The sequence below is a fragment of the Balaenoptera borealis genome, assembly GCF_965194805.1.
Source record: "Balaenoptera borealis genome assembly, chromosome: 5".
Taxonomy (NCBI): domain Eukaryota; kingdom Metazoa; phylum Chordata; class Mammalia; order Artiodactyla; family Balaenopteridae; genus Balaenoptera; species Balaenoptera borealis.
This window is the reverse complement of record NC_138862.1, coordinates 94871090-94924492: the sequence shown is the minus strand read 5'-3', so window position 1 is coordinate 94924492 and position 53403 is coordinate 94871090. Positions and strand designations below refer to the sequence as shown.

General features: G+C 40.2%; 1 protein-coding gene across 1 annotated transcript; it reads left to right on the top strand.

The window, feature by feature from the left end:
* The first annotated feature begins 15410 nt into the window (after positions 1–15410).
* TMEM212 (transmembrane protein 212) lies at positions 15411–35718 on the top strand. The gene is made up of 4 exons (XM_082394265.1): positions 15411–17901; positions 25252–25311; positions 26297–26620; positions 35562–35718. Exons 1-4 carry the CDS (start codon positions 17743–17745, stop codon positions 35580–35582), a joined length of 564 nt encoding a protein of 187 aa, XP_082250391.1. The 5' UTR covers positions 15411–17742; the 3' UTR covers positions 35583–35718.
* Positions 35719–53403: the final 17685 nt, after the last annotated feature.

Genomic DNA, 53403 nt, shown 5'->3' with positions numbered 1-53403 from the left:
TTGATTAAGTGGACACTCATGACAAATACTAAGTTGAACTTTAAAAGATTATTTTATAGGGACTTCCCTGGTGGCACAGTGGTTAAGAATCCTCCTGCCAATGCAGGGGACACAGGTTCGATCCCTGGTCCGGGAAGATCCCACATGCCATGGAACAACTAAGCCCGTGCGCCACAACTACTGAGCCTGCACTCTAGAGCCCGTGAGCCACAACCACTGAGCCCATGCGCCACAGCTACTGACCCTGCATGCTGCAACTACTGAAACCCACGTGCCTAGAGCTTATGCTCCACAACAAGAGAAGCCACCGCAATGAGAAGCCCGCGCACACTGCAACGAAGGGTAGTCCCCGCTCGCCGCAACTAGAGAAAGCCTGTGCACAACAACGAAGACCCAATGCAGCCAAAAAAAAAAAAAAAAGACTATTTTATAAAGCAATGGTTGGAACAAGAAATAGGAGGAAGAAGAGATGAAGCCATTAGAGATGCAAAAAGCAAGCAGAAGTATTTAGTTTTCATTTTAGCCTGTCTTTATCAAATGGAGTAACTTTCAAGCTAAAAAATTGAGAAGAACCACAAGGGTTAAGGCTAAGATAAGTGAAGAATCAGATAGGATGAGAACTCTTAGCTCCTCTTAAGTTTTGGTTTCTAAACACAGATGCTTGACATTCCAATTCACTAGAAACACTGTAGATGCAATTGCAGAATCTGTGCTTGATAACATTTGCAGAGTCAGGGAGAAGATGAAAATCACCAGAACACTGGAAAACAAAAACTGATATCCAAGTTTTCAGCAAGAAAGAAAATGTAACTCAGCAAAGAAAGTGTGCCTTGGCATACTGATTGTACTTGATATTATAGATTTGGGTCCCACCTAAGTCCACTACTTCCTCTTAACCATTTTAGAATATCTGCAACTGGCCCATACAAATAATATTTCTACTAGTTTAACAAATATTTATTAAGGGCTGCCTTTTATTTTTAACCTTGTAACTTTTGCATGTAATCCATACACATAAACAGGAGGACCACGAACATTTTTAAACTGCGGATGAAATCATTTCAAAGAGTTGTTGTCAAAAAGAGGGATAAGTTTTTATTATCTGAAGATGTTTCCCCAATCCCACAGTGGCCTCCTTCCAGCAGGCTGCACTGAATAGAGTAGCATTACAGGAGTGCAAGACACATGGTATTGTTCTGTGAGTATTTCAGGATGAGAAGTTTGTTTAGAGGGCAACAGAGCACCGTAAGGAGGCCCCAGAGGTAGGTTTAGTGTTGGAGCTAATGAGGCAAAAAGGATAAAACACAGCACACGAGAGTATGAATGACCAGTACATTTGCACTTGGGGAGCTGGCCAAGGGTACAGGAAAGATGGGCAGGGTTGGAGTTAATTGGCTTGAAGTGTTAATAGCTCTCTTGCGTAAAGTTATTTCCATGCAGGTGCAAACTGTTGCTCCTGGTGGTATCTTAGGCCTGTGGGTGCTAGCAGATGGTAGCGGACTTTGTCAAATGTTTCAAATGTTACAAGAACAAAATTGATCAAGGTGTGAATATGCCTAGTCAACTTCCTTACCTTTGTGAGTTGTAATTAAGAGAATGAGTAGGAAGGAACTAGGCAGGAGAGGTAGATATAAAGGAAGAGAGGACTCAGGCAGAGAGGCTAAGCTATCTACAAAATAAAGATCTAGGAGACAGTGGGGAAGAGAGAGGAAGAAAATTTGTGTGGGAAATGGAGTAGAGGGAAAGTGTCAGAGCATGGAGCCAAGAGGATCTGGTGTGGCTGCGTGAAAGGGCCTGAGCTCTGTGTTGCTGGGGGTATGAATTGGAACCCTTTTTATGGTCTTTGTGATATATAAATATCAGAAATCTTCTAAAATTACTCTTTGTTGTTGTTGGACTGTAATTCGTTAACGATGACTGTGTGAACTGAGTTACATAAAACCCTAAGATTTATTAGGGTTTCATAATTTTGATGAAAAGGTTACTGAAGTGGGAATTCCAGAGGTAGTGAAGGGGAAGACATAGTTAGACCTATATATAATTTTTTACTCCATGCAGGACTTAATAAGACTCTTCAGTGACTTCAGGGCAATGGACCTCTAAAGAGATGATTTCCCAATATTTGAGAAAAGGGTTTGCTTGTAATTGGGGGGCACATAAAAGAAGACAAACAGAAAAATGAGCTACGCAAACTGTCAGTTTGCAAAAGAAACTTAAAGATGGCAAATAAATGAATGAAAAAATATTTAACCTCGCTGGACGTTTTAAAATATAAAAATAAAGCACAGTAAGATATCGGAGCTTGTGTGCACCTGAGGAGGAAAAACTCAGCGCTCTAACTCGATGCTGTTTGAGCAGATGTTGAGCTGCCAAGTGATGGGAGGGCTGAGGGCATCGGGACTCAGAACGGTAGGGAGGTTGGCCTTCAGGGGTGGAGTCTTGGAAGGGTGGGTGAGAAGGGCTTCAGTAGATTTCTAGCTGTGGGGATGGTAGCAGCACCTCAGTTTGGCAGAGACCAGGTAGCTGCAATGGCAGAGCCTTGGGTTGACAAATACCCAGAGCTATATAGGTGTAAGTGTATAGTACAGCTATAGATAAATACACGTGTATGATGATATATGTATACACGTTGAAGGGGGTTTTTCTGGAGGGCAGTTGGCAACGGTTTTACTTGGGCCTCAAATTCATTTTACTTGGACCTCAAATTCAGATAGGGCTTTGAGCTGATGAAAGCTGAGTTACCTGTTCCTCCAATATCATTTGGGCCATTGAAGAGAGGGCTGTGTCACGTATGAAAAAGCCTTGGCCACAGAGGGGTATAACTTGCAAGACAATTGACTGGCCACTACTGACTGGTGGCTTCCACTGGGCATCAGCGAGAACACCTGGGCACTGACTTGGCACCCAGGTGGCTCCCTGGTGTAGATGACCGGCTGGGGCCATGTTCTCTTGAACTCTGGCTGCTCCTGACTATGATAAGTCCAAGTCTACACCTCAGTCTTCCTTGACTTCCTCTGACCTGTTTCAAGAATAATCACTCTACAAGTATGCACGCAGACATTTCTGTTTTAGATTTAGTCTTGCAGCATTTGATCTTAAAGGTCAAAATTCTCTTACCCTTTTTTTTTCCAGGTTTTGTTGTACCCATATACTCTTAAAGTGCCAGGTGACTATTATCCAGTTACTTGATCTGGGGGATGGGAAGGCACAGAGTGAACGTCAGAGGGGATTGAATAAGGTGTGTGCATGGAGAGGAGGGAGAGAGAGGAGTGGAGACGGAAGGAGCAAGCTGACAGGAAGTTACCAAACTGTTTACAGTGGTAGGTGGTGAGATTCCATATGGCTTTGTTTTCTTCTTTATGCATTTATTTTAAAACCCTGTTTACAAAGAGCCTCTTATTACTTTTATAAACAGGAAACTACTCATGAATATTATTTTGCTCAGATGAGGAAGCTCAGATGAGCCAGCAAGGGTTTCCTAGGAATTAGTTCTCATAAACAAGCCTGATGTAATATTTGGCTAGAGCTACTGGTAAATTAGGAGAATACATATACATGGTATTTCTGATTATTTTATTATGTGGAACCAAAACTGACTGAATAATCACTCCCCAAAAGTGTTTCTAATAATGTGTGATTACCAGCCTGGAACAAGGCCTTTAGCAGATTGCCACAGGATTCCAGGTAGCTCCATCTAATAAAGTAGATGGTAGTAACAAATTTGTCTTTATTAAGTTTGCAGCTGGAAACTGAGGGAAAATATCAGAATCAAGATTCACACTGGGCTTCCCTGGTGGCGCAGTGGTTGAGAATCTGCCTGCCAATGCAGGGGACGTGGGTTCGAGCCCTGGTCTGGGAAGATCCCACATGCCGCGGAGCAACTGGGCCCGTGAGCCACAACTACTGAGCCTGTGCGTCTGGAGCCTGTGCTCCGCAACAAGAGAGGCCGCGATAGTGAGAGGCCCGCGCACCGTGATGAAGAGTGGCCCCCGCTCGCCGCAACTAGAGAAAGCCCTCGCACAGAAACGAAGACCCAGCACAGCCATAAATAAATAAATAAATAAATAGATAAATAAATAAATAAATTTTTTTAATAAAATATAAAAAATAAAATTTACATTAAAAAGAAACAGGTGAAATTAATTTTAAAAAAAGGATTCACACTGATTTCAATAGAATAGGAGAGTGGGTGAACATTACCAAGAAATTAAGGAGCGATAAGTGTCCAGTTTGACAAATCAGTGCCATATATATGGCATGGGAGATGCCTGAAGAGTTGGTACAGTAACACACCTGAGAGCTTCAGCTGACTGCAAGCTCAGTAAGAACTAAGAGTGCTGCCTGCCTGGCCCAAAGCTACCATGATGTTAGGCAGTGTTAATAAAAATGTCACATGTGGAACAGGTAGACAATATTCCCTCATTCTCTAATTAGATGACAACCCTTATTACTTGTATATTTGTGCCCTAATTGGCCCAGTTCTGTTGAATGGGGGAGGGTGGGGGAAGAAGAGATGTTCCTCATCCCAGAGAATTTGGGAGACATTCTTCAGTGCCAGGTGAGCAATGCTATGACTGCTGGTGTCTTTGAAGTTCACACACTTCTTCAGACCCAATACTTAGATCAGCTAAAGACTAAATACTTTATGCAATTTCCCTAACTTGCAATTTCCTCCTCTCTGAGAGTATTGGTGAAAAAATATTGCATAAGGACTTTCAAAAATCGTTAGCACTAAGCTTATTTCTGAAGTCCAGGCCACAGTTGAATTTAAAATTGATGGATACGGATTTCCCTGGCGGTCCAGTGGTTAAGACTTCACCTTCCAATGCAGAGGGTGCAGGTTCAATCCCTGGTCAGGGAGCTAAGATCCTACATGCCTCAGGGCTGAAAAAGCAAAACATAAAACAGAAGCAATATTGTAACAAATTCAATAAAGAGTTTTAAAATGGTCCACATTAAAAAAAAATCTTAAAAAAAAAAGATTGATGAATAGAAGAAGTTTTTCTCCTTTCATTTACTAAAACCATAAACTTAGAGTTGGTCCTAGGCAGAGAAGGTGTTTTTTGCAATGACATCTCCTATAAGAGGAGCTTATTGGCTGGCTTGATTGATATCGATTGTCTGTTTGCAAATAGTCTTTAAGCTGGCATCTAGATATGCCCTGATTTATTCATCTTGTTATGAAATTTGCAGTGTATTTAGCTATGAATAATTATAACCAAGTAGATAATAAACTTCTTACAGACAGGAAACATGTACCTTTTAGAATTTTCATTTCCAGTCCTTTTCTTTCATCCTTTTAAAATTTCTTTCTTTCTTCTTTTCCTTCTTTCCTCCTCCCTCCCTCCCCCCACTTCCTTCCTTCCTTCCTCTTCCCACCCTCCCTCCATCCCTTTCCTCCCATCTTTCTGTAGTGTCAAATAGTGCTAAGCACCAAGCAGTTGGTGACTGACAGTGATAGCCCCTATCTTTATATAACTGTGGGCCCCCAGGCCAGCCTAAACTGTTGCAAATTCAGACAAACCTAGGGAGGTTCCAGGGCCAGCTGTATGTGTATGAGGCTGTGGACTCCCCTGGGGAAGAAGACTCACAAGGAAGGAGAGTCAAGGCCAGAGGCCTGGTCCAAAGATAATGGACTAGATCATACTGCAGCTCTCTGCCAAGGACATGCGGCAGCTGGAGCATCACCTCAGCTGCTGGGTGAAGGCACAGGGCACAGGGCCGCCTAGAGGCAGCTGGAGAAAATGAATGTAGGAGCCTCTGCTGCAAGAAGAGCAGACTGCCAGAGGGAGACAGGAAGCCTTCTCCTGCAGAATTGGGGCAGAGTCCTACAACTCTACAGGCAGGAGTGAAGTCACAGGAAAATAGTGTTGCCCAGGGATTCAGTGTTTTGAAGTATTTTGAAAAAAATCTGAAGAGGAAACTGATGCACTTCAAAGAGCATCTTTCTTTATCATTCATTATGAGGAAATGCTGATAAAAGGTAACTCACCTGTGCTATAGAGTGTCCTCTGTTTACAAACACCACATTTACCACATTAGGGAGAAACTACTGATTGCTCATTCCAAAGTTACTCTGATGTGGGTATTCAAAAGGAAGGCTTTTGCTCACTAAAAGTGCACCCCCAACATGTTGCAAACCTCTCCTTTAAGGAAATAGAGCACAAGGTTTGTCTAACTGAAATAATTACATTTTAAAAAGCATAATTAAATCTATGTTGTAAATACTTCGTTTATTTGACGAAAGTGTACGTGCTCTTTGAAATGTCTTTCTTATAATTACTGTCTTCTCTAACCAAGAATTAACAAGAAAAAAGTAAGCAGATTGGGCGGGGGAAATTTTTATTTCTATTATTATTATTAAAACACATAAAATGAATTCTTCACAGTGTGTGTGAGCTTAGCTGGTACTAAGCAAACATCTCTAGACTTTAATAATGCTAGACTTTAATAAGCTTTTTAGTAGCACCTTGTAATAATGTGGTCTGCCCACATTTTCTGATTTGTGAATATCACAGCTGTACGTCAGCTTACACGTCCCCAGGCTGCAGCTCAGGCCAGCTCTGTCCCTACTGTGAGCATTAAAATCCTATGCTTTATCATTGGCCTAAAAATGCATATGGTTGGATTCTATAATGTTTTCTAGATTTTTTTTCTTTTCCCTATATTAAGAAAAGAGGAAAAAATGTAAATTGCATATGGCCTGAAATGGACCTCTTCTGAGAATCACAACTTGCATTAACTGTGCATAGCCTTGCCTCTGGTACACAGGATGTGTGCCCATTTCAATATTTACAAAAGGTATTATTAGGAAACATAGAATAATAAAACATGAAATGAGGCAAAAAGATAGGAATTTAGCTTGTATTTTGCTTTAGATAGAGAGATTTTGTCTCAATCTTCGAATGAACTTGAACATTAGAGGTGGTTAAGCTAGGCTGGAAACAATTTTTAAGCAAGAACAGGACCCATGTTCACCTCTTTGGAATCATGCAGATGGAACCTGCTTGGAGGAGTGAAAGGGATGGAAGAGATTAGTAGGTGACGTTAGAAGAGCTCATACAGCAGAATTTTTTTTTTAGGCTTTGGTTAATTTAGCCTTAAGAAAAATGAAGGGTAAGTACTTTGTAATTTGTGTGTGTGTGTAAATGGTAAGCCTATTTTCATAGCTCTTACTGTTCTTATCCACTACACACACACCCATAGACTTACCTATAAAGGGTCCATATAGACGTGGGTCTGACTAGAGATGGCAAAAACTTCCTCGGCACCTACTGGCCTCTCCGTCCTGCCATTCACTAAACATTGATTTCCACAATGGATTCTTTCAAAAATTCTTCCCCCTCTCCCCTTTGGAGAAAATAGACAATTCTCTTAACACGTAAACATCTTCGTACCCCAGGTTTACAAGAACATGGATCAGGAGTTTGACCTATCACTTTTGAAAAATTGCCCATCTTTAATATGGAGGCTGACAAAAGAAGTGCAAAAATAATAATGGAAACTATTTTACATTATCACTGAGGCTGTAAGGGGTGGGGAAAGGAGAACCTCTGTGAAGAGAGAATTGGGAGAAAAAGTAGAGTTTACTCTGTTTTTAAATATCCTAAGTGAATATGGTATAAAAACCATAAAGTATAGTCTTATCCTCAAAGGATGTAAAGAAAATAGAATCCTCAGAAAAGAAGAGCTGCCTTTGTGCTAGGGAGAGAGCTGAAAAGTATATTTTGTAAGAAAGTCAAATTTCAACCAAGGACTCAGTTTTTTCAGCCTGAAGCCCAAACTATAAAAATTAGAAGAAATCCTCTCTTTAGGACTAGATTGAAGGATTTATATTATGGATCCCAGCAACTAGCTTTGCATGAACTGTTTCTCTCCCTTTGCTCTAAGCTCTGTAACGTGATTACGATTCTCCCACGCTGGGCTTCAGGCTGCCACTTTCCTTTGAGATAAAAACCTAGGGCTGTTATTACCATCGTTGCCTGATTATTGGTCTTACAAATCGTTATTGGTAAATATCAAAACTGAGAAATAACATTTAGCAACAATATACTAGACATTGTTTTGTTACATATATCCCGAAGATTTAAAATTCAGATTAGATAAGTATAACATATGTAACTTGTAGAACTTGGAACATTTACGCTGAGGTTTATACCAAACTGACCCAAGTTGAAAGAACCAAGTAATGATGTTGAAGAGTCACACTTAACAGCTGAATTTTATACCCTTTAAAACTTACAGGTGAATTGAAAATTTGCCCTCCTCCTAAACTATAAACTTCTTGAAGCATGACCTGTCTCTCCTTGTGGTATTATCATTCAACGCTGAACAACTGAACTAATCTATGTAATGATTCATCTGTCACTAGAGGGGGTTAAAGTATTTCTGTCCTCTGTTGTCACGGAGAAAGAAATATTCTAGAAAGTTGTCCTTTCTCCCACTTAGTATGTGTGGGAGTATTAAACCTCAAATAGAACAGTGCTAAACTTTTTTTTTCATATTTTGTTTTTCTATAAACAAACTTTATCTGTGGCCTTGTAGCAGATGGTCAGTTCCAGGAAACACACAGCTAACAATGTCATTCCCCTTGTATTGCACACAATATAAAAACAGAGTTTAAGTAAATATTTGAATTAGGACAATTTGAAAAAGTTAGCTTTGGAATAGCCTTTCCCTGGCATGTATTGATCACTTTTTTCCAGAGTGGCTGTTTCAGTAGATTCAGTATGCTATACCTACGTCATTTAAATGAAGCTTGTTCAACATAACATATAGTAGCAGAGTATAATCTTAGAAACAGCATTTGCAGAATGGAACTCAAATTAGGAGGTTCAATTCCTGCTGCATATCAAAGAAAAGCTGATCTATAAATAGCAGTAGAGCAACACCTAGTGCTAAACGCAGATATAGCAGAAAGATCATCGGTCACAACTGGCTTATTAAATTTAAGGTTAATGTTGCATTTGGATGGCTCTTTTTCTTGCTATTTTAACCATGGAATTATTCTGTGAAATGACAGGCATGGACCAACGGATCTCTAAGGTTCTTTTAGACTCTGTGATCCTCCAGTTGGGTTATTACCATGTACTTTTCATTCTCATTGCCCCACATTCTTCTTAGTGAACTTGTCCATTAGATAAAGGAGGCTTGCTTAAGCCTAGCTTTTATCTTTTATGTCTATTAGCTTTCTGTGGACAGTGAGGAAGAACTAGAAGGGTTTATGTACTGGGACAATGCTATGCGGAAGTTCCAAGAAATTGCCTTTCTCCTCTTTAAAAAATAAATAAATAAAAAACTAGGGCAGGATATCTGCATTGTTGAAAAAGGAAAGTGTGGGCCTTTGTATACAAAAATGATACCATTATCTGCTAATAGTAGGTGATGTTTCTACTATACTACCCAACTCCTTATGTCATAAGGATGCACTTAGTTTATTAGTTATCCTATCTCAGAAAAGGTCACAATATCATCTGTATGAAAATACAATAGAAGCATAAGTTTGCGTAGCCAAATTCTCCCAAGTGAAAGTTTTATATGTCTTTGTTATTTCATTTTTCTACAGATTAGGAGAAAATACTTTTTATCTATGAAAAGTGGTCAGATAAAGAAATAGATAAAGCCTTTGAATATGCAGAGATCCATAAAAACCATTAGGTTAGATAGATCACCATGAACATGAACCAATTTAAAAGTTGGCATCATCAGTGGATTAAAAAAGTACACACGAGAGCTTTCTCTCAGAGGCGGAAGTTCTTTCTGGACTCAGGCCGTTAGTCTGTGACCTTGTGTCTTCCTCTGTTTAACACAGGGTCATGGGCAGTATGTCATGTGCTGGTTCAGCCAGGCCAAAAGAATCCCAGGGTGGGTGACTTCAGGGTGCCTCTCCCATATACCTACATACAATGCAGAAGTGTCACAGTGCAGTCTCACAGCTGGGTGAGCTAACCCAGAAGATTTTCCTTGTGTTTCTGTGTGGATTTTCATGGAGAGCAGATGGAGAGATTTAAGGTACCAAGAAATTAAATCTTTTTAAGTGAAGGCCTCAGGAGCTAGCTTTCACAGCAAAATGGTCTGGCTAAACTAGCGATTGTGATAAGCAGTGACTTCATAAATTCATTCATTCATTCATTCATCAATACTTTCTAAACATCTACTGTGGGCCAGGCATTGCTCTTGGCTCTGGGATGTAGCAGTGAACAAAACAAAGTACTGGCTTCATGGAGCTTTCATTCTAGTTGGGAAGATACACAGTAAACAAGTAAGCCAGGAAGCTAGGGAGAATAAATCAGGTAGTCATAAGTAAGCTCAGAAAAGAGATGGAGAAACAGATTGGTGAGGGATGGTCTATGATGAGGGGCCCTTTGAGCAGAGACCTTGATGAAGTGAAGGAGTGAATCAGTTGTTTGTACCATGCTTAGCTCATGTTGCTTTCCTATATTTTAAAATATATAGAAAATTGAGGCTCCTGATATTTTAACTGTTGCTTGGAAAACAGAGTAGGGACTTTGTTTCCTGACCAATCAGAAACTAGTTGAGAGAGGCTCACCGTATCTAGTCACTCTTGGCCAGTGAATGGGGATTTGCATTTGAGTTTTCTGCCACATCCAGATCCTCGTTAAATTCTCATCTCTTCCACCAGGAACTCCATGCCTGAGATGTTTGTTACCAGTTCCCTCCCAGCTTTTCATCCTTTTTCAAGAAGCTGGGAAAGAAGAGTGATTAGGTTTTATGTTCCTTCAATCCTTGCCCTCCTTAGCCTCTGCTGTGTTTGTTGACAAGTTTTCATTATTTTATGACACAGTCACCAGAGCTGGGCTGAGATCACCAGTTTGTTACTTCGAGTCTTTTAATTATCCAGCTGGTGGATGTTGGCCCCCAGTTACTGGTTATTTGTGTGCCACGAGGGTCAAAGTGAGGCCTCCTTGGAGGGATTCTGGGGGAAATCTGTCCAGCAAGAATCCAATTAGCCGGTACACAGCATGCAGTGTTTATTACATGCCCATTGTTTGTACCAGATAGAGGGGGACCTAGTTGGAAGTTCCCAGTCCTCAAGGAGATAACATTCTTAGTGATACAGACTTCTTAAGGACAGGCATTTTGGCCACTTAGGTACTTTTGCTTCTTTGGGATTTATTTTAAGCCATGGAATCTTGGCTATGGAAGGAGTCTTAGAAATTATCTAGTCTAAGCTCCACATGTTACTGAGAAGGACACCAAGATTATGAGGTTTTGATTTACTGAAGGTCACACAGCCCTGGTCTCTGTCTACTACACCAGGCTGCTCCTCATCATATTCATTTGTTTTAGCCCACACCCCCTCAAGCAGATGTTCAGGAACGTTCCATACAGCAACCATCCCAGTCCATCTCCACATCAAGGGCAAGAGCCCTGACATGAAGCACTGCAGAATGGAAAACTAGCCACAGCAATGCTCTAGATAGGAATTCTGGGATTTTTACATCAATACACAGAAATGAAACTTTGGTTTTAGTTCCCTCTTTGTTCTAATTTTTAAAAAAGAAATAGCAAGGAATCTCTTTGTTCAGTTTTTTGTAACTGCGAGTAGAATCAGCAGTTCTAATAATGTCTCCTTTGTGCAGATGCAGCATCATCTCCATTCCTATTATGTCCTTGGCTTGAGTACAGCCCTATATGCTTTGGTACTTCATGGTTCAATTTTCAGTTGTACATATGTGCTTTAAAAGATGTAGTACACCTGTATACTGATCTACTAGAGAAAAACAAAAATTGCAAACGTCAGAGTCAATTATTCCTAAGTTCCAAACCAGGATTTGACACTAATTAGCTGGGTCACTTTTGTTGTTTAACACCCAAGAACCTCAGTTTTGCCATCTGTAAAATGGGAATAATGAAGACAACCATAGAGGGCTTTAGTGAACGCATCCTCACTGTTCCTCCCTCCCTTTTGCCTTTCACGTGGGTATAATTGGATCAAAAAGTGTGTTTCGTTTCTCACTGAACAATTTGGTCCTTTCCTCTTTCAAAAATGCCAAGAGAAGGATCTAAATGAATATACATTTTCCATTTAAGAGGACTTAAAAGTTTGTCCCTAAAAGCAACTTTAAAAACAAGCATAATCTGAGAACACTTCAGGATACTTAGAGCAGCTTCTTTCTCCTTCTGCTTTTTTTGCCCTTTCCCTCTATTTATTTCCCTTTTGTCCTCCCTACAAACAACTTTTGTAAAATGTACACGGACGGCCCATGGCTCCCATCACTCCTCTGTCCCGGAATCCACTCTGTCCAAACCCAGGCTTTGGATCTGAGAGTGACGCAAGAAGCTGGTTTTGGCCTCGGGAATGTTTTCCTCTGTGTTCTGACTTCTCTCTTGTTGTCCTTCTCTCCTCTCCGTCTTTTCCCCACCTCTCTTCCCCAGACACCCCCACTGTTTTCTCTCTTCCTGTTTTCTTAGTTTCTTCCCCTCTCCTTGGTGGCCAAAGCACCAATCAATCAGTGCCGCTGTCACAATCGATTCTATCTGTGGCTCCTCTATCTCCATGATAAAACAAGATAGGAGCGACCTTTCTAAAAGACAGACATCTCCACAGTAGCCCGTGGGAGGCTGCCTGGCCCGTCAGGTCTGCCAATAAGACCACTTCCTTCCAGCTGCAGGGCTTGGGAGAGCCAACCGACAGCAAGCTGCACAAGTTTGCCGGTGACACACTTGAGTTGTTTTTCTTTGTGAAAACAGAAGAAAATTCTGATAAATTCCAGATGATTTCAAAACACATCTGAGGGTCAGATATACAAAAAGGCAGATAAAATCTGAATTAGGTAAGTACACGTTGAGGCACAAATCTCTATTTAGGTCCAAACATCTTGCAGATTGAAAGCCTTTAAATTTGACAATTCCCAGTTAGGGATGATAAAAATTGAACTTTGCTCTCCTTAAACCCCAAGCCATTATGAGAAGGGAGGGTTCACTCAAAGTTGAAGCCGAACAGCTAGTAAAAAGCAGAGGGAAGTGTGCATTATGAATGAGCATTGGAAATGTTTTTAATCCAGTTAAGAACCTGGAATATTTGAAAAGACAAAAATGTATATGAAAGATACCCATTAGTGTGTCTACATGAGTGCTGTGTCTTCACGGTATAATCAAACATATCTGTCCATCGTTCCTATGCTAGGAAGACAGGTTCATCTTGGTGTTGAAGGGGCATTCCTTACACTGTGATCTACATTCGTCAATATTCTCAAGGATTATTGAGCAGCATGGCTGGATGTCTGAGTAAAAGTTAGGCCTTTCATTTTTTGCACATTACTAAAGCCATAGATCTTTTTTTCCCCCCCTTTTGTTCTCCCACCTTTTAATTTGAAATTTTCGAACCTACAGAAAAGCTGGAAGAAAGCATAAAGAACACTAACGTACCTAGTCACCAATTGGACATTCTCTTATGTAACTGTAATGCCAGTCTTACTCCCAAGACACTTAACACTGATGCACTAGTGTTATCTAATAGAAACTCCAGGTTTATATTTCCCCAGTTGTCCCAGTAACCTTTTTATTATCTTTCATGACATGGACAATTTTGAAGAGTCCAGGCTAGTGCCTTGTAAAATGTCCCAGTAATCTGAGTTTGACTGTATCTTTGTGATTAGATTCAAGCTATACATTTTTACCAAAAGTGCTACACAGGTAATGGTATCATATCAGGAGGCAATGCATCATATCAGGAGGCAGTGAGGTCGGTTTGCCCTGGTGTTGGTGATTTAAAGTTTGATCACTTGGTTAAGATGGTGACTTAACCTTTATCCTGGTTAAGATATTTTCCATTGTGAAGGTGTCCATTGTGCTTGAATCAGTTGCCGCACTGAGGTTAGCAGGGTATTAATTTTCTAATTTTTTCATTCCTTTTTGTATATATCAGATGGAATCCTCAGTACGGAACCCAGGTCTTTTTTTTTTTTAATTGAAGTATAGTTGATTTACAGTGTTGTGTTAATTTCTGCTGTACAGCAAAGTGATTCAGATAGACAGATAGATAGATAGAGGGATAGATATTCTTTTCTATTATGGTTTATCACAGGATATTGAATATAGTTCCCTGTGCTATATAATAGGACCTTGTTGTTTATCCATCCTATATATAATAGTTTGCATCTGCTAATCCCAAACTCCCAATCCATCCCTCCCCCACCTCCTCTCCCCCTTGGAAACCACAAGTCTGTTCTCTATGTCTGTGTGTCTGTTTCTGTTTCATCCATATGTTCATTTGTGTTGTATTTTACATTCCACCTATAAGTGATATCATATGGTATTTGTCTTTCTCTTTCTGGCTTACTTCGCTTAGTATGATAATCTCTAGGTCCATCTATGTTGCTGCAAATGACATTATTTTATTCTTTTTTTATAACTGAGTAATATTTCATTGTATATATGTACCACATCTTCTTTGTCCATTCCTCTGTCAATGGACACTTAGGTTGTTTCCAAGTCTTGGCTATTGTAAATAGTGCTGCTATGAACATAGGGGTGCATGTATCTTTTCGAATTATAGTTTTGCCTGGGTATACGTCCAGGAGTGGGATTGCTGGATCATATGGCAACTCTATTTTTAGTTTTTTGAGGAACCTCCACACTGTCTTCCAAAGTGGCTGCACCAGTTTACATTCCCACCAGCAATGTAAGAGGCTGGAAGCCAGGTCTCTCTGATGCCAAAGCCCATGCTCTTTCTGCTAGAGGAGCTACCTCTCTAATGTGTAAACAAATGAAGGTAGTCACCTAAAGCTCCTGGGGAAATAAAGCATTTTCTTTCCATCTCTTGTTTAGAGCTCCATTTTCTTTTATCTTGGCAAAATGGAACCCCTTCTGTGGCTTTGAAACTTACTTTTAAAAAACCCTAAGACTTGAGCACACACAGAGCTGTTATTTCTAGGGCTCACATGTGAAGGAGTGTATCTAGAGAGGCGGAGAATGTCCAAAACAGCTTCTCCCTCCCAGCATCACTGACATTATCCCACCTCTTTGGGGGTCCAGGTTACATTTCCTTGTCTTTCTTTTTTTTGCAGGGGTTGGGTGGGTGAGTGTTGGAATCAAAATGTCAGTCTGTTTGGGACTTTTTTTTTTTCCAGTGGCAAAGCTGGATTGAAGAGTTTGGTAGAACTTCTACCATTCTTCCCTGTGCCAAGATGGTGAGGGGGAGGGAAGGATCTGCAAAGCAGCCTGCAAAGACCTTGACAAACACCACCTCCACCGGGGATTACAGACCGGCCTTCCAGTAAGTTAGTGCCAAATGGGAGGGAGAGGCCCTGGAGGGGCAGGGACCCTGTGAGCCTCCCTGGCTGCCAGACACTGGGAACAGGAGACGTGGCCGAGCTGAGAGGAAGCCCGGGCCAGGAGCAGAATTACATTTTCTCTTCTTTGCCGGTAGCTGCCCTTCCTGAAAGTCTTCTTGCGTTAATGAAATCAGTGTGGAAAGATTTCCTACAGCAGGGAAAACACACAGAGAAATCCCTAGTTCTCCCTCTGTCCCTTCTTTTGTTATAATAAGTGGCGACGACTTTCCTAATCACTAATAAATTCAGGTTTACAGGTCACAGTGACAGAGTCAGGGTTAGTGTTACAGTGTTACAAACACCGAAAAAGCCCCCCCCCCAGATTAAAACAAAGCATATTCCCTTTGTTTGACATCTTTGTACTGTTTAACATGAGTATTTCAACAGTCTTTATTTTCCAAACATGCAAACGGGAGAGAGTGATCTGACCCACAGTATATTGACATACCATGTAGCTATAACCTTGAGATAAAAAGTAAAGGAAAAAGTCAAAACAGCTCAAACCAAATACGAACACAAACACATCTTTCTTCAGTCCAGAAGGCTTGCCTCTGTAACAAGGGGACACACTGACATTAGTACACACTGACCGTGGTGCCCACACACAGATCCAGATGGCTAACCCATGGGGCCCCAAATGCGAAGCTGGGAAGTCGAATGTATTCATTAATTAATTTGACAAGTGTGTCCTAAGTATCTACTTTGGGCTAGACATGTTTCTAGGTGTTGGAGATGTCATACATCAAGGGGATTTATAAGACGTACAAGCCCTCTGCTCTTGAGGAACTTACCTAGTGGCATTGGGGAAAAAAAAATATCAGAGACTACACTCCCACAATGTTAAGAGGAGATGGAAAATAACAACTATAGCAGAAAGCCTGAGCTGGTTTCCTGAATTCTGTATATCCAGGAATGCAACTTCTTCAAAATCTGGGTCACACTGTGGAAAGGTGATTAAAGACAGTAAGACAGAGAGAAAATGGCAGAGAGTCAGAGAGAAGCTTCACTCCTCACTGTACATGGGAGGGTCCTTTGGGAGCTTTTACCAGACTGATCAGGAAGAGTCAAACCTAATGTCTATAAGACAACAGGTAAGAGAAACAGTGAAGACTGTGCCTTTGTCCCATACTGAAAGAACTCCAAAGATGCAATGTCCCAACGAAATAACAGGTAGCTTCCCAAGCATCTTTGCTATTCGGAGCTCAGCGCTAAGGATTTTACGTGTATTGGCTCATTCAATGCTAACAATCACCACCTGGTGACATAAACACTAACTTTATTCCCATTTCCCATATGAAGAAACAGCCCTAGAAAAGCTAAGCAACTTGCCTTTGCCCAAGGACACATACCTGGTAGAGAGTGGAACCAGAACAGGATCCTAGCTGTGTCTGACTCCAAAATCCATGTTCTAAACCACTACCTTTCCATCCATAAAATTATTTTTCTTAATTTTATTTAAGGGGAAAAAAAGGTATTAATATTGCATAGAAAATTTAATCAGATCGCTTCAGAAAGTTGTCTGTGTTTTCCAGATGTTATCTTGGAAGGACAGTCAAACATGTCCTCTGAGTCAAAAGCAAATACACACCACTTTCTCAAATGCGTAAGAAACTAAGAGATGAACTTTTGTGATTGCTTCAATGTACATGAGCCCGCCATCTAAATTCTGAATTACGATTCTAGAATGGAGATCAGTATTTTAGTCGACTAATGAATTATTCCTCAAAGTTTATTTTGCAACTGCACACATTTCCATCTTTGCCCTTTACTCGATAATTGAATTAATAATAAATTAACTGAGCTGAAGCTGGTTTAGTGAAAACAATGCAGAGGTCCATAATGAAGCTTGTGCCTATTTGGGGATAAATCTGTATCAAAAATTAAAAAATAATCGTAGTAGAATTGAACTCTGAAGCGGGGGAGAGGTCTTGTTTTTGCTTTAAATCATTGAAATTAAATGTAATGAAAAGTGATCAGAGTGCTTATTTTTACTTTGTTTTGTGGGAAATTGTGCTGGGAATGTGGGTCTATTGTGCACAAAGGATGTTGGCTTTATGCTGGAACCACCAGGCAGGTTGAGTTGAGAAACAATTAGCTCAGTCAGCAAGCCTTTGAATCTGATTAAGCCAGGAAGTGGTCACTCCCCAAGACAGAGCAGAATGAAGGGAATGAAGGCGGTAGCCCAACAAGAGGAATGATGTCTCTCTCTCTGAGAAAAACTAGTATTAGAATTTATTGTGTCAAATTTATGTCAAGGATTATATCACTACATTTTATTATTATTTCACTGAAAACAAATATGATCTTGTTTCCAAGTAGATCAACAGTCCACATGTGTCATGGCTACTGTCTCTAAGAAACTTCTGTTTATTGAGGCTTGACATACTCTCATGTTTTGGTAACAAAACATCTTTGAGACCTAGGACCCAAGTCACAGAGGAAAATGCAGGGCTTATACAAGACTGCTGGCCGGATTCTCATTACTCTGGGGGCTCTCAGTGTATTCTCTGGGGTTATTGCTTTCTTCCCAGTCTTCTCCTACAAGCTTTGGTTCACAGGATGGAGTGTCTGGATTGCTTGTCCCATCTGGAATGGAGCTTTGGTAAGAAAATATTTTTATTACATATGTTGAGAGAATAAAGGAAAGAGAGAAGGAAAGAGGGACCAGAATAACATGTCCTTTAAAAGTTTTCCAACAATATGAAGACATCAAAATTCTACAGAAAATCAGATTTTACCTTAGAACATTGATTTCTATTAGTTATCTTTTAAATATAAGGTTTTCTTAATATCATTTAATCATATCTACAACATATCAGGTATACTATAGTGAAAATGCTGTTTGAGAAATTCTTCAAAAATTATTTTATTTTAATCTTCTTTACCTGGACATTCTGAGAAATCGGAATCTATCTTTCAAAATTTGAATGTAGAAAAAAATATGAACCATGCAAAATAATTTTTAAATGAAGAACAAAGTAAAATAATTTTCAGACTAATGCTCTTATTAGAAACACCGGGGTGTGTTTATGTGACCGAAAGGTTTACAAGCCCCAAATCTTAGTTCTCCCATCTTTTTCTTTGAACACAACTGCTTAAACTGAAAATAATTGAAGAAGTTGAGTGATGGGCTTTACTAACTTCACATGTTGCCAAATTTGCATGTGTCAAATACACGTGGGTACTAAGTAACTGCTCAATGTCTGTCCGTTGAATGGTCACACAGGTGAATGATGGCACTGGTACCTCAGCTCCCTGGGTCAAAGAAACCAACGCGTGTAGTCTTGGGAGTAGGTGGCTGCCATGGAGGCATGATCGAAGAGGGGTTACAAAGGCCCAAACATCCAACAAGTCCTTCTCTCGTTGTTTCCTGGGATGCCTGACATTCACTATTGGAGACTAGACAATTTGACTTTGAAGCTTTTTGATCGTATGGAGTTTTCTCTTAAAATGTAGCCACTCTCAGGAGGGGCAATATTTTACGTTTTTTAAAAAATCAAACTTAACAGAGATATCATCTAAAAGCAAGACCCTAGGAAATATAATTTTAATTTACTTAATAAATAAATATGTATTGATAGCCTACTACATGCTTGAGTTAAAATGGAGAATAAAACAAGATCTCAATATTAAAGGAATTTGGTCTAGTGGGGTTTAATGATGGTGTGCAGATGGAGGAAAGCGGGATGGTGGGAGCGTGGAACTGAACATGGAAACGATTTGATGGTATTTTTCTTTTTTTTATTTATGTATTCTTTTACACCACCACCCAAGTCTTGAACTTTTCCTCTTTCCCCCAACAACTACCCCAAACCACACATTCAAGGAGATGTTTATTAAACAGCTACTAGAACGCAGTGATGGCATTTATATAAATGACTACCAAACTTTTTTGTTGGTGACCCAGAGTAAGAAAAATATTTTACATCAGGACCTGGAATGTACATAAATACATCTATATATTTCTCTCAAGGTGAAAAGAGAGATACTGAAATATACATATAACTAGATTTATATAACATATGTTTCACAAAACAATATTTAACCTTCTGTGTGAAGTGAATTCTGATATTTTCTATTCTAGTTAACTTTGTAAAAATTCTGACTTTACAACTGGCCCGAAATTTAACAAAACCATGGTTATAGCTCAATCCTGTGTCCCTTTCTTATAATTCTTTGCCTATCCCTGCAGGGTCTATCATAATATAGTCAACAAATATTGGTGATTTGATTAGGTTCACAGATTACTGAATATATGCTTTTTCTACACCAAACATCTGTTTGACCAATCAGACCCAGAGAAATGACATGACAAATCTCTAGCACATAGCTAATTGGTGGCTTTTTGATTTTTTGAGAGTGACAGCATGGGGAAGTAGAGTCAGAGAGTTAGGATTTGGGGAGGTGGGCCTCTGTTCAAATCCTGACTTTAACATTCTTGGTATGTAGTCAAGAGCAGTGCCCTCATTCAACCAGTCCCTCATTGCTTTTACCTGTAGAATGGGGAATTTCACAGGTAAAGAGAGCCCATGTGAAACTGTCTAACCGAAGAGGCTCAAAGAGAATGAACACAATTTGCTCAGAGACTGCATAATAAAGAGCTTTGCCAATTTTAAAGCCCTACACAAATGCTAGTTAATACGATGCCTTTCATTTATGCCCTACTCTCTGTCCAAACCCTTTGTTCCTAATCCCTTGCCACCTGCCTCACTCTCCCATTCTGTTCCCTGACGACCTGCTGAGTTCCCTATCATGTTACCTCCTGACCTCATCTCCAACCACTCTTCCCTTAGCTCTTTTCTTTCCCATCACGCTGGCTCCTTGTTTTCAAACATGGCAAGGTATGTTTCTGTCTCAGGGCCTTTGCACTGCCGGTTCTCTGCCTGAAGCCTTTTCTCACATACATCTTGTTCCCTAACTTTCTTCAATTCTTGGATCAAATGTCACTTTCTCACTGATGCCTTCCCTCATTACCCTGTTTAAAATTGCAGACCTTCCCCACAAATGGCATTCTCAATCTCTCATCCCCTGCTCTACTTTTCCCCTCATAACACCATCTATTATACAACATAATTGACTGACTTATTGTCTGTTTGTTTGTCCTTTCCCCCCAAATGTAGATTGTACAAAGGCAGGATTTTTTTTTTCTATTTTGTTCATTGCTATATCTCCAGCACTTGAAAGGGAGTAAGTGACATGCTAGGTATTCGTGCTAAATATTGCTTGATACCTATTGTCGAATGAGTGGTGAATGTCATGCTCTCCATTCTGACAGTACAGAATTCCTTATACAGTTGAGCTCTAATTAGGTGGCAAAGAATAAAGGTCAAGCTGGTATTTACACTAAAGCAGGAAAAAATCCTCACCAGAAGGAAAGCAATAAGAATGCTCACCCTTTCAATAATGTCTAAATTTGGAACAACGTGATTTTTTTCCTAGTGAGTTTGGTAGTGAACCACAGCTCTGTCTGATCAGGGTCAACTTCAAAGGTCTCTGACTCATCCCACAACCTTCCCTGCCAATCACTTCTCAACTTGCCTGAAAAGTGTATCTTCCTCTGGTAGAAAGATAATTTGTACATTTCAAACATATTTCCTTTTGAAAATGACTCCATATCTCTTTTGAGATTGGAAGAGATAGATTTTAGAAGTGACCCATACTTTGTGTTTGTTCGGTGCCTTTCTTTCAAAGCTTTTTCTAAATTCTTCACGAATATTCCTCCTCAGACTCTCCTAGCTCAATTCTGACAGCCACACGATAAGCAGTTTTCCTAGGATTTCTGAACCGTTATTGAAAGTCATCAGCTGCTAGAAAGTATGTAGCAAGGAGATCATTGAGCCGTAAGGACTGAGCTCTACTTTAATCCTGGAAATCCTGGCCTGTAGATCAAGCTCTGATGAACAGACTGAAGTGCACCGAGTTTAAAAACAGGACCTAAAGTCTGTAGGGTCCAGGGACTTGGCCAACCGTGAGCACCCAGAACCCTGCTTGGAGACAGGAACTTCGGAGAAAGGTAGGGCTGGACTCACCCATGCAAGCTCCAGTTTCCTCGTTCATTAGAGAAGGGACTTGATTGCACCAATGCTCAAGTCTCTTATAGCATCAACAGTCCTGTGATTTCCAATCAGCTGATGGTCCATTTTCCACTTAGATATCCTAAGCTTCTGGAAGCTTAACTGGTCCAAAAATGTAATCATCTTACCACCAAAAGCAATTATGCCTTCTCCTGACTTCCCAGTCTTTGAACCCAATTTCAAACCCCGGAGTGACTTTTGACTCAATCCTTTCCTCTAAACTAGTGTTTCTCAAACTGAAATGTGCATATAAATCACCTAGGGATCTTCAAATGCAGGCTCTGATTCAGTGAGTCTAGGGTGAAGCTGAGATTCTGCATGTCTGACAGCTTCCCAAGGGAGGAGGTGCTACTGGTCCTTAGGACAGTGCTTAGGGCAGCAATGCCCAAAACCAGCCCATTTCAGCCCCACTCCTGCCCCACCACATCCAATCCATTGCCAACTTTTATTTTTCCTACGAGGCAAATCCCTATGCATTTTTTTCTTCTTCGTTCTCACTATGCACCCCCTGCCCACCTCCTTACCACTTCCTGCCCCACTCAGGTTTTATGCCTTGAAACTTTGATAACCAACCTGTGGGAATCTATACATTAATGGGTTATAAAATTAACCTGTTGGGTAGCTAGCATTTAAACATATAGAATATGAATAGAATAGAATAGGATGGGACAGAATGGAATGGAATATAATAGAGAATACTACAGTGTATTACACATAATAAAGTTATTGTTATTTTGATTAGATGTAAAAATATTTGTAACTTGACCATGTTACAAAATATATTTCTTACTATGGGTAAAGGTTAAAAAAAAAAAAGCTTGAAGACCAAGGTCCTACAGAGACCTCTAGGCCAACGCAGCAAGCATACAATGACAGGCCCATCTTTCTAAACCTCTGCTGTGCTGGTCTAGCCCCGTCTTCGAAAATCTTTAGTGTTGCTTCATTGTCCAAACCAAGTTCAGATATATTAGCCTGGATTTTGAGGCCCTCCACGCCCTGACCTCACGTGGCTTTCAAGCCTGATTTCCTACTCCTCTCTGCCAGGAACTGACCCTCCCACCGGCTGCTACCCTGGCTGCCTGAACTGCCCTTCCCTCTGCATCTCCCACTGACGTCACGTCCATCCTTCAAACCTGCTTTGAGTCATGTTTCCCCCACAGTGCCTTCATTCCTTTCACACCTGGACTATAGATTCCGTTGAGAGTTGGAGCCATTATCTGTATAATTATTGCTTGGTGAGCTTGCTTATCTTACTCAGCTTCTCTGTGCCTCATTTTAAAAATAGGAGACTATCTACATCCTAGGGTCATTCATTATGAAAATTAAATGAATTAACACATGTAAAGCATTCGGTAGAGTGCCTGGCATAGAATAAGTGCTCAATAAATGTTAAACGTTATTATCATTATTCCATCGGCATAGTGCCTATCACATCCCTTGTTCCCAGTAGACCCAAAATAGATGTCCGTAAGTGAATAAATTAGCCCATGTTATAATAATTCTTCTAAAAGTTTCTATTTCTGTTGTGAAGCTCTCTGCTTCCTTCAATTCATCTGCTTCTGGGAACTGCATCCTTACTGGGGCCATTTAAAGATTTAGTGGGAGGGGTCATAATTAGCATGCAAAACATTAGCAGCAACTTTTGCAAGTAATGTCCTTGGAACTGTCCCCACAGAGCAAGTCCACAGCCTGTCAAGGAGAGCCGAGGGTGGAGAGTGCAGGGCTGGGCCTCCAGCTGCACCCCCACCCTCCCCAGGCATGGCTTCCTTTCCGCCCTTCCTCACAACCTGACCGCCCCGCTCTACCCAACTCTTCACCTCCCAGACCCTCCCACATTTCCTTTTCCCACTTGACTTCTCTTCCCTCAGATCTCTTCCTTTTTTAAAAAATTTTTTGGCTGCGTGGCACAGCATGTGGGATCTTAGTTCCCCGACCAGGGATCAAACCCATGCCCCCTGCACTGGAAGCGTAGAGCCTTAACCACTGGGCCACCAGACAAGTCCCAAATCTCTTCCTTTTTTATTCTATTCCCCTTCCCTGTCTAAAAATAAATTGTTTTAAGAAATGAAAGGAAGAAAAAGGAAAGCCTGTGACTCTTGGGGGAATACCCGCACTCCATCTCCCACACACGGCCGGGCACCAGGAAAGATGGGTATGCTTGGCTCCTGAGCCACAGTCCTCAGGGTGGAGTTAACAAGTTACTGAACGGCATTCATACACCAGCTTCCCCCATGAAAGATCTTTTTCAAAGTTTTGTGTAAACAAAGCAAAATTGAAGCTGGCAGCTACAACAGAAATAACAGGCAACTGCAATTCTGCAGGATTTTTCAACTTTTGAAAGGAAAGAAACAGTTTGTGCCAAAGTAGTTAAGGCAACCTGGAATCTAAGCATCTGATAATGTCAGCTATCTACTTGGACTTCAACGAGCAGAGACATCTCCTTTACTTTTTATCTCGTTCGCTTTAGTGTTTCTCTCGCACAGAGGAGTGACGTGTCAGTTGAACACTTTGCCTCTGAAAGCAGAGACTAGCCCCAGGCTTAGCATCAGTGCTACAGTTGCTCTTAATAATTCTCCTGTTTTGTTGTACTGTTTATGCTGGCTCAACCTCCATAGGGTCCCTTGGAAACTTTCCTCTTGCAGAATCAAGCCAACCTCTTTTGATTGCAGATGGTTCTGTTTTTATCCATGGGAGTTATATGGTATGGCGATGCCAAAGTCTGGAATGTCAGGCTTAGCTACGTGAGAAGTTTTGTGTGAGTGTACGTGTGCGTGCTTTTTTTCCCTTGCTCTCAGATTCTCTAAATCCAATATTCAAAATAGAATATGCCAGGAAAATGAAAAGCTAGGTCTCAAAACAATAAATATGCCAGACCTGGAGCTACAAAAAGCAACAACCCACAAAACCATATTGGTAAAAGCTCTGATTTTTTTCCCCTGTTGATACTATACATACAGTCATGTTTATTTCTCTGTCAAAACCCTAAATTGTAACTCTTTTTAAACCTGTCCTCATTCTGTATCTTATTTCAGGCACGTCTCTTCCTGGTTTTCTCTCCCAACCTCAAAACATTCCTTGACCAGGAACAAATGATTTATGGGTTGGGAATAAGCAATTTCCAGACTCTGATTACAAAGGTCTCCATCAGACCCGGTGCCGAAGCGAAGATGAGCCCAGAATTTTTTTTTCATTATCTATTGCTCAGTTCTGGTGACACCATTCCCTCCTTTGTGGAACTATTTTCATTCTGCATTTGGGGGCTTTTTCTTCAACGGAGACTATGAAGAACTCTCTTTTGAAAAGCTGGACACCACTACCCCCAGAACAATAAATGCCCCATCATGCATTCATTCTAATGATAATCTTTGTTATTTGAGAGACAGGGCTCACCAAGCAGGCTGAGGCCACAGAATCTCAAAAGAAAGCAAAGGGTAAAAGATATACCGCTGCCGGGAGGGTTTGGGGGGTGGGTGCGGTTCTGTGACACGTTTCCTTTTCAGTTCCTCCCATTTGTAAATTTAGCAAATTGGAAAAAGATGAACAATAGACAATTAATCAAAATAAAACATACGGCAAGGGTTTTAAAGCCAAGCTTTCATTGCAGTGACATCTTACAGTAGTAAAGGTTATAATTGTGATGGCAACGGCAACATAGAAAATCAAAAAAATGAGCTTGTGTGAATCATGTCTCTGTGACACTGATGGCTTCTTTTCCTCATTGTCATCATGGATGAGGAGGTGATCAGAGCCATAAATCCATTTAGCCATTTGCTATTCCTTCTGGTTTATGATAAAGTTGTCAAACCGTGAAGCAAACTGAACTCTTTCCAGAGGTACCTTCTCTCACGGGATGTTGTTTTTCCATTTTCCTTTCGCAGGCCATCATGACTGGTATACTCCTACTGTTGGCTCACAAAGAGTGGACTCAGAGACACCTGGTAAATGTATAGACATCGAGTAGGTTGGCAGAGAAAGTTTGAAGGTCAAATCTCTACTAGTTCAGGATGGAACACAGAGAATGATTTCTGATTATAATTGAATCCTATCTAATAGATGCCTTACTATGATGAATTTCAGTAATAAATGATGTTTTAAATGCATAATTTTTATCTGATACCTGCTCCAAACATTTTCTACCAGTTCCTGTGATTATTGTATTTAGATAGTGTAGTCTGGGGAGGACAGAATCAGTGTTAGTCTTCCTGAATTTCATTCTGAAAAAGTGGATCTATAGGATCCTCTGTTTTTAATAATGTATTTTCAAGTCTCAATTCCTCAATTTGGTATCTCCTTCCAATCTCCCTGTTACTTCTTCCCCTAAAAAAGGATGAAAAGTCTGTGATATCTTGCATTTCAACAGTATAGAGCCAAGTAAATCCCAAGGTACAGAAAGACTACCTTGATTTGATTATAGCTCCTCTTCCCATGGCTACAGCAGGGCTTCTCAAACTTTAATATATGTGTGAATCACCTGGGGATCTGGTTAAAATGCAGATTTTGATTCAGTAGATCTGAGTGAGGCCTGAGTCTCTACATCTCTAATAAGTTCCCAGGGGATATTAGTGCTCCTGGACCATAGACCACACTCTGAATAACAAGGTCCTAGGGTAAGGCAGGGATTCTGTTCACTCATCTTTGTGTTCCCACCCAGACTGGTTCTCAACACATGATAGGAGGTAAGTAAATAAATGTATTGAGTGGAGTTGATTTCATTTTTGCTTCAGTGGGTTGATATGTTATTCTCCCATAGTGAAGGTTCAAGAGGAAGGCAAAAGGGCCTAAAGAGACGGTTGTAACCCATTTCTCCTTCATTTCCCAGTAGGAAAGATTAATAGCCAGCATCTCTTTCTTTCCACATATTGCTAAAAAGCTTCTGAAAAATCTAGTTCCCAAAGTAACAATTTGTTTCTGCTTTATTTTCAGTGGGAAGCTAGTTTCACCTTTGTGATTCTGAGCATCCTGGGATGTCCACTTCATTTTACTGTAGCCTTGGCATCTGCTCTCCTTGGCCCGTATTGCTTCTACTCCTTTTGGGGGATTGCAGGGACCAATTACCTTGGTTATGCAGTTGCCTTTCCTTTTCCATATGCAAAATTCCCATCAGTTTGTGTAGACCCACCACACTATGAAGAGTACCACCTGACACTTCAAGCTTTAGACCTGTGCCTGAGCTTTGCCATGCTCTGTGTGTCCCTGACAGCGTTCATCACACTTTCTGCAAGACTTATCCGGAATGGACACATAAATGTAAGTTTCCAGAAAGGGGCAACCAGTTCCTGTTCCATCCTAAATGCTAAAATGGAAAGTTTGGTATATTAATACTTAATCTGTCTCTCTTTTTTACCCCTGTATCTTGTGTAACCAAAATTCTCCTACTCTTTCTACTTCTACTCCAGCTAAGAGGCTGATATATAATACATCAACATCAGATTTAGCTTTCTAACTTTTTCCAAAAGGGCTGATAATAATTTTAATATGATAATAATAGAATTTAGTATGTGTCGGTGTACTTCCCATTTCACAGATAGTAAACGGAGGCTAAAGAGTTTGTATAACTTGCCCAAGGTCACACAGCTTAATGACTAGTAGGACCAGATTCAGAACCCAGAGCTATTTCTCTTCATCAGGCCAGATTTGTCCTGGGCTCCCTCATCCCCCTCCTTGCCTCCTCTGCTTCTCTGCCAGACCATTAAGATGCAAGGCTCTGGTCTCCAGGAGGGTTAGAGCGGGGTCACTGGGAAAACAGCACAAGTGATTTCTGATTCCAAATTCCTACAGTTGATACTGGGTCCCTCCTTTGTGGGTTGAACAACCTCCCTCTGAAAAGAGGTATTTCTCACTGCAAACTCTTATACTGGCTTTATGATTCAAGTTAGGATTATGTCAGGGTCAAGTGAATTTGGGTTATGTTAGCCAATTTTTTTCCAGTTTCATCCTATCAGCACCAACCAGTAAAGCTGGAAGACAAGAATTTGGCACTCTCAATGCTTTTTGTGGTCAGTCTTGTCCTCTTCAACTTCTTCATAAATCTGCAAAGGAAATCCTGTACATTCTTAGGAACAGAGTTGATTTTACAAGGAACTTGCCGAGAAACAAGGCAAGCAGACCCAAATCACCGCCCCCGCTGTACTGCCAGGGCATGTAGAAGTTTAGTATTTGAGAATTCTCCCTTGTGGCAAATGTCCTAACTTTCTAGACTATTTACTAAGGAACATATGCGTAGGAGAACCACACGTTAAAAGTTGACAGTCATAACCCCTTAGCATGCATAGCTAATCAGACATCTGGCTGTCATTTTAAGCATGACCCTCACAACACTGAGGTTTAATGTAGGGTGGAGGATAGGGAGAAAAGAATGAAAAAAATATACGCCGAGCTTGGTAAGCCAACAGCGCCTTACCATGGAAACCCAACAGTGAGACCACCTAAAGTGCCTGGAGAGAGAGAAAATTAATTGAAAGCAAAGCAAAGTTCTGTGACTTCAGGGTTTTGCCTTTGCCCATCTTGCTCAGAACAGTTTCTTGCTGTGTGGTTTCTGAGCTAGGTACAGGACCCAATGCAACTACAACGCGTTCCTCGAAGGGAATCAGTGACATCAGAAACACCCAGGGTTTTTGTGAAACTAGATTTCTGCATCCCTTCCAGGTCCATTCCCACTATGTCAGAAATTCTGGGGTTGGAGGCAGGGAACGTGCGTTTTTAACACATGCCCCCAAGAGATCCTGATGAAAATTCTCTTCCTAGCACAGAATGCACTAAGTATCAATTCTGGACAGAATCTCAGTTTTCCCATTTGTATAAAATGCAGCACTGGTTTGGGTGAGAGTTCTAGATAAATTTAACAAGCATGTCTTTGTTGAACATTCTTGGATGACTTGACACCACTTAATCCATAGGGGTGGCAGATCACGTTTCGTTAGCGAGGATGAGTGGCTGACATAATGGGATATGATGTCCTGTATTAATAAATACACCGCTGTTGCCTCGAGACCAAAAGGAGCTCAGGAAGCCTGAACAAACCTTTGTTACCATGCAGAAATCTCAGCTACATTAGGCACAATTTCTAGCAGTGAAATAAATGCATTGTTTATTAAAATTATAGAAAACACATAACTTTCTTAGAAAGAAAGGTGGATCGTTTGCTGGGGTACAGAATTCTATGTAGTGATTCTACTTTTAATGAACCTCTGTGTAGTTATGTTGCTAGATTCTCTACAGTGCTGAAAGGGATAAGTAATATTTTTTAATGTTTATTTAAAACTATTAATAAACACTGTGAAATATGCTGCTGATTCACACATTTTTTCATATAAACAGAACACTGAAAGTGCTTTTAAAACCTGCCCACTTTTAAGTGTCTGCCTGAAAAGTAAAATTCTTTTATGTAAATATAGTACATAGCAGGAAACTCAAGAGCTATGAAAATTTGTAAAAAAGAAAAAAGTGATGGTTTGAAGGAGGATTTGGGGGAAATTGTGGTTGTACTGTAAAACAAAATCAATTTTTTCAGATCTATATGTAACAGTCAATATTATGATGAAAAATATTCCCTCATAAGGGTTTGTTTCTGCAAGTTTAAAAACATGTTTTCAAAAATGAATCAAGCACCCCTTTAGGAATCACCACATTCATTATTTCTTCCTTCCTGTGCCTTTTCAGTTTAGTAGAATTGAAGTCATCTTGTGTCCCAGTCAGCTCAAGCTGCTATTAAAAAATGCCGTAGACTGGGTGGCTCAACCAACACACATTTATTTCTCACAGTTCCAGGGACTGGAAGTCCAAGATCAAAGTGCCAGCATGGTTGGTTTTTGGTGAGGCCTTTCTTCCTGGCTTGTGGATGGCTGCCTGCTCACTGTGTGCTCTCAAGGCCTGTCCTGGGCTTGCTCCTAGAGAGAGGAGCAATCTCTCTGTCTCCTATTTTTTACAGACACTAATCTCATCATGGGGACCCCACACTTATGACCTCATCTAAACTTAATTACCTCCCAAATGACTTACTTCCAAATACTATCACAGTGGGGATTGGGATTTCAACATATGGATTTAGGAAGGGACATAAACAGTTGATAGCATCTTATTGAAGGTAACACAGTGACAGTGTATGAGCATGCAGTCAACTGGTACCCAACTAAAACCAGAGGTCTAATGCTTGAAAGAGGCATGAAGGGTTCGATGTTTTTGACAAACACTCACAAAAGCATGGTGTGACTGATACAGACTGAATGTTTGTGTCACCCCCAAGATCTACATTGAAGCACTAACCCCCACTGTGATGGTGGTAATTAGATTTGGATGAGGTCATGAGGGCAGAGCCCCCGTGATGGGGTTAGTGCCCTTATAAGAAAAATGAAGAGACCAGCGTGCTCTGTCCCTCTCCACCGTGATAGTATACAGAAAGAAGGGGACCGTTTACAAACTAGGAAGTGGGCTCCCACCAGACACTGAATCTTCTGACACCTTGATCTTGGACTTCCAGCCTCCAGAACTGTGAGAAATGTCTGTTGTTTAAGCCATCCAGTCTATGGTAGTGTGTTACAGCAGCCCAGGCTGACTAAGGCAGTGAGTCCTTCCAAATTTCAAAGGCCTCGTGGGAAGGGGTGGAGTTGGGAGAGGACTAAGAGACCCCTGTTTGTGTGGTTCCTTGCAACACCCTGAAGTGACGCTGTGGGCTTAGGACTCAGTGCAGAGGGCAAATGAGCACCACACAGAATTAAGTTGAAAAACTAAAATGCATAACAACCGTAGCTGAAATTGTCTACATTCTTGGTCCAGTAAGTAATAAAGTGATGAGAAAGGAAAGAATTGGGATGCCAGACGCGCTGCAGCTGTCCCCTGCAGCTACTCTGCCCCTCCTCCATGGAATGGAATGGCTTCGTTTGTTTTCCTTTCATTATTCATTGTTATGTTTGGGGTTGTTTTTTTTTTAATGAAAGGGGGAAAGAAAATATTTTCTCCTTCTCATGTGATACAATGGTTTTATTTTTTTTTTCAATGAACTGAGAAATATTTGCCATAAAAGATGTAGGTAAACCCTCTAAATGCAGTTTAAAACATGGGGACAGATTATTTATCAGTGGAAGGCAAACAAAAGGCAAATTAACAGCAATATACTGGTTCCAAATCTTTCAGCAGACGTACTCTGCATCATTAGCAATAGAAATGTGTTTTGAAAGAAATTCTTCCATGACTCTTATCCTAAAGTTCTGAGGTCCCACATTGGGCTATAGCAAGGTGTTTCTGGTGCTTCTGGGAAATAATCCCCTTGGGTAGATCCAGTAAAACTCAAGCAGTACTGTGCAACTGTAAGAATCCACTGTATTTCTTCCTCACAAATTCTGTTATGTGGTCACCTCAAAGTGGTCAGTCGAAAAATCAGAATCTAGAAAAATAATTGCAATTCAGGGCATTACTATTCCTTCTATCTCATAATTTTCTCTGGAATAATAATAATGGTGACATAAAACTGGGTGATAGAAGAATAATTGTAGGTGTTATTTATTGGATAGTTACTATTTGCCTACTTTATTCCTGACAGCACTCCAAAGCTCATTGACCCCATTTCACAGATGAGGATGTCAAGGTGGCCACGTAGGGTCAGGGTTCTCTCCCAGGTCTTGAAGGGCCTAGAGACCAGGCTCCTCGCTACTGGACCACACCTCTTAGGTGGTGCATCTCCAGTCTTATGTACTCCAGGTGACTTGGCATAGTCATGATTTTCATGGACAATTTTTCTTATGTTTCTCACAGACAAAAATTAACTCATATTTTAGAAATGGAAGCTATTTTCTCCAGGATATTTTCATTCTGTTAAATCAGTGGGACCATGCCAAGGGTGATAGCAAGTTACTAAGAGAGGAAAAGTGTCCATTGTAATGTATTTTAAAAAGCTTGATATTTTGTCAAAGAGGGAGCAATAGGTGGGGTGGGGTTAGTAACCAGAGAACTGCTTTTTGTCCATTTTTACTTTATAAATTATTGTGAGCTTCAACATATTTTCCTTTTGACATTATCTTTTAATATAAAATATCCTAGTAGACTTTTTTCCTTGCCCCTTACTCTTAATCTAAAATGTTCTTACTATGAATATAATTTTTAACAAATTTTAAATGTTTTAAATGTCATATTTTTAAAAATTAGAAAGAGATTTAAAAGAAAGAAGAAATTTTTGTTTCATAACAGGGCAGAAACTTGAGTAGAAATCAGAAGCCTCCATCCTCTACAATCAGTTAAAGTCAGTTTTCAACAAAGAAAACTGAATTTATACTAGTGAATATTTCAGAATGACTGTAATGGTGCTAATCTGTGAGTACAAAACCATTTAGGAGTGCAACAATGTTGGTTGGGTACTTTAAATTTTATTAATTAAAGAGGAGAATACGTGACAGCTACTATTGGATGCCTGAGTTCCCGCCTCAGATGAAAAAAGGGAGAGAAATAGAGGAAATAATGAGGGTGAAACACAGTGGGAGCCGTGGGGGGTGAGGAATGACACGACGACACTTCCCCTCTCAGACCCAGCCTAGGAACCAGAGAGGACAGTGGACAAGGCAGCAGTGCACCCTGCACACATCAGTAGTCGTGCACCTGAGCTTCCTCATCTCTGAGACCACAGGGCTTGGCAGCCGACCTCCGAAGACCTTGCCAGATCTTTCTCAGTCTGTGATTTTGAAAGAAAACTTTATTTCATTTGAGAAGATTACCATTCAGAAGGGAGGGCTGTCAGCAGCAATGGGTGGCTCTCTAGCTGTCCTAAGCCACACTGATGTGTCACTGGGGTGCACCACATGGCCTTGCTATGCCAGCTCAAGAAGTGATAGACACCAGCAACGGTGCTCGAGCGAGGCTTGAGAGTTGTCACAGATCCACAGCGCACTGTAACCACTTGAGTAAAGCACCTTTCTTTGCTCCATGTTCAATCTGTCATATCAAACCAACCAGAATTATCTTGTTGCTTGCCTTTTTAAAAACTTACTTAGTATTATATATTGCTCAGCCATAAAAAAGAATGAAATATTGCCATTTGCGGCAACATGGATGGAACTAGAGATTATCATACTAAGTGAAGTAAGTCAGAAAAAGAAAGACAAATATGAGATCACTTATATGTGGGATCTAAACAATAATACAAATGAATCTATATACAAAACAGAAACAGACTCACAGACATAGAAAACAAACTTACGGTTACCAAAGAGGAAAGGTGAGGGAGGGGTAAATTAGGAGTATGGGATTAATAGATACAAACTACTACACATAAAATAGATAAGCAATAAGGATTTACTGTCTAACACAGGGAACAATATTGCATATCTTGTAATAACCTATAATGGAAAATAATCTGAAAAAAAAAATATATATATATAACTGAATCACTTTTCTGTACACCTAAAACTAACACAATATTGTAAGTCAACTACACTTCAATTTAAAAAATTAGAAAAAAAAAAACCCAAAACTTAGCAGTATATAATTGAATAAGTAAGACGCTTATGACTCCACTTTATTTTATTTGCAAAAAGGTTGTTCTTAAATGTATTTATTCTCTTACATCATATAATTAACCTAGAGTCCTGGATGAAACAGAAAGTTCCTTGTTAAAGCAATAGAATTACTAGGTTCTGGACAGTAATTAGTACCTATTTGACAAGAGGAGTATCTTCTGTTCACCAGAAATGACTTCTCTCTTGTCACATATCAAGAATTATGAACCTAAAGCCCTAAATATAATATTCCTTATTTATCCTTGCTCCTCAACATTTATTGAGCATGTACTATGAGCCAGATATGCTAAAGTACAGAAAAATGAGCAAAACACATTCTGGCGCTCCATTGACTTATAAGGACTGAGGGGAAATGAGACTTGGGCCAGGAGGATCAAGAGCCCAGATGAGGAATAACAAGACCTGAGTTAGGTAGTGATAGTGGGCATGAGAAGAGGTGATACATTTGAGAGATACTTAGGAAGTAGAATCAATGGACTTCATAACAGGTAGCATGTGGGACAAAGGAGGAGTCCAGGAAGACGCAAAGGGGTTCTGGACCATGAGAGGCACAACAGAGTGATTGGATTTAATGTGTGAGTCCCACTCTTGTCACTTAAGGTAAATGTTCAGTTTCACATCTCATCATTAAAAAAAAAATTATTGTAAGAACTTAAAAGAAGAAATCAGAGGACTTCTACCTGGGATTCTAGCCAATGAGTTACTAAAATTTGCCATTGGACACTCCATCAAGTTGTTTGCATATCAAAAAATCAATGATGCTTTGCTTTGAGTTTATAATAAACCTAGTGCAGAAGGGCATGGGCTATAAGACAGTTTCAATGTAGGCTGAATTAATTTAACAATGTATCACTTCTTTCTTCTACTGAATCTCCCATGGCAAAGATTGGCCGTGAATGACCTATAGATAGCCAAGCCCAATGGTCTCTTTTCAATCCACATCTTCCTTGACTGCTTTCTTCATGAAATTATCTCCCTTGACTTCCACGCACCATTCTCTTTGGTTCTCTTCCTTCTCCATGGTTTTTCCTCCTCAATCTCCTCCTAAAGGTCCTCTGCTCTGCTCACCACTTAAAAACTGGTACCCTCACTTACCACTTTTGGGCTGGCGCCTCACACATCCGCATCTGTAGCCCAGTCCCCTCTCCTGCTCTAATGAGCTCTACATCTGACTGTTTTCTAGGCACTCTCTTGGTGTCCCTCAGACACATCAAACTCCAGGTGTTCATCGTGGAGTGCATTAGCTCTTCGTCCTCAACACCTGCTCCTCTTCCTGTATCTGCAGCTCAGTTGCCAACACTCATGATACTCAGGACAAGCCTGAGACCTGGAGTCATCCTTGACTCCTTACACCTGAGACCGTCACCGTATCCTGACAACTGTACCTCTCAAGTATTTCTCTAATGTGTCCTCCGTTCTCTGTACCAACGGTGACGACCCTCGTTTGGCTTCCATATTCTCTCACTCAGACTGCTTTGCTTCCAGTCTGTCTTTCTTAAAAAGTATCCTCCACACAGGCTCTAGAAGGAGCTCTCAGGTTCAAATCTGTGCTTATCATTCCCCTGCTTTAAATCCTTCTGCGGCTCCCCTTCACTCTCAGGATACAGCCAAGCTCCTTTGCATGACATCATGTGTACTCAGCTCCTCTCTGAGCACGTGAGTTCCTCGAGGACAGGGACTGTCTAAGGTGAGCAAGAAAGGTGGGACTGGGAGTGTGAGAATCAAAAGAGGAAAAGAGAAGCAGGTCGCGATACTGGATGTCATTTTTATGTCTTCCTAGCCATAGCTAAAATCTTACCTAAACCTACAGCAGGAATATTTTAAATTTAAAGACAATTCACATGTCATGGGGAAATTTACTATGGTCATGGAACCCAAAAAGAATATCCAGAAAGGAATACATAGAAAAAGTAGATTTGAATTTCCATACCAAGGAGCAGTGGTTTAATGAAGAATTGCTTTCAGCATTATGAAACATAGAGAACCTGATATGGTACTTTTGAAATCAGACAGTTTGAGGGGTAATTGCTTCTTCTGTCATGTACTATCTGAGTAGCCTTGAACAAATGAATACTGAATCTCTCTGAGCCTAAGGTCCTTGTTGGTAAAATGGAGATAACACCTACCTCACATGTTGCAAAATGAAATGATATAATTACTATTAAGAGCCTTTACACTGAGCATGGTACTTGATAGGCCTCAAGAAATGTTTGCTATCTTCCCCTCACTGCTAATCAAATTTAAATTCTTGACTCAGTCAAAGATTTCAGAAAGTGCCCTTTAGCCTTCTGTAAGTTTTGAAAAACCCCAAACCAGTCCAAACCAGACAAAACAAACAGCAAACCACCAAAAGAGATAGTCAACAGAGAGACTCCCTACTCTTTAGGCAGCCCCTCCACAAAAGTAATGGTTCTCCTGGACCGTTTCACGCTTATGCCAGAAATTTTATTACACATGTATTTCTTTTTTTATATCTCTCTGCCATCCCCCTCCACCAGTATCACCAATTTTGTTCTCTCTGGTGATTCCTCTTAAATCCTTAAGAGGTACCATGATGCTGTTACTTGAGTCATTCTTCACTGGGCTCCTGTGACATAAAAAAGGCTAAATTAAATGTCAGAAATGACACTCTATTTTCTCTGATAAATTGTAGAAATAAACACTATTGTATTTTTTTTTCTTCCTAGGGTCAAAAGAATGGACAATAAATTTGAAGCAATGTTCCTCTTAAATTTGTCATCTTTGTGACCATTATTTTGAAATATTTCTAAAATAATTTTGATCTTTAAACATTTTTCCTCTATATTCTTATAAAATAAAAAATTGAAGTAGTTGTACACTTTAGCCCTTTTTGATGGTTAACCTTGTTTTTTCTGATTTACATGCTATGATACAAAAATTGAAATTATGTCAGTGTTGTCATAGAATTTTAAAATCTGAAATATAAGTTGGAAGTGAATGAATGTTTCTTTAAATTCCTCTTGTTCCCTGTGTGATGTTTCATGGAACTGTAATTTCATATTACCCAAATTAAGGAAACGCTTTCACACCCTTTCTTCATTGCCATTACCAAAGTGACTCTAAATCTTCAAAACACAATTAAAACTTTGAATTGTGGGGATAATGAGAACGCTCTCCTGCAGGGGGACTGTGGTCCTCCCTCCTGACCTCTCTATAGCTTGTCTTTGGCACTTAAGACAAACTACTTAATTAATTGGAAGAGACCTTATTAGAGGCACTTTAGATGAATTTTTCATCAAATGTCCCAAGATTCATATGCCCCTGACAGCTCAGCCATTCCTAAGTGGCAACTCCAGTCAGCTGTTGAGTGGTTCTAAATGTAAAATGTCTTTCTTGTCTTGGCTAGAGACCTGCTTCTTATAGCCTCTGTGTCTCTGTGTCTTGGTCCTGCATCTGTAGCCCCTGAGAGCACAGTACAGAGGTTCTCAAATGTGGTTCCAAGGTCAGCAGCATCAGCAGCATCTGGGAACCTGTAAGAACTAGACACTCTGGGGTTGGGTCCACCAATCTGCTTTCGGAAGCCCTCCTCCAGCTGAGGGCTAAAGTTTGAGATGCACTGGTGTAGCTTAGCACAAAGTGGGTGCAACTTTGGAATGAAAAATACCTGGATTCAGACGCACTGGTGTAGCGTAGCAGAAAGTGGGTGCAACTTTGGAATGAAAAATACCTGGATTCAGATCCTGGCCCTCTGTCATTTTAGGCAATAGCCTCCGTTTCCTCTCTGATCAAATGGAGCTGATGGGCATAGCTAATTCCCAGACTTGCTGAGAGAATTCAATGATACTATATGGGTCAAGCACACAGCAGAAAGTGTAACACACCCTTAGCGCTCAAAATTAGTGTCTAGTGATATTGGTTCATTCAACACATTTATTAGATGCCTTTGATATGAGTCTATATAAAGCCCTTTCTTTTGAAAATGGAGAAGTACAGAAAATTTTAGACATGACACCTTAGACATAATAGTATTTAGTAACTTCATTTTACAAATGGAAAGCATAACATTCAGAGAGGCAAAGTGACATGTTCAAGGACACACAGCTCAATTGCTGGTGTATGGAAGCCCTTTAGGTGCCTCCCAGTGCTCAGCCCTTCAATCAACACATGTTTATCTGTCACTTAATACAGCAATAAGATATGTATTCCCAGGCCTGGTGATTACACAAGTAGGGACTTCGAATTTATCAGTATACTGTCTGAATTAATTTTAATATTAATTGAGCATTCCCAGCTAGAATTGGACACCATTGTTACTTATTTACTTACATTTTGCTTTCTTATTTATATCCTATTCTGTTCCAAAAGGATTTAAGGTGACTCTTGGGTATTTTATCAATGGTTGGAGTTCCAGCCACTATAGCACTAACTGTTGAACCAGTGAATTCCAATAGTTGCTTCCTGGAACTTTTGCAAGAGGCTCTCAGCAAAATGTGCACAATTCTGAGGATCCCAAATGGATACATAAGAGAAGTAGACCACTACCAAGTGCTTTAGGTTAACTGGAATCCCTAGTATAAATTGTTAATCAGATATCAAGGAATATGTGTGGTTCTTTCTTGGTCTCGCATGTACAAAGACATGGGCAGACATTTTGCTATGCCCTTGTCTGGGGAAACTAAATGGTTAATGCTCACCATCACACGCCCAGAAAAAGTCCAATTTACCGACTGGAAGGAATAAGGCACTTTTACTTTAAACAGCCTGTTCTCAGTTTTGTGGGGCTGTTGATATTACTGGGCTAATGACAGATGCCAAGGCGGGAAAATAGGCTGGGTTACTTATAATTCTTTGAATGTGGACACATCAGCTTGTGGGAAGGAAACTATTTAAAATGGGGCTTAGGGAAAGCAAAAAAAAATCCCCTTTCCCCATATGAGATTCTTCCACAGTGTTGTCATGGAATCTTGAAAACCTCTATACAGCGGATCACTCTCGTTGGATATATGCAAATTTTCTGAGATCCAGCGGTTTCCTGCCAGGGAAAAACTTATAATAACAGAGCAAGAATGCAATCCGAGCCCTTGCTCTCTGAAACCCTGAAAGAACAGAGTCGTTCTTGACAGGGCAATTTCAACCCTTGACATTCCAGGAAATAGCTTAATAATGTCATTTAGTCTGGAGTTGTAACCAGTCCTAAGACATGGAGACACAAATTCAGTGTAAAATTTTAAATATCAGTTCGGGGACCATTACTCATTTTCACACAGAGCTTAACAGCAAAGACCACCAACACAAAGCAAAAACTAAGCAAGCCTTCCTAATTAAATTTAACATTGTCCCCACTAATTAAACACAATATAGGAAAGGTTTCTGCCAAGAAATTACAGACACATCCTGAAGACTATTTACTTTCCTGGGTCCTGGGCCCGTGCCATATCCAGGACGTGACCCCCAAACAAAACTGTACTTTGGTCATTAATATATATGCAGAAGTTACCCCCATCCTGGGCCCTCAGAGGCCTTAATGAGACACACTGGCCTTTACATTCAATGTGTTTCATTTTTTCTGGGTACAGTGCAGCTGAAAAAGGTTACAAGACTCAGGTTAAAAGTCAGGAAATGGATCAGGACCCCACACTATGACATCATTTTCTTGCAATGCAATGAAGCAATGACATTTCCTGCAGGAAAAATGATTAGAGCTGACAAACTGCCATAGTTAGCTGCAGCGTTTGCCATGGAAGTTGTCAGGCCTGCCTCGTTCCAGCTCCTGCCACCCTCCCTCCTGTTCTTTGGCTGGGGCTTCCCAGGGGTCAGTGAGAAAGAGTGAAAGAGACCCAGTCCACTTCTATTTAGTGACAGTCCTGATATATTTAAGATAAAGATGTGTTAAAACATTGTTACAAAAATTGTGGAATTTTTTAGTTATTAGAGCAGTTAGTACTTCAGACAAAAAATATATATATAATTTTGCCACTTGCAAAGTGATTTCCAGATTATTTTTTTTTTTTTATTTTTTTAAAACACCCTTCCTTTAAATTTATTTATTTTTATTTATGGCTGTGTTGGGTCTTCGTTTCTGTGCGAGGGCTTTCTCTAGTTGTGGCAAGCGGGGGCCACTCTTCATCGCGGTGCGTGGGCCTCTCACTATCGCGGCCTCTCTTGTTGCGGAGCACAGGCTCCAGACGTGCAGGCTCAGTAATTGTGACTCACGGGCCTAGTTGCTCCGCGGCATGTGGGATCTTCCCAGACCAGTGCTCGAACCCGTGTCCCCTGCATTGGCAGGCAGATTCTCAACCACTGCGCCACCAGGGAAGCCCCCAGATTATTTTTAAAACTGATACATAGGCAGAGCCACCAGGGGTGATTGTGCAGGTTGGCCAAAGGCAGAGCGGGATTCAAAGCTAGCTCACTCTCCGATTATCAAACCATGGTTGCTGGTTCAGGACTAGATCTGCCTTTTTCGGATTCACACAGACGTCTCACAACCAGTGACAGATGGTCTTGCAGTGGGACACAGTTTGAAGGTGAATAATGAACCAGTCTTCTCCTTTCAATCCTGGGTGTCTCTGTAACTGTAGGCATAACATCTTGGTGCATACCTCTAGAAGTGTGAATTCGAGGACCTGCCTAATTGTGAGTTCTGGGCCAAATCTGCCTCCTGGCTGGGTCACCTCAGCAATAGGGAGTCCTTTGGGGATTTATGAACAGGTGCTTCCAATATGCCAACACAGGGGGTGTGAGGCACCTAGCTTGGCGAGTGCGAGCTCTGGGCTAGGTTTCAGCCTGGCCAGGTGCTCTCGTGTGCAAATCGCATTAACTATAGTGGCCCTACTGTTCCCCAGATGGTAGACTCTGCTCTGGACTCCACATGCAGACAGACCTGCTCCAGTCCTTCAGACCAATTTAGAGACACGACTGAGGCAAGAATTATTTAAGAGCTGGGGCCAACCCCCTGGGACTCCACACCAAATCACCCTTGCTTGTCCATGTGTGGCCTTGTGACTTGGTTCAATAACTGGGTTTCTGCCTTGGACACGGGATCCAGTGGCTGAGTAGCTGGTGAGTACTGCCTGGGAACAAGTGTCTATTCCCTCGACTTACTGTTACCATGCCCCTTCTGGAAACCACAGGTGTGCTCATAAACAACGAAGGGAGGGGTCCAGCCTTATCATCTTCTGTCATTTTTCTTCTCTTTATCTTCCTTCTGGACCCTCCTGGGAGGTAGTGGAATCTACCAAGCAAAGACTGCAGATATGACAGAAAAAAACAGCTTCCTGATGCTTCTTTTGTCCATTTCAAAACAGAATTTATACTAACTCACTTGTATGTCAGTGGGGGAGAGAGATCAGGAGTGACAAGTTTCTACTCCCCAAAAATCAAACACTTATCATCTCAGAAATGAAAAGTCCTAGAGCCAGGATGGATTTCTACATTAGAAGCAATGTTTCTAGGTATTATGCTAGGTTTGCCAAACAGATTTAAGCTCTCTACAGCAGTTGAGTGGGTAGATGTCAGAGATGCTCTGAGACACAGTTTACACAGCATTTACATCTATAAGTCATTACATAGTAACTGGATGGACCTTGTAGTGACAAATATGCTATCTCTGGAAAAATGTGCAAATATCTGAAGGGCTTATACATTTCCCCAGGATGAGTCAAAACAAGCATAGCTGTCACACCTTTCTTTCATTATCCTGTGGGTGTTCTCTCAAATGTGTGGGTCTTCATAAATGAGTCACTGTTTCCAAGGTCTGTCAAAAGTATCAGTGGTCACAAGCCTAGGAAGCATAACAAGCCTAGAAAAAAGTACAGAACTTTAAATCATGGGCAATAATGTAAAATGTCTGAAATTACTGGGGTTTTATTACTCTGCCAAATTTGCAGTCTTATACTATCTAATCACTCCCTTTTGAGGACTCACTATTTCCTATAGTAAACCTATGAGGAATAAAAAGGAATTTGTTTCACATTTGGTGAATTTGTAGAGTCACCAGGTCTAGAGCCGGTACTTTTTGCCATTTGAGTAACCCTTCTGCTTGCTTGCCCATACATGTTGAAACTATCATTTAACTTAAATACACAGATCAGACTTGTTTAAGACTCTACCCTTTCACCTTGCTCTAGGCAGGGAAAAAGATCAAAGCTTCCTGTGTTTTTTAAGGATGACCCCTTCTTTGTTCTGAACACGTCTCACATCTCCTATTTGTAGAAGCTTATGCACAGGCTGAATTGTTTTTCTTTTCTCTAAATCTACTTATCATAAACAAGACCCTCATTGCCCATTTGGCATCCTCAAAAAGGGAATTTACCCATCGGATAGGTTGTTTACCTAATAATGATGGCTTTTTAAATTCATAGTATTAAAACAGATATTTTTAGTACAAAGTGTTGTCAGAACTGATAGGTGAAAAAAGGTGCTTGTAATCAATATGCTCTAAAGATGAGACTGATGTAGAACAGTGAAAAAACTCACCTGTTATCAGTTCTGCCTTGAAATAACCAAATGACAAAGTTTTTATGTATTTTATTTTTACTTTAAAGTGACCCTAATTTATTTATTAATGCATTAATTATTTTCAGGTTGAAGTAAAATATAAATAAATGGTGATGATATCATTTCACTTAGTTCATGAATTTATTATCGATTAAGAATATGCAGGGTACTGGCCAGAAGAAAAGGTGCAAAGAATTGGAAAATGAAATCTCCTAGTCCACAAAACAGAGAGGATACAGAAAATAAACACCACAAAGAAGTTTTAATGGGTTCAATACTTACCAGGCTAAGGACTGAAAAGAAAATCATTTCATCTTTTGGGGCCTCCTAAGTTTTCTCATCTATAAGACCAAGGAGGCAAAATTAATTGTAAGGTCCATTTAGCCCCTAAATTCTGGGACTAAAAGAAATATGTGCCAGGCCTAAAAATGAATTTAAAGTTGCAAACCCTCACATGCTTTGTTTGGCAAATATCATAAAGAAGATAAGCTCAAAGGTGAATTATGACTGCAGATAGCGAGATGGACGCTATTATGGAGATAGTGAACAACACGAGGCAAAATATGGAGCTTGGCTGTAAACAGGAGAAAATATCTAAGTGGAATGGACAGAATGAGTGGGAGGGAGCAGAGAGCTGTAAAGCAAAACTGGGCTGAGTGCACTGCAAGTCTCAGATCAATCAATCAACAAGGATTTTATTCTGCTCAGGTTACTTTATTTGTTAAGGGATTCTTAAGGGGGCGCCTGAGATAACATGGTCAAGGATTATAAGCCGTGCTAAGTATAGTACTGCGAAAATACCCTAGCATCCAGGTCCACAAGACTAGTGTAGGAAGGGCATCTGTAAGTAGAGAGGGCTTAGAAAGTATTTTAAGAATGCTCTGAGGTTCAGCTTCAAACAGTAGGTCCTGGCTGAGGATTGTGAAGAACCAGCAGTTACAGGCAACCAGGGGATGGTAAGCAAAATGGAGTTACTCTCTTTAAGCAGAGACTTTGGACGACCACCACTTGGGAGGAGGATTACCAAACTGTTGCCAAAACAACCATTTTGGCTGCTAACCGAAGAAGGATCTTCACATTTCCTCAAGACATAAAATGACACTTCGGTGTAGTAGAAAGATTTCTCACACGACATTTTTCCCAAGAGATAGAGAAGTGAGGAAAACTTGATGCTCTGGAATGACTTATTCTTTTCCACAATAAGAACTAGGTGAAGCCCACTGCATTGCCATTTTGCCTTGATTGTCAGTAAACTGGAAACAAAATTTAGATTTAATTCCAGGACTTACACTTAAATATCTAACCCCCTATTTAAAAAGTTTTAACTTCTCACTTGATCTTTTGCTCATAATTTTGCCACATTCATTTCTTTCATTACATGCCACCTCATTCATTCACTCATTTATTTTAGATATTTATTAAGCATTTACTATGTGCTGGGCACATCAAGTTCTTTCGGAGGCAGGTGGAATGTGGCTCTGGCCTGGCAGGCAGGAGACTCTGTCTCTGGCTTGTGTTGTGTTTAGGTCTTAGGGCTTGATGTTTATATATGGGTTACAATTCAGGCATTTTCCAGACGAACAAGGGTTCCGGGGTATATAGCTGGTTTTCCTAATAACTCATCCCATCTCCATCTCGGTTAGAGTGGATTTTTCCCTTGAGGGTCTTTGATCCTACAGCTGCAGACATTCTGGCACCAGGGAGGCTTAAAGGTCAAGGCTCCGAGACACACAGAGGTCGATGAAATCAGGGGACATCTTAGCAACTGCTGAGAAGCCGTGGGGGTGAGCACTATGGCTTCCAAGATGGATGGATGATGTCATTTGTGGTATAAATAAGTGTGTGCTTACTAAGCTCTGACTGGGATCCAACAGGTGTGTTCTGGAACAGTGCTGTTTGGATGAGACCATGGAGAAAAAACAGTCAATATACTTTTGGCTTCCTTTAATCTGTGAAGTCCCCTTCTTTAACTTCTGACTCCCCAAAGTTGAGCATCGTGGGATACAAAGGCAAGAGTGTGAACTTGAACCTCAGTTGCTTCTCCTGTAGAATAAAGGAGCTGGACTCACTAGTCTTCTAGCCCCTTCTAGCTCTAATCATCTGTCACTTTATGACCATCAATTCTACTTCCAGCTTTTTGGCTTCACAGCTCCACACAGATAGTCATCATTTTCATCCTCTTCAAATACAGTGAAAAACAATATGGGAGCAAGTACAGTGGCAACATGTGTATAATGGCAATACTGAAGGACAAGATTGAGACCTAGTTAAGGATTATTGAGTTATTATAGCAAAGACTTACTAGAAGTGGTTATAACTTTTCAGGATAGATTACTTCCTTCATAGCATATCCAAATCCATGGCAAACTGTGTTTACCCAGAGTTCTAATATCTATGTATATATACACCCATATTCGCTCATCGCTTAGCAGAGTGATATGTATATAATAAACATGAAAACTATCTGAATAACTTTTGAACTTAAGAAATGGTTTATAAACACTTATATTTCATATCAGTGATTTGTATATAAAACAATATCTTAGAGTATAAAATACACAGATATAGAGAAGACACAACTCCTGTCTCAAAGAATTTATAATTTAGCGTTAAGTGCTTAAAGATGTATTCAGGTTTGTGTGCAAAACATTTTAATAGATTCAGTGGTTTTTAAAATATGTACATATGAAAGCTCTAAGCTTATCTACAGTGAAATATCAATATTGGGTACCACCTGCTATGCTAAATGCTGAATGTACAAAAAGGTAACAAAGGTCCCTGCACATTGTATCCCTATAACCTGATCAAAATGATGCATATTCATTCATTCTGCAATTATTGAATGCTTGCCTTGGGGAAAGTACTGTGATAAGCTATTTGGAGGGCAGAGGCATGATTTCTGAATGGTTCCTGTCTTTAAGGATCTTAAAATTTAATGGAGTCAGAAAAGAGCTAATAAAGCAGAATGGAAAAGAAGTATCAGTAAAGAGCTATAGAGAACACTTAGAGGATAGAGTAACTATGCCCAGAGATTAGGAAAGTCTTCATAATGGAGATCACCTTAGAGCAAGACCTGGCAAGATGAACAGTATTTTAATGGTGGAGACAAGGGGGGAAGTTCACCTCAGAAAGAGACCAGTGAGAACAAAAGCACAGAGGCATGAAAATTAATGCATGCTCTGGGAATAGCAAGTAGGCTGGTATGGCTGGAGCACAGGATACAAAAAGGGCAGGGGGAGATGAGGCCAGGAAGTTAGGTTGGAGCCAGCACATGGAGGGCCTCCAATGCCATATTAAATCTACTCATTCTATCCAGCTAATAGTAGGGAGCCAGTAGAGGTTCTGGGGACAAGAACAAATAAGAGGTTGGGTACATATTCAATTTCAAACATGTAACTTCTGAAATAAACTACTGCTAAGAAGCAGTCAAGTAGGGTAGAAGAAAGGGTCTTCTGAGTTAGGAGACCAAGATTTAGGGGCAACATGGCAACAAGAGGAAGTCTTGTGTGATGACGTATTTATACCCGTCACATAGCCAACTCCAACACGTTCTTTAGATCTTAAAGTGAACATTCTTTCCTCAGGGGAGCCTCCCAGCACCTTGATTGTACCATTCTCTCTGTTGTGGAACCACAGAGATTCTTGTATCTTACCTTTGCAGCACGTAGCAGAGTTTGTAATTATATACTTACCTGCCTTCTATTAATGTGTGTGCCCCTCATTGGACTATAAGCTCCATAAGGGCAGGAATAATCTTTCTGTTTTGCTCTTCAATTTTACTGTAGGCTACCCAATATGTCTGACCCAGAGTAGGGACTAATATATGTGATGAATGAATTTTAAAAATATGGGGATGGAGACACTGTTGGAGAAGAATAATGAAAAATAATATTTGGGACTGTATAAGTAGGTGTGGTGGTTTTAAAATATAGCTGCCAAATTCTTTGACCTTGCTCTCATCAAAAGGTAGGATCTATATCCTTTGCTCTTAAATCTGGGCAGCCTTGTGATAAATAGGGTGCAGTGAAGATGATGGTGTGTCATTTCCATGGCTAGTTGGAACTACGTGGTTCTCTTATTAAGCTCATTCTGGGAGAAGCCAGCTACCATGTAAGAAGTTTGACCACCCTGAGACCACCAGGCCAGAGAAGTTACCATGCTGGACAAGCCACGTGCAGCTGTTCCATTCTACAGATTGAGCTCATCTCTACCAAGAAATGTGAGTGAGATTGTCTTGAGCCTTCAAGACTATCTCACCTGCCAGCTGAGCACCTTTGAGTGACCTCAATAATTGCCTTGAAAAGCAAAAGAATTGCCCACCTGAGCATTGCCTGAATATCTGACCCAAACAGTCTGTTTGTACAATAAAATGGTTGTTGATTTAGGCCAGTCAATTTGGGATAATTTGTTACATAGCAGTAGTAACTAAGACATCAACCAATGTCTCAATAGAATCCTCCCCAATAACCCCTTGTTAACAGCTGGGAAAACTGAGATCCAGAGAGATTAACGGATTTGTCCATGGTTCTAAATTGGTAACAGTAAAGCAGGGCCTAGGAATCAGTCTTCTGACCCACAGCCATTGCCTCTTTCTTTCTCATATATAATAATGCATTAAGAAAATTTATGTATAATTATATGCAGGGTCCAAAGAACCACTCTTTGTCATACCATAGTTTTATCCTCATTGATGCTTTATTCCCACTGATAATTAAATGGATTAGTCAAACTCCTTGACATATAAACAAAAAGAAAACAGTGGTCTTCAGTGTGTGGAGCTTACAAATGCTGTAGATGATTCGGACATTTGAATGCAACTACCTCCCAATTAGAGGAAGACACATGTTCAAGTATATAAAACACAATAACATTTCTCCCTAAATTTATGGCATTCAAAATCTCAGGTGACTAGGTCTTCAATGCTGTCAGTTTCAAATTCACTGAAAGATCGTTTCTGCTGAAAGAAAAATGCCGCCTCTATGAATATCAACGTTTTCCTCCTCAGAACACTTTCTTGCTGGTGATTTATTGTGGACAAGCTGCTTCCTGCTCCTTTTGAAAGTTAGATTTTTTTTTTTTTTTTTTTTTTAATTCTGCAGGTGGAGGAGGAATTCCTCATCTCTTGTCCCCAGGGCAATTTAGTTTAGGCTAATCTTCAGGAGAGAGTTTGGGTATTTGCAACTCACAAACTGATGCTGCCTGATGCCACACAAAAGAGAAAAGGGTCTTGCAGCTGTGTCTGATGTCACTTGGGAACTAATCCAAAAACAAATAAGGAAGACCAGCTCATGCAGTGTGTGTAGGGAAAGAGTCTTTTTAGATTTTTGAATCTTGAGATTGCATCATAGAGATGGAAAGTTTTTCCTTAAAAAAGATCAAAGATATTACCTTTTTGTTACTGGCAATGCCATTTTTTTTTAAAGTTTTCATTTGTGGAAAACAACAACTTAGTAATCTGATGCATATGCATTCCATAACTATATCTCAAAGAAAACTATGTACACTGATGACTCAAAAGTTAATGTTTATCTCATTACATTCTTCCTATTCCTACAGTGAAACTCATCAACAATCTAAGGAAAGACAAATGTTAAATTCAGTTCTATTCAGAAGTTCTCATAATCACAGCTGCACAGATTTTAACAGATGTTAATTTCTGTAATGTGGAAGGTACCTGTGGAGAGTGTGTGTACCTAGCTTTTGGTGATGTTGTACTACATTAGGACTTTCTCAGTTGCAAAGGCAGAATACCCAATACAAATTAGTTTTAACAAAAAGTGGGGTTGAGTGGCTTACATACCAGAAAAGTACAGACATAGAACAGGCACAGCTAAAAGGGGGGCACACCGGGGCCAGGCTTCTATCTCAGACTCTGTCTCTCTGTTTCTCTCACTCTGTTTTCCTCAGTGTTGGCACTTTCTCAGGCAGGCTCAACCCATGCAATGGAAAAGATGGCCGTTGGCCGTGCTCAGCTTACATTCGGCCGGCTTCCAAACCCAGCAGAAGAATTTCTGGATCACTCCAGACACAGTCCTTGGGTTCATTCTGTCTGGTCCCTCTTGAGTCACATGCCCACCCTTGTGGAATTCTCCTTGGCCACACCTATAAAGTACTGATGATGTATTTTAGAATTTACCAAGAACTATAGTTAGATTTTTAGCATAACTTATTTTTAACTAAAACCTTTGCCCTAAAGAAAGTATATAGGATGGCATGCCAAGATATACAGTTAAGCTTTCCAGAAACTCTGCCTTTCTCCTAAGCTTTCCCACACATCACTCACCTTCTTTTCAATTCCAAAGTTACACAAAGTGTAATCTATATTTGCTTATTCCCCCTTCTTGCCCTAACCCTCCTGCCATCTAATGCCACTTCTCTATAAAATGGCTTTCCCAGCGTCACTCATCACGTCTCTACAGCCACATCCAACGGCATCTTTGTTGGTGCTCCTCCTGTGTGTCCTCTCGGCAGCATCAGACACTGTGAGTCATTCCCCCTTTGCTCAGCTCTCTCTATTCCTGCAGCATGTGCTCCTTCTTTGTGTGATAGGTTCTTCTTGGCTTTCTTTACTAACGTCTGTTATATTCATCATACTCCCTAATTGTAGATGTGCTCCAAAGTTCAGTCTTCTCTTCTAACTTCACAGTCTCTCTTTGGGCAACCTCATCCAGTTCCCTGGCCTCAACATCTCCTATCTGATGTGGACTTTAGAATCTATAAGTCCAGTCTTCTTTCTTTTTTTATGTGCTAGACAATAGTTTTTGAGTGTTTCTCTACATTTGGATGTCTGTCTTAATCCATTCAGGCTACTATAACAGAATACCATAGATTTGGTGGCTTAGAAACAACAGTTCTGGATGATGGACTGTCCAAGATCAAGGCGCTGGCAGATTCTGTGTCTGGTGGAGACCCACTTCCTGGTTCATAAACAGCCATCTTCTCTCTGTGTCCTCACATGGCAGAAGGGGTGAAGGAGCTCTCTGGGATCTCTTTTATAAAGGTACTAATCCCATTCATGAAGACTCCACCCTCATGACCTAGTCACCTCCCAAAGGCCCCACCTCTTAATACTATCACATTGGGCATTAGAATTTCAACATATAAATTTTGGGGGGAGGACACAAACAGTCTATAGTAATGTCCTTCCATCATACTAAACTTGGCATTTTCAGAAGCAGGTATATTAATTCACCCCCACGTTGTCCTCTGTGCCCTAGAAATGTCTCCACCATTCTTCCATTCATCCAGGATAGAAGGAAATGGAATAATTTTCACTATTTATTCTCACCTCATAACCAGGTGGACCTCCCAAGACCCCAGCCTCCACTTTTCTATCCCCACTGCCACTGTCCTAGTTCAGACCTTGATCTACTCTTCTCTATTACAATAACTTCCTGACTTCTTATTTATGTAAATTATCTTACTGAAAATACATGTTCAATATTCTCAAAATTGTTCATTCCATCCAATGCTAAAAGTCCAAAATACTTCATTTCCAAGGCTTTCTATTACTAAACTGAACACTTGTCTCTAATCTCATCTCCCACGTGTTCATTTTAGGCATTCTCTTGTTGGGCCACACCATCCACCCTTCCACATCTCTGCTCATGTTATTCCTTCAGTTTTGACACTGTTCTTTCTTCACCTATCAATACCTTACTCATCCTTTAAGAACCACCTGTGGTAGACAACAGTGTAGCTCATCAAGTGTTCCTGGTTGTCCTCCTGTTAAACACGTGGTAGATTGCACTCTTCTTACCCCTTGGCATCCAGCAGAGTCATATGACTTGCTTTGACCAATGAAATATAAGTACAAGTGACGTATGTCACTTTCCAGCAGAAGCTTTACAAAGTAATGTGAGATTGGCTTTTTTTTTTTTTCTTTCCACTAAAGTGATTAGCAATGTTCCAGATAATTTCTGCCCTGACAGTCTAGAGTAAACATGTCATGAACCAGAGGCCCTACTCAAACCCTGATGGACAAGCAGCATGAGCAAGAAATAAATGTAGGTTGTCTTCATGTAATAAAAAGCCTGACTCCGGTTTTTGATGTTGGACTACTGACATATTTTAAGTCTCACCCCGCCCGCTTCTCTTCTGTCCCACATCTGTACAAGCTGACAAAAAAAAAAACCTTGGGTGCTCCTTTCTTTGACGTTGGTAGGAGGTTCAAACCATTCAGGCCCCTTCTCACATGAAGGAACACTCTCTTTGGCCCCATCCTCTGACTACCATAAAAATCTCAGGCCAGTCTCCTTTTCTTGATCACTCAAGCTAGTTTTAGACCAACTTGGGAGGTGTTCCCTAGTCTCCCCAGAAAGCCTCAGTATGTAAGAAACTTTCTCATATCATCTTGGTATATGTGCAACATTATTAATCTTGACATCTGAACAAAATTTGGGGGGTGGGGGTGTGAGTACATCCTCCCTCTGAGAAATAGCCATAATGGTCTGTGATTTGGGGGTTTGGTTACCTTTGGAAAGGTAATAACTGGGGTGCTAAAAAAGTGCTATTTCTTAATCTGTGTGTTTATTACATGGGATTGTTCACTCTGTGAAAATTAATTGATATTTATAATTATAATTTGTGCACTTTTTTACATGTATGTTACACTTCAGTAAAAATATTATTTTAAAAAATTTATTAGGAGTATCCTTAAGAAACTCAACCTTATCTTCTTTATCACTATCTGAGTATACCTATTGAAATGAGGTAGTGTGTGAGTATATATGTATGCAATGGGATGGGGATTAGTGATAGAGAGAAGAAAACAGACATTAAAAGAAAACAGACATTGCTAATTATTAGGCAAGGCAGAATGATATAAATTCTAAATAGAAACACAAGCAATATTCTCTTGGATTGCAGAAGGAGAATATTGGGTAAAGCTTCAGAGAGAAGGTAGTGTATCAGTCAGGGCAGATGAGATTATGCTGCATAATGACTACCTTGAGTTCTATTACCATTGCCATCAGTAAGTCTTGCCTGTCTTTGAACTTCTTATAAATAAAAGCTTACTGTGTGTATTCTTCTGTGTCTAGTTTCTCGTAATCAGCATTACATTTACAAGATTCATCCACTTTGCTGCACGTGTTGGCAGTACATTCCATTTCGTTGCTCTCAAGTATACCGTCATATGAATATACACACAATTCATTTCTCCAGTTTCTTGCTGTTTAGTAATTGGGTTGTTCTCGGGTTTTGGCTGTTATGAATAATGCGCCTATGAACATGTCTTGTGTAAATATATGAATGCATTTCTGTTGGGTTGGCCAAAATGCTCATTTGGGTTTTTTGGTAACATGGTACCGAAAAACCCAAACGAACTTTTCAGCCCACACAATATTATGTATGTACCTAGGAGTGAAATAATTTGGCATAGGATATACATACCTTCTACTTTAGGAGGTACTGCCAAGCTGTCGTCCAGAGTGATTGTACCAACTTACATTCCTACCAGCAGTGTGTGTTTCTCTATGTCTTTGCCAGCTCTTAGTATTTTCAGTCCTTCTAATTTTAGTCATTCTGGTAAAGGTATAGTGGAATTACATTTGTAGTTCCCTGAAGGTTAATAATGTTTATAGGCCATTTGAGTATCTTCTTTTGTGACATCTCTGTTTCAGCCTTTTGCACATTTTTCTACTGGATTGTCTGGTTTATTTCTTATTGATTAATAGTTGTTCTTTAAATATTTTGGCTATGAATCATTTGTGAGTTCTATGCATTGCAAATATATTCTTCTATTTTGTGGTGTGCCTTTTTGTTCACTTAATGGTGTCTTTTGATAACAGAAGCTCTTAATTTTATCCAAGTCCAATATGCCAATCTTTTCTTTTATTGTTAGTATTTTCTGTCTTGTTAAAGAAATATTTTTCTACTCCAAAGCCACAAAGATATTTTCCTATGTTATTTCCTAGAATCTTTACTGTTTTTCCTTTCACATTTAGTTCTATAATCCATCTGGAATTGCTTTTTTAGTATGGTGTGAGGTAAGGGGGTTAAGATTCATTTTTCACACGTATATATCCAATATATGTATGTCCATTGATTCTCAGTGTAATTTCATCCATTAAACACATTAATTATTTCTCCAATCCCAACTTCCCTAAGATTATTATATTACTCTTGAGGTTCCTAAATCACTGACTATCAGATGGCAGCCTTTGTTAAAAACTCTTCCTGGTTTCCTGAAATCATTTTACTGGTAGTGGGTGGGGAGAGACCATTACACTTCCTTATCACTAATCCTAGAGATTGGCAGGCTGGCACTTCCTCCCTAACCAGCAATTTCAAGGCTTTGAGGAAATAACAATAATTTTTGTCCACCAAAATAAAGTAACTCTGTCCTTCTCTTTTGGTCCTTTCAGCCCATCAGCATACATATATTCTTTATCATAAATTAAGTTTCATTCCCTTCCACAGTGTTGTGTGGACATAATACTTTCTTAAGTTTATGTGTTTTGGTACTCAACATAGAGCAACAGAGAGCCTATTAGCTACGGGAAGATGTTCCTCTACTTCTCCAGGTGCCGACCCACAAAAAGCAGCTAGATGCAGCTCTTGGAAGGACCAAGGACATGGCTCTGAATAAAACTGCCCAGATTCTTGTTCCATTTTTATTTCCCATGAGCGGTGTGACCACATGCAATTCCCTTAACCATCCTAAGCTTAGTCTCATCCATCTTCTCACTCAGGATAATAATACCCTAGTATTGCTTTGTATTAGTATTATCATAGGATTGTTGTGTAGAGTGTTACATGCAAAGTGGTTGTCTCACTGCCTCTCACATAGCACCTAATAAATGTCATCTATTATTATTTTCTGCTATTAATGCAGAAGCTCAACTAAGGCTTATCCTAGGGGTTCTCCATAAAAAGGGAGTTTTAAAAAACTGATACAAGGAGGTGAAAATGCTGACTCTTATTAGGGTACACGTACCCAAATACTCCACCATAAGTTCCCATGTTTCTTCCTCACAGTCCAAAGACATACTTTCAAAAAAGGAAAAATATCTTTAATGTCAAGCTTTTTTCCAGAGATAGATAGAATGAAATAAATTGGTATAAACATGCCAGCAGTGAAATGGAAAAGATATATATTCTATGGTTAAATTCTCCTTGGATTATCATAGTGACATTGCTTCAGAGTGTTTACTGCCAAAATGACTTATTCATTTAACTCTAAATCTCCTGGGGCAGGAAAGTCCTGCTCTTAATGATATGTAGGGCGGTGGTGGGGGGGAGGAAAGAATAATTATGGTCATCAAAAAATAAGTCAATATTAACACTATAAAGACTTTTAGACTTTAACCGATATATTAACAGGGACTGAAGGCCGTATTTCTAAAGACTTGGCTTTATGTAGGCATAAGACGATTGTAGCTATCAGAGGGGCTGAAGTTGATTCCTTTTATTTCTCCTTCCATGAAAATTCTAAGAATTACTGTGAACTAAGGTAGCCAAAAAGTTTTCTCTCAGAGAATGAAGGAGATTGGCTACTTCAAATAACACTTTTCTCTTCCTTAGAAGTAACTTTTGAATGACTTTGTGGTTTGCTTGCTTTGATCTTTTTTTTCTCCAAATATATCAGGGTTCCTCACCTCTATTTGATGAGCGGTTTCAAAGATGAGGCCAAGAATATCTGAGCTGTGGAGACCTTCCTAGGTATGCAAATCTCTCTTCCTTCTAAAGCATTTCTTGAGACACAGAGAAGCAGAGGGAGGATACGAGTTACTCTCCATTGAGATTTTCCAGAGCCCCACCAAAGAGGGCATTCTTTCGAAGCCTGGTCAAGGTGATTCCTGGCTAGTGGGCCTAAAAAGAGGTGGATTCCTTAGCTCTGTACTTAAATACTGACAGAAGCTTGATATTTCGCTTCATCAATGTTTGAGTTAGAAGCATATAGCCCTGCTCCACATGCAGGTGAGCACCAAACTGAAAAACATGCGTATATGAGCAGACGTAGCAATTAACTTGGGTAAAATTATATATTATTAACAGCTGCACCTCTGCATTTGCAGTCCATCTCCCAAGAGGAAAACTAATCACAACACAAGAGGCCTACTCAGA

Bases quoted from the DNA above. Each gene is read 5' to 3' on its own strand.
- TMEM212 (XM_082394265.1), top strand. From the start codon at position 17,743: ATGCAGGGCTTATACAAGACTGCTGGCCGGATTCTCATTACTCTGGGG. The intron at 25,312-26,296 runs GTAAATGTATAG...CTTTATTTTCAG, and splicing joins AGTGGACTCAGAGACACCTG to TGGGAAGCTAGTTTCACCTT. The intron at 26,621-35,561 runs GTAAGTTTCCAG...TTTTCTTCCTAG, and splicing joins TCCGGAATGGACACATAAAT to GGTCAAAAGAATGGACAATA.